The sequence below is a fragment of the Hippoglossus hippoglossus genome, chromosome 4 (genome assembly GCF_009819705.1).
Source record: "Hippoglossus hippoglossus isolate fHipHip1 chromosome 4, fHipHip1.pri, whole genome shotgun sequence".
NCBI classification, from domain to species: Eukaryota; Metazoa; Chordata; class Actinopteri; order Pleuronectiformes; family Pleuronectidae; genus Hippoglossus; species Hippoglossus hippoglossus.
The window spans coordinates 19,737,817-19,808,788 of NC_047154.1; the positions used below are offsets into that span (position 1 = coordinate 19,737,817).

Consider the following 70,972-nt stretch of genomic DNA (forward strand, 5'->3'; position numbering starts at 1 on the left):
TGAAAGTTTTACTCTTTTAAAACCTTTATCGGCTGCTTTAACATCATTAAAAATCTGAATTCTACTTCTTCCATCTGATAAAAAAAGCATTCATTTATTTTCTGTGTGTATGTGTAAATTATTATATCCTGTATGTTACTGACAAACATATCAGAACAACTTTCTAAAGTCATGTAAAGAGGAATTTCAAGAGAAACGTGATTATTGATCTTATCGATGCATTACTCAATATTTCAGAAACAGTATTTCAAGAGTATCCTTCAGTATCTTTCAGTATCAGTTGTATTAAGTGAGTTATTTGATGACAGGACCATTGCTATGAAACATGCTCTGATGAATAAAGGCACTGTATGGATACATATCCCTGTTATATATTGTAGAGTAGGTTTATTCAGCTCAATGGTATTTTTACAATCGGATTTCCCCCCGGCCCATCATCAGGAGGATATTTAGATGTTATACATCACAGTGTTTGATAGGATTGTCATACAGCTCTTTATAAACAGCTTTATTCTGAACATCATCTGATTTAATGTGAGCTCAACAGACAGCGGGATGGTTTCTGCTCATCTGACTGGAGCTTTGCTGTAAACAGCCATTTGGCTCCTGTTCCTCCTCACGTCATTTCAGATGTGACAAGCTTTTATTACGCTCCACCTCATAAATACGCACCGAGGGGGCTTTTAAAACGGCCCGCAGGCCATTTCCCCAGATTACATTTAACATTGTGACATTTCACTGGAGAAGTGGGGAACAGGATTGGGGGGGGGTGGGGGAGCCTTGCTGGTTCGTAGTGTTGCGGTTTGGCCGTTAGGTGGCGCGGAAGAGGCTCCGTGGTGCGACTGTTATTGGCTGAATGGGATCCCAGTGAGATCTGGCACAGAGGGGGGAGAGCAGGGGAGCATAGCACAAGTCCTGGGGGCGGTTTGAGCTGAAACTATTCCACCGCCAGACTTCCATCGACATTCCTCCGTGTGTGCGGCCCACAGAGCGGAGCCAAGGCGGGTTTACGGTGCGTAATTACGCACGAGCATACGACGGATCCGCGGTGTCGCCGGCTGTGGACACCGGGCGGACAAAGGGAAGAAGGCGAGCGGGCTGGAGTACAACAACTGACTTGAGAGGAGGAGTGCTGCTGGAGGGGGGGAACCAGGGGATCTGGAGTCGGAAGTGATTTCTCTTCTTTCTTTCTTCAGAAATGTAACTTACGCTTCAGGATTTCACATGAGAACATAATCGAGTTGGGAGACGCAGAGGAAACACGGGACGGAAAGAGTTCGTGAGTGGAATCTTTCCCTTGAACCAGCATCCAGATCCTCGGAGCATGGGGTAAGTTGTGTGTGAAATGCGTCTGGAAGTGATTTGCTCGGATGACAAAATGCGTGGAAAGTGAACTTTGTGCTGACTTGCGGGTTTTTTCTGGGCGTTTGGCGGTTCGATCCTTTTAAAACGCGCATTTCTTGTATTTCCTTTTACAGCATTTTGGGGGAATCGATCAGTTCACATGTGACACTGCGTTTGTTTTCTGTCCATTTCTCGTGTCACCAAAGACAAAAAAAACCTCGATTAGTGATGCGTTGACCCAGTTTCATGAGAATCTGATGTTCATTCACACCTGAATCACAGCTGTGACCCACAGAAGGTCGAATCTCCACGGCGACACATCCCAGCTGCTTTAAACTGAGCTGCACAGAGACGGTTTGTTTAAAACTGAGCGTGGTGTTTTCATGGTCATGTGATAAAACACACACACACACACACACATACATTCTCTCTCTCTCTCTCTCTCTCACACACACAGAGGTCACTCAGGCATCACTCAGTTATTGTGATTTCCTGTTTTCTTCTCTCTCCTCTGCTGTTTGCAACACACACACACACACACACACACAAAGAGAGAGAGAGGGAGAGAGAAAGAGAAGAGCAAGGAGCTTGGACCACTTGATTTCTCTGTAGAGGATTCTGAGTGGTTTTGCTCTTGGTGTCCCATTGTGCTCAGTCTCGTTACCTGTGTGTGTGTGTGTGTGTGTGTTGAATGATGCATGAGGACATTGCTTTCAGCTCAAACACACCTGAACTCTCCTCACATGTCCAGAGTCCTGGCTCTCAGCCTCGTCCCTCTGGGGTCAGTTTAGTGACATTTAAATGGAGCTGCTTCTCAAATAAGTGTAAGAGCACAATATGGGAGTGTTGTACTGATATGCATTTTTAATGGAAGTCCAGTCCACCTTCGTCACATCCTCAAAGTGAGATTTAACACTGCAGTTCAATTTCAAATGCCACAATATACAGTTTGCAATCAGGAGATATCATGTTTTAATGCAGACCCTAGCTTCTTCAGACCAGTGAAGTGAAGTGATTCTGCATGATGTTGATGCTCAAATGTTTATCCCAAATTGCTGCATCAGAAGTCAGCGGGTCCATGGCCCTGTGGCCTTCGTAGGTTCTCCCCCTCAAATGAAACACAAAAACTCACTGTGCAGATGTTTCCCCCAAAACTATCCCACTCTCTCTCTCTCTCTCTCTGTCTCTCTCTCTCAGTTTAGCTCCATATTCTAATTGAGGAGAAGTTGAAGACAAACTTTTCGAGAGGTGACGGCACACGGCTCTTGAGCACCTGAGCACCCAACTCTCACATTTCTGACTAAAAGTCTATTTGATCTTGGCCGCTCAAAAGATTTGCACCACTTGTGTCCTGTACATCTGTAAATGTGGATGTGACAAACCCCATTGTATCACATGTATCTCAGTCACTGTGCCATACAGGGAAAACTCCAGGTGCCTTTTCATATGGTGTCAGTGGCACAGCAGCAGTTATGTGGACCTGTTGTGCAACATCTGCAGGAGCAGGAACATTTACAGTCTGACAGGAGGCCTGAGACAAACAACTGCTGTGTTTTGATGTCATATTTTTGATGCCTCTATACCGTCTGCACTCTAATCGAGCATACCGGCATCACCGCATGCGTCACTGAGGCCGCAGAGTACAATCACCTTGTCCAAATAGAAATCAGAAAGGAGCTGGATTTAGCTGCAGGGCCACTCACTCTGCACAGTCAGACAGGAACCTGCGCTGGAAGACAGAGACGCCCTGCAGCTCTTTTACCGTCCTGACTGAAGTGAGCACCGGCGAGAGTCTTGATTAACTGCCCCTTCGAGTCCATAAAACAAATATATGGTCGGCGCACAGATGCACGTACAACTTGTCTGTAAGTGTTCATCCACCTCGTCTGAGCTCCTCTAAGAGTGCACACTGAAAACAAAATTTACTCTTGATATAATGTGAATCCTTAACTCTCCTGTAACAAGCTGCTGACAACATAAAGTAGTTTTACCATTTATCCACTTAAAGCAGACACATTATGATCATGTTTTCCGTTGCATAATTTTAATTTGGGTTATTTCTTGAAAAGGTTGTTTTTGCTGTAGCTCCTCTTTTCAGCCTCTATCTGAAACGCTTGGTTTTAGCTCCTATCTCTTTAAGACAGCCCAGTCTGCTCTGATTGGTCTGATTGGAAGGAAATGTCCCCTCTCACTTTATCTGGATTTGTTAGTGGAGCGTGCCAGACTGGTTTCTAGGTGTGGATTATGAAGATGTGACAATTGTGACATCACAATACCCCTGAAATATTGGCCTGACTACTGACGACCCTTTACCACAGACTACAGGATTTTTAAAACTTCTACATACACTAAAAATTGAAATAACACATTAGAGGAAAGAGAAAATCCTTTAATTTGTTTATATATCAGAAACCAGACCAGCTAAAGACAACTAAAGGTAAATTCACCGTGGCTGGTTGGACTGGACTGAGGGAACCTCGACAGCGTGAGTGTGAGGAAGTTTAAAAGTTTAAAACAAATGTTTCAAGTGATACTGTGATATCCGTGTTATTCTTTGGTGTTTTCATGTTGAAATGACCCAATCTTATGTGTATTCTGTTTGATAAGTGAAGGTCATCAAAATATTACTGTGATTCAGTGCACAGCTACAGATACAAACTGGTTTGGTTTTTACTAGAGCCCGACCTATATGGATTTTTCGGGGTCAATGCAAATGCCAGTATTAGGGTGTAAAAAATTTCGGCCGATAAAAATGTTAAACGGAAATTTTACAAAGAAATGTTATTGGGGTTTGATATTTTTTTGTTGTTAAATGATATAAAAGACAACAAATACAAAATATAAAGCTTGAATTAAGAAAATTAACCATTTTTTTGTACGTAAAAAAAGGTAAGCTATCTTTTCTGCATTGTTTATTCTGATATGTCTGTGAAAGGCTTGTGTAGACAGATAAATCGGTCGGGCTCTAGTTTTTACGAACCTAAGTCAGTGTTAAGTCTGTGTTGTGCAGCTGAGGGTTTCCTGACAACCTCCGCAGGTACATTGTTCTACTTTGTAACTTGAATCCTCTTTCCTCTCGTCTTCTTTCCTCTCGTCCTCTTTCCTCTCGTCCTGCTGCAGAGGAGTTGTCTACGAGCTGTAAAATGTACCCGCTACACCGAGAGAGGTACAAACAAACCCGCTGTGGTCGTCTCTGTGTCGTGGCTCTGCATGGCCGGGATGGGCGATAACTGCAAGTTCAGATTTTGATCTCCTACCGATAAATGCTGAGCCAAATTCATTGTGTTTATTCATAATTAAAGAGTTAGTTTCGTGGATGTCGATGTCACTCAGCTAAAATTACAAGGCACACGTGAAACCTACTGAATATTAATGTTGGAATCCCTGTTAAATTTCAAGCAGGGCAGCTTTTAATGGAAAGGCAAACATTATAACGTGAAACTGAGAAAGAGCTTTTGTACATTTTAGTTTAGCTTCTCGAAAAAGCAAAGATCTGATATCGATAGTTTGGGGATCAATGCGCCCATCCCGACCTCGTCAGTCATTTATTTGCTTCCGAACAAAATCCACCTTCATCACGTCCCCATGATGTTCATCCTCCCTCAGCATCTGTTGAATCTGCTGTTCACCGTGTGATCTGAGGGGAGGTTCCATGCTTGTCATGATGTGCAGATGCTGTCGGCATGATCTCCGCTTAGTGTCGTCGTCGCTTGATGTCTCTTTCATCATACGTCGTCCTGTCAGTCGCTGCAGCTCAACTTTCAAACATCTCTGCTTTGTTTAAACTGTGCATCATCTTTTACCAGATCGTGGAACGTCTTGCATGTCAAACGTCAGTGTTCAACGTAACCACACGGCTGTCACGCATGTGTCGCAGAGTTTCCATTTTGTGCTGTGAAATGCGTATTTTAAGCCGCTCAGTGTTTGATGCTCAAATGACGGAGAATCACAACAACTACAAGAGCCGCTGAGCTTTCTTCATTCACGTTTCTGTCTGACTGGTGATTGGTCGACTGAACGAGCTGCTGCCGCACGTTGACTGAGAAATACTGGTGAGGAGTTAGTGAGAGGAGCTGAAGTCTAGAAGTGGCCAGATTTTAGAGCTGCAACGATTAATCATTAGAGAGAAATGATAGTCAGTTATGTTTTGGTAATTCTTAAGCTAAAATATCAAACATTCTCAGATCTGAGCTTCTCGAATGTGAGTTTTTGGTGCTTTTCTTTATCATATGACGTAAACTGGATATATTTGCGTTAATTAAATACATTTTGCAGTTATTTCAGACATTTAATTGACTAAATAATTAAAGTAGAGGAAATATGTGCAGATAATTAACTGTTTTATTTGTTGTTGGGCCTTTAGTTTGAAGAAAAGCTGCCAAATGTCATCAGCGATTTCATTTTTGTCGCTTTGATGGGAATTTCCATCGTTGTTCAAATGATGAGAAATAGTTGTGTAAGGACTGTGAGTTGTGACGCAACAAAGTAAACGATGGAGCACAACATGAAACAATAGTAACACAATATCCTCATATTGTACAGCTGTAATTAGTTTTAGTAGGATTGTTATTGTATAATGTTTCTGTTGCTGATGTCTGTATCGAATCATCTACAAGAAATGAATCCTCATATCGCTGCAAATCAGACGTCACGTACAAACTTTTACACACGATCTGCGATGTCGAAATCGAAGCGGCTGATCTATCGGTCGGTCTCAGTGGAAACCTGCTCAGCATCAAGGAGAAAGTAGCTGCTCTGCGAGTGGAAGAGCTTATTTGATAGCTGTTATGGAGACAGATCTGCAACTGCAACAGTAAACACTCATGTCTCTTTGTATTCACTTCATTTCACTGCGTTTTTATTGGCATGAAAGTGAATAACGGTGCCGCCGGAGGATTGAGCTGACAGACCCCCCCCTCACCATCATCTATCTGTCTGACCTTCATATCCTGAACACAGAAAACACTCTCTGTGCTTTGCGTCACCTTCACAAATGTGAGCGCGCAGTAACTAACCGGTCCGACTCCTGCAAGAGGAGCCGACCTTCAGATAACTGAAGTGCTCCTCTGTCATTCAACACGAACACAGCTCACATTTCAGCCGTTTCTCCAAGTGTTTTGCCAGCGAACTGCTTGTGGTGATATAAAGTGGAGTGAGTTCTTATGAATCGGAGAAGTGGAGAGACACTCGGTGAGAAGGTCGACGTCTCCTGATGTAAGAGGACGTCGAACTGACAATAATAACAACTCCGGAGGTTTCCCCACGTTGTGCAATTCGGTGTATGCAGCATGTTGGCTTGTGGTTTGTGCTGCAGAGATATGGTGACTTGTTGAGTTGCTACACTGTGAGTTAGCGTTTCCCCTCGCCGTGCTATTTCGGTGTGTAGTTGTAGCGTGTCATGTTGCCAGACTGTGGGCAACACACTTTCGCTGGTCCGGGAATGTGGACGCGAGGCCGCTGGAGGTCAGAGGAAGCAGACGCATAAAGGAGGAACAGTGTCAGATGAACAAAGAGAGGCCGACAAAAAGAAACGCAGAGAGCTTTTTTCCCCCCGTCTCTGCAAAGACTGTGAAGTCCCTGGAGGCTGTGAAACCACAGCAGAGATTCAGCTGTGTGTTGTGTTAATGCACAGATGGTGAAAAACGATGCTCTGCTGAAGCACTCAGCCGACGCTCTCATTCACACTGACTTCCACTGCATTCAGAGGGAGGCAGGAACCAGGGCGATCGCAGGGTCGTGGGTCAGCACTTGTTATTTAACCTGACAGACGGAATATCAGGATTTTCTTTGTGTTAATGTTAGAGTGCCTGTAACATCTTTTGAATCTCTTTCTCAATTGGAAAGCTACTTGAATCATATCGCTATCATGTGACTTGTTACATAAGACGAATCTCCTCTTTCATCTCCAGTGGAACAATATTACAAAGCTGACAGGTGATTTAAAGGGCAGCTACACGTTTGTCTTAAAGGTTCCGTGTTTAGTATTTAGTGACCTCTAGTGGTGAAGTTGCATGTTGCAGCTGAAAACCCCTCACCTCCCCCTCCTCTTCCAAACATGAAAGAGAACCTGTGGCAGCCTTCAGTTGTCGTAAGAACTCCGTAGAGAGGACCCGCTCCTGATGTAAATAGAGTATTTTAATATAAAGGGGTTATTCTAAGGTAAGGAAAACAACAATTCGTACAATTTAGATCATTACACACTAGTGAAAACATCACTAGGATTATTTTATATTTACTTTCTGCCAATAGATTCCCTTTCACCTAAATCTTACACACTGGACCTTTTTAAAACAACACTCACATTTGGTCTGTTGTTGTTGGGCTGAGTAGAGGTTCCATCATAATGGAAATAATGAGGCGCTTGTTCTGTGTAAAACCCAAAGTATCATGCAGAAAGTGTTTTAGTTCAATATTTACCTCCACCAAGGACTTTGTGTTTTTTTTTTTTATCTGTGCTTGTGTGTATGTTAGCAGGATTACACAAAAACTACTGCGCACATAACACAAAACCTGGTGGAGGGTAGCGGTATTGACCGGGGAAGGACCCATTCAATTTTGGTGCGTCTCCGGATAGGGACTCACTCACTTTCTCACTTCATTGCTAGATAGGGCGCTTTTCAACATTTTCATTTATTTCTCAGGGAATAATTCATGGGGGGGGGAAAGGGGACTGATATTTATGAGTGTGCACGGACAAAATAATAATCTATTGAGTTTAAACATGGTGTCGTAAGCGGACTGTTGGGCCTCGGTGAAGGTTTTGTGCTCTACTGAGTGTCATTCTAATCTCTCTTTGTGTTTCCATCCACCGTCATCATGGAAACAAGGTCTGTGGTAAAAAGAAAAGAGGAACCAAAAGACATAACAAAAAAAAACCTTGGTACGATCCGTCTGCCTAAAGCTTCATGTTGCTCAAGATTTTATATCTCGTCATTGCCGCACACTAATATGTGAAAAATGATGAAGATCAATGTTGAAGGTGAGACCTCCTCTGAATCTAGGGTCTAAGAATAGAGGGTGTTGTTTGCTCCGTGCATATTGTAAAGCCTGTTGATGCTTATATCAGGCTTTGGTGTATAAATAAAACCGATATGATTTTGTGTCCTTGGCCCGAAACCTACTCATCAGTGTACTTCGATATAAATCAGGGAAAGGCAGTAAATTGTTGCATTGAGAAGCTGCAGGGTCAGTGATTTAAAATTTGGCGTTTTCGCTTGATGAATGACTTAAAAGATTCATTTATAATCAACATATATAATTTGACGATTGATTTATAGCGTCATTGTTTCAGCACTACTTTAAACACAGAGTCTGTGAGTATATCTTGCATTAACATTACATTCAGATAATGAGATATGGTATCGTGCAGTTTCATGGCCTTGCTGCAAATCTATGACGAGCTGATATCTTTTTGGCACAAGGACAGTTCAGCCAACCACAGCATAGTTCTTCATTTCTCTTTCTCTAGAGATGTTCAGAAGCCAGGAAGTAAGAGTCTCAGAAATTTAAAATCCTCTCCGAGTCCCTCTGGTATTTATTAAGAAAGTTGAAGAGTGCGATAAGAGAGAAACGGCGACTGGATCCTCAGATGTATGTAATTTCATTTGCATACGTGTTTCATGCTCTCGCTCTGACCTTTACTGAGTGTCTTTGTCATCAGAGCTCTCGCTGGCTCTCTGATTTGCCGTTTCAAGTGCGAGATGTTGGATTTTAAGTTGATCCAATGGGATTTTAGGCGGTTGGGTTTACAGCTTCACCCCCTCCACAGGCTATTTACAGCCCACAGAGCTCATAGGCTCCATTTCTGGCAGTTTGAGGACTATTTTCTCTTCTGCAGAAGCAACCGGTCGTGTATGACTGCGAGGCCAGACAGGAGGGGGCAGCTTCTGTTTCACAGATCAGGGACTCTGGGTGGGGGAACGGGTGCTGAGGTTCAGAAGAGAGATGGAGGCAGCAGCGGGAGAGGATTAAAAAGTGATGACTTGGGGAAAAGGCGCTGTGTGTGTGTGTGTGTGTGTGTGTGTGTGTGTGTGTGTGTGTGTGTGTGTGTGTGTGTGTGTGTGTGTGTGTGTGTGTGTGTGTGTGTGTGTGTGTGTGTGTGTGTGTGTGTGTGTGTGTGTGTGTGTGTGTGTCTGTCTTTAGGTGGCGAGACACTGAATATGCAGAAAGTAAATATGCTACACTGAGAGCCCCTGAGCCTTTTCTCAATGTTTATGGTTATAATTTAAAACCACTGTGAATAGTTAAAATTTAATACATTAATGGGAAAATTACCATCATCATCTTGTCTGCACAACCCCAGTAATAATATACCTATAATTTATGTTACGCTTTTCTTAACAATGTTACCAAGTGCTTTACAAGGAGGAAACAATGAGAATAAAACAATAGAATTAGATAGAGTTATATAAATAAATAATTAGGAATAGTCGGGGTCAATAAGATCCCGTCTCAGTCATGAGGAAAATCTTTATTAAAAAGAAAAGTTCCAGTGTTTTATTATTAGGGTTTAGGAATAATTTGAGCTAAATATATTTGCTAAAAATGAGATAAATCACACAACGAAGAGTTAAATGTTAAATGAAATGGATTGACAGGATTTTTTTTTCTTCTAAGTATCTTTAGATATTTTGATAATATAATTATCATGAATTCTTTCGGCCACAATAATCATTGTTGTAGTATAAATAGTTATAGTAAAAATACGATATAGTGTTAGTTGTAAAATCGTGAATAATATGTGAATATTCAAATTCTGTAACGAGTGTATTTTTTGTCATTTTGATATCAAACTTCATCCAATATGCAGTGAAAATGACTAATGCTAAACTGATCTATTCAATTGTGAAGCCATTCTTTATTTTGTAAATATATGTTGGTGGTGCACACACAGCTCTGCCAAGTGCAATGAGAAGCTTTACAGTTTGGAGACTTTATGCAGAATTCAATGGGCTCTATGTAAGTTTTTACAGGTGCCATCATCAGCAGTTACTTGTCAACTCTTGCTTTCCCTCTATGAGCTTCTTTAGCTTCTGTTGAACGCTAAGCCCCAGTCCAGTGAGTCACTGTAGCATCCAGTCTAACCTGAATAAGCAGAGGGCGTCGTATTACCTCTCTGGTTCAGTGACTCTCAGCACGTTCAGCAGCAGAGACAACGTACAGTCAGTGGATCACCTTTTTAAAGACGCTTCTTTCAGTTTCTGCACGTTGTATTTAACTAATTGATCAATATAAACGAATCATGGAGATGAAGGAATCATCTCTTAACCTTGAGTGTCTAAACTCTTTGAGCTGCGTATGATTTGCAGTTGGACATGAGGACTGAGGGCTTTATGCTGCAGCCCCTCACACTGTGTGTGTGTGTGTGTGTGGGGGGGGGGGGTTAAAGTGACACTTTTGGTGCTGATTTTATCCGTCAAAGAGTCGCTCTGCTGTGAAATTGTTTTCAGACTGACTTGTTCAGCCCTTTTATACAATTTGTGAAACTCTGCAAGTCTGTTGCCTTTGCTTTTTGAAGAAAATGCATATTGTTGTGCTGTAACAACAACACTGAAAGGATGTTCTCCTTTGTTGTTCTGCATTCACTGGGATAATGGACTTACCTCCGACATCTAGATAACGTCATCATTGCTCTTATAGACATTAGATGGAGCTCATGTTAAGGTTTGTTAAGGATAGTTTGGTTCTGGGTCGGGTGCTGTTGCGTTGCCTCTGGTTTTCAGGTCTGTGTGTAAGCGAGCTTGCTGTCAGCTCTGATCACACACTGTGACACAGTCATTGAGGGGGAAATGTGTTTTTGAGGCAGACAGAGTGAACTGTGACCTGCAGGGAAAAGATGATGTGTATTAGAGCACTTTTTGTACCATGGTGGTTAGTCACACTGCTGTCGGTGCAGGAACCTGCTGTCTGTTGTCCACCGCATTTTGGAAAAGCTGTTTTCAGACACGAACTCGGGAAAATGTCTCTGGGTCCAAACACTTTCCTGACTTTGCCTTTCACACATGAACAACACTGCAGGAGATTGTCCCGTCAGACGTGTTCACAACAACAGAAAATGAACTTTCATGTTAGGGCTGGTGTCTGTAGAACATGCAGGAAGCAGGACGTGTTAATTCTGCTGCGTTTACAGCACATCGAAACTCTGGAAACTCATTGTCTGTAGTCAGTATTTTAGTTTTGCATCCATAATTAGTTTTGCGTCTGTTGTGTCATCAGCGTCCTCAGTTGGATGCGGTGAATCCTCTAAATGATCTCCAGCTGTATTGTCACATGGGCTCATTTGGACATTATCCGGAGTGGCTACCAGGCGGCCGGAAGGAGAAGCCCCAGAGATTGTCCTGACTTGGATATTTGTGTTCTCGCCCCTCTGGGTATTTTAATATTATCAGGAGTTCAACATCTGAAAGAGTCTGATAGTCTGTTTGTCGTCTTGTCCTTGTCAGATCGGATCTTTTTTTTTGTTTGGTTGAAAGTACATTTTTGCATGTCGTGTTTATGGTCGATTTTGCAGCCGTTCATTTCCGAGCAGGCCCAAATATTTGCAACTCGTGAAGAATAGAGCTGCAGATATTAAACAATCAATAGAAAGTTAACTGGTTTAGTCATTTTCAATCAAACGTGTCAAATGTTCATGTCCAGTGTCGACTGCTTTTCTTTGTCAGATACAGTGAACTTAAAATATTTGATTATAGTATGTTGGTAGTATGAAGATGTTAAACTGCACTTTAATTCTCAATTCTCAAGCTGCCTTCACCTCAAGTTGAAAATACAATTTAAAATAAATATAGAATGTTTGTATGAAAATATTTCTATTGAAGCAGTAGCAGCAACATTAATAATAATCACTGCTCCTCTCCATGATAGACGGTTGTTGAGGAGGAGATTCAGAAGTGACTCAGCATGTAACTTTCCTACATCACCGTCAGTTTACGTGTCATGATGTGATTTCTCTGCGGGAGGAAATGAACCTTTAACAAATTTGTCCAAGCGGTTTATTGAAATGGAGCATGACGACCTGCGTTGAATGCAGCCACTTAGTTCAGAGGGAGTTTATCCTTTGTGCTGTGATGGCTCCCTGTAGAAGGCTCAGCCCCGCACTGTCCGACTTCCAGCTCGTCCAGATGGAGCCGTCATAGAAATCCGTCTGTTTACGGCCTTTGCTGCAGGCAGAAGCCAAATAGCGTTGTAATATTTTCCTTTCCCTGAGAGGAGTCATTTCATCTGTTTGAATGAGAAGCTGAGAGGGAGAGCGTGCACGCCCGGCAGAAGATTTTCCAGGAGGACAGACTGGAGGAGGAAACCGGAGAACTGTTTGTTTGCCTCAGCCTGACATTTCATTAGATGTGCACCCTTATCCTTGAAATGCTTCTGAATGCTTCAATGCAATTAATTCATCATGAAGGTGGGGTGTATACCTGAGGTCCCCGGGGGCCGCTCGCCTCCTCCTCTGTGTGGCTGTGCTTTTTATGTGGAGGATGGTTTGGGGATAAAAGAAAACTTTAAAACTTCAGCTGCTTTATTCTCCAGTCCTCCGACAATGGCAGCATATCAAGTGAAGTTTTTCCAAATGCACACTCTCAGTTTCTTTGAGGGAAAGTTTAGGTTTTAAGCTGCTAGTTGGCTCCTTATCAAAATCTTCAGATGAGCCAGTGGTGAAGTCCCCTGCGACACGCTGCTGTTATGGTCAAACCGCACATATAGAGGTACGAACCACAAGGTTGAGCCCTGATGATCTGCCCGTCTGCCTGCCTGGGCTCAGATCCCAGCAGAGACGTCCTGCATGTGTCCCCCAGGATTTACCTGTCTCTGTTTTTCTGTCTCAGACCTGGAATATAAATAAGAAGAATTCCAAGGAGAACGTTTCGAGCTGTTCTCCATAAATGAAAAAAGCAGATTTGTGTCTGTTATGAAAACCATCTCTGAAAAGCTTCTCAGGGTAACTCAGCTTAGTTTGAGCACAACTCTAGATATTTATAAATGATTTTGTCTTTTAATCTGGTTATTCACATTTGACCTGAAACAAATAACCTGTGGAGAGTAAATGATCCTGGAATTTTGGATTGTTTGTTGAACAAAACAACCAATTTGAAGATGTCATCTTGACCTATATGGAAAATTATAATATCTATATATTCATTGTTTCCTGACATTTTTAAGACCAAGGAAGAAGTTGACTTGACACTTTTATGGCCTGTCTGTGTTTGGTGCTACAAACCACGGCTGGACAACTTATTTCTAGCATATATATATATATATAAAGTAATAAAAATATATCATTATTATTATTTGCATGTTGTGACACCTTGATCCAGTTGAAAGCAGCTGTTGACATGTATATAGAAACTGGGTGATCACTTTTAGGTGTCCGCACATTCCCACTAACTTCAGATGCGGTCTAATGTCCCAATCGCTACGATAAAACTAATAATAGTGATAACTTGAGAAAGTAGAGTGTTGATATTTTCAAGAGCGACAGATTTACTCCTTGAAAAACATGTTTTCACGTTTTTTGACCCCTTAAATGAGGGAGCTGTAATCTGAAGCTCCGCCTCCACTCATTCATGGAGGCGTCGCAGTGAGTGTGTATGAATGAGGGGGAGGGGCGGGAAGGATGTATACAGCACGTATGACCTGGAATAGATTAACAATAATTGATCCTGATGACGCCTCGCTGGATTCAGAGCGGGGGGGCATGCTGCTTCACAATCACTAAGCAACAGAGGTGGAAAATAACTGCATGTATCTACTCAACCACTTCTTTTATCATGTATATTTCATTTTATGTTACTTTCTACTTCTTTCTACTTCTACCAGGACCAAAAGCCCAGAATCTATATAATTTACTCACGAGGTTATGGTTTCATCTGCGTTTGCTTGTTTGTTTGCAGGATTACGGTGGAGGGTGCGATTTTCCTTTCACCCTCTTGAACGTTGTGAGATGAGAGGGTGTTTTTCCACATGTTCCTCGATTTCACACAGAATCATTCATAGATCTTGATGAAAAGAATCGTACATGTTTAGGGAGCTGATATTTTTAAGTGTGCGGAATGAAAATCTGGATCTAGTTAATTTAAATGTGGTTTGCTCAAGGGACTGTTGGGCGGAGGAATGTGCTCTACTGTGACGTTCCCCTTAAGTCCATGATCTGAATATTGTTTGTCTCGTAGCAATTCAAAGAAGTCAGCCAATAGAATGATGACTCCTTTTATTCAATTTAATTCCCTTAATGACGCACTTTGAATTACATGTCGTCCTTTCAGGTTGCACGTTGGGCTGATTTCTGTAGTTTAACGTTTCACTTGTCTTCTCTTATTTCTAACAGCTATTCAAACTGTCAGGTGTGAGCATCGGCCTCCTGCTGCGCAGTCATTTACGCTTTTTACTCACACGGCACCAGATTTAATTAAAAGCTGCAGAGACTCGTATGACTCAGGCTTGTGTGAAGTACAACAGATTGAGGCTCACCAGGCATTTCTTCTCTTTACTGCACCGCATTAGTCTAGACGAGGCCTCTGCGACTGCCGAGCTGCTGCGCGGTGTTTGCTCTCCTTCACCCCAGGTGGAGTTTAATCCACTTTTAATTTGCCCGTATAACCAAACCTGGACCTGTCGGAGCTGCTCGGCTCGGCGGTCCTGTCACAGAGCGACGTGAAGACGGGCCAAATGAACAGGGGGGGGTACTCTCATTCCTGTGAGATCCGCTGTGACGCCTGGAAGGTGACGAGCAGTCAGTCTTCATTTTACATTGCGATGAGGAAAAAGAAAATCCTGAGTGAAGCTATTTTGCTCTGACGTTAATTCTATTTTGGCTTATTGGCTTAATGAATTTAATGCCCTGGTTATTGGTTATGGAGCCAGATAATTTGTTTTATCAAGTATTTTCACATTTCACGTTTTGCTGTTGTGCTTGATTTGTGTCTGATGTCTGTTGCTTTCATAAAACTACACTGATATTAGGTTTCTACTATTGGAAACTACATACATCCCTTAATAAACAGTTGTTAAAATGGCCGCACTCAAGGACACAGTAGATCTGATGATAGAGATGGTAACTCGCTCTGTGAGACACGCTGCAGGGAATTTGAATTCAGGTCCCCAAGTAAAAACTCCGGAGAATGTCCGAGAGAGCCTCTGTGAGACTACAGCAGGATATTGTCCGGAGAATTTCGTACACGTGACGAATGCTTTGAACAAAAACTTGTGACTTTCGCGGCAGAGTTAATACGTCATGTCCGGCCTCCTGCTGCGCCTCTCCTCACCTGAACGCTCCGGGGTCTTTTCCTGTCGTTTTGAATGCATCTGATTTGGACAATCTTCTGCTGTGATCCTCATATGGAAAAGGAGTTAATGTCTGAAAACAGCTGATCGGAGCGACAGACAGACAAATACATTTTGTAATATATATATATATATATATATATACATCATTAGTTAGTTATATTTATTGTATCTGTAGCTGCTGTCCTCGTGGACCTGGCCGTCACCTAAATCCGCTTCCTTGGCCGTGCTGCTCTTCGCTGTGGTCATCTGCAGCCTCGGTAATCTGTGTTTGAACGCGAACGACCATTGTTTGTATGCAAATGTTCGGTAATTCCAAACAAATCCCACAGGAACAATGCACCATATAGCCAGTGATGACCTACATAGTAAATGGTTACTTCTCTTTGCTAAGACAAAGACTGGGGCCTTTCCCAGTGCACATTATCCTCATTAATGTCGGTGTATAATTGACTTTCCGTGGGAGCATCTTATTGTATACATTAACATTATGCAAACATTAGTGGTGTAATGTTGCATGACGTGTCTGTGTATCCCCTCATGGTCCTGCGAGCCCGTTTGCACAGTCAGTCCCCACAGCGTGTGTGTGTGTGTGTGTGTGTGTGTGTGTGTGTGTGTGTGTGTGTGTGTGTGTGTGTGTGTGTGTGTGTGTGTGTGTGTGTGTGTGTGTGTGTGTGTGTGTGTGTGTGTGTGTGTGTGTGTGTGTGTGTGTGTGTGTGTGTGTGTGTGTGTGTGTGTCCAAACGGAGCAGGATGGCTAATTGGACCGCTAGCGGTTAGCAAATCTTCAGCTTCATTTGCACCGTCGGCCTCATTACACCAGGAGAGAGCATCGCTGACCTTGAGGATGTCTGGAAAACACAATCACATTTGGAAATTGGAAGTGTTTTGTCCTATTTGCGACTCTACCCATTGTCATTCTGCACCCGGTCACCGCAGTTTTCCCTCAAACGGAAAAACAAAAGAAAAGATAATGATATCCAATTAATTTTAATGATGAGAACAGATGTTTTAGCCTCGTGGCTTTGATCACTGAGCTAAATATGGTTTCTTGAGTGTGAGTTTAACATTTTTCTACCGTGCACATGTTTTTAAGTATAACTGTGAAGGCATTCTTATCATGGTTGCCCTATTTTTTTTCATAAAGCAACAGCAGAAAGCTTATTAACTGGAGTATTTCTGCTGCTTCTGAAAAAATGACACCCTAAAAATAACACCTAGAGGTCGTACATTTATGTACATGGTGTAAAATGCAAAGGAGAAAACATCAGAGCAGAACTGGGAAGATTCCTCTATAAACCAAAGGCTCAAAGTTGTGCAGTAATGTCTTTGCTTTCATGCAGAAAATAATTATCCATGGACTGATATGATGACATTTTGTTTTTTTGAAAATTGTTGTTCAATAATCTGTTTTTGAGCATAACAAGCAGTTTTCTGTTTCACTGGTGTTGATTAAGTGTGAAATCATACAGTAACTTTGATTTGGAAATAAAACCACAACTCGTGTGGTTAAATATGTTTCTTGTTTACTGGGATAACTCCCTCTTCACATCAGTGTATCACTGGGATGGCTGCAGCTGAAGGGACGGTATGAAACTCTTCTGCTTAAAATTCAGATCCTGCGGTGAAATCGTCCACATAAAGAAACGTATTGAGAAAGACAGATTTATGTCTCCTTAAAATCTGGCATGTAAATCTGGACCTGAGGCTCAACTCGCTGTGTGCGACGGAGCTGAGGGACAAATGAAGAGGTCCGACTGAATGTGATGTATTCACAGTATGAGGCAGGGATAGAAAATGAATGATAAAACTAGAAGGGCACCCTTTAGAACGCATACGCTTGAATTCAATAAGCTGCACCAAAGAACACACACTCATAGACATGTGCCTGATCCATGAATTATTCCCTGGAAAATCAGTGAAAATGACCAAAAACAAACATCCTTCCACCAAGTTTCGAACAAACCAACAAACACACAGGAGTGAAAACATGACATACTTGGCAGAGGTAAAGATGAAGTACATTCCAAAATGTACACGTGTGCCCACACTCATCTGGTTATGTTATTAGTTTCAGTCTTTTTCTGTAGATTTGGTCCCTGACATGTCCACATATTTTTCTTTAGGCCTATTTGAAGAGCTGAAACATTTTTACACATTTGTTAAGTCCACGTTTGGCTGCCACCAACTATAAATATAGAAGCTTTTGAAAGAAAAATGTTTGTGAAATAAGTTTTAGCTCAAAAAGGACACTGAGACATTTTTATAGACAAGAGATTGCTACTGCGTCACTGCCAGCAGGAGCTCGTGGGACAATAACAAGCTCAGAGTAATGGAAGTCAACAGGGGCCGATGCCAAATTTGGGCAAATTAATCAAAAGAAATTCAACATGGGGAGAAAGCCTCGTGTTTTCTTGCTTTCTGGTTTGTCCAAATGTTGCCACGCTGATACCTTTTAGATTGTGTTCCAGGATTTACCGTCAGCAGGCTGCTTAACAAACATGTCTCGCTTTTGTCAATATACCGAGTTTATCCAAAAAAGTGTCTGTGTCTGTCCGCCTGAAAACAAGCGACTTACAAATTAGATTCTAAACGAACATGAATTCATCATTCAGGTTGTAAAATGGGCCTTTGAGAAACAGATGGATTTGTGTAGTATTGTGTCAATTTTTTGCAGATCTGACATTAAAAGTGCAATATTTAATTGGATTGAATCATATATGAATTGGGTTTTTGTCCTCCAGAATTATTTCATCTTATACTTGCAAATGCTGTTTCCTATATTTGCAAGTATCTATGTTTGTGCATTACCATGTGGTTTTGATGTCATGTTTTCTATGGCTGATCTGTAAGTGTCTGTTCTTCTGGTATCCAGCTGATAACCACTGGTCAGCATGTTACACAAAGCTAAGGAGACACTGGCGACAACTGGAACCCTCTCTTCTCTTCCGAGTCACCGGCAGCATCAAGTGAATGTGTGTTAATGTCTTTCTGTTGTGTGTTTTTTTTTTTTTTAAAGGGAGCAGCCCATCTTCAGCGCCAGAGCTCATGTCTTCCAGATTGACCCGGCCACCAAACGCAACTGGCTGCCGGCCAGCAAACACGCCGTCACCGTGTCCTTCTTCTACGATGCCAGCCGCAGCGTCTACCGCATCATCAGTGTGGGGGGGACCAAAGTAAGAGCCCAACGCGCGCACGCACACACACACAGACACACATTTATGTATCACACAAAGGCAATGATTTGAAACAACGTCATGAATCTTAAGAGATTCTTGCTGCTTGCTGGTGACAAATATAAAGCAACGTGAGCTTTCATTGGTCAGAGCAGGGTCAGCACGGAGCTGTTCATGTGTGTAAGGCTGACTTTATTCACGGGGGGGGGGGGGGGGGGGGGACACACACAACATACACATCTTGGTATCTGGTGACATTTTCAGGTCAAAAAACAAACAACGAGCAATTCTACAAACATTTTTCAAGAGGAGAAATGTCAACACGGTTCGTAGTGGTTCAGGGGTAAATGATGATGAGGGACTGACCTACGCAGGCCCATAGCCACCCCACCCCCCCACCCCTCTCTCTGTCTCTGCCTGTCTGTCTGCTTGTGTGTGTCTGTCTGCATAGACGCAACTGACAAATGTGTGTTTTGTGCATAATTAAACAAAATCCAATTACAGTGGATGGGCAGATGGGGAAATTTCATCATGCGGGGGGGGGGGGGAAATCGGGGGAAATTAAAACTCCAGGAGAACAGCAGGAAGATCAAAATTATGGGATGCTGAAAGACACCGAAACCACCGCTGCAGATCGTGAGCCGGCCGCGGTGCTTCGCTGCCGGTGTGAACAGCCCAATTGATTAACATGAGTGCCGAAAGGAAGCGGACAGCATTTCGTGGCGCTTCCGCCTCCAGTGTGTCCGAAGTGTAATACTCTAGGTGACCAAAAAAAGCTGTTTGTTGTATTTAGCAACCATTAAATCTGCCATGATTATATTTCTGTCAACTAAAACAGGTCAAGATGTGTAACATAACCCAGAGTGAAAAATCTAATTAGTTTTTGAATTACAAACTGCAGCTTGTTGCACTTCATTATCATCCTGACTTTCATGTGATCTTACCCACTCTGTGCATCTTATCCTGAGGTTCTGGAAATAAATAGAACTAGATCTATTTTTGTGGGATTGCATTTATGAAATATGCACATTGTCCACGTGGGTAATAACAAATCAGCAAACAAACAAACAACATAAAGGCACTAATGGAATATCTAGTTAGCACCAAAGTGAAACTCAGAGAAAACTCTGTGCTTTGTTCTTATCAGCCACATGTGCCAGTTTATTCTACCGAGGCTTTTGGAGGAGAGACTAATGAATTCTACATTTGGCAACAAATCCCCTTTATCACTCTGTTCACGGGAGAGCATTTCTGAGCAGATCTTTGATCTCACCACAACAAACCTTTTCACTTGGCTGTCTTTCTTTCTGTGGCACTGGTCGTTATCTACACAATGCATTTAACTAAACGTGATACAACAACGACGGCTCTGGATTCTGCATCATTCAATGTAACTTGTTGTGTTACAGTCAGGTTCTACATATCGACAGTATTTATTATTGCTAATGAGCATCCTCAGCACCAGCCTGTTTGATGTAACAAGCTGCTGCATAGTTGGCCACTTCACAATCAGATGGGAATCAGCACAGTTTCTGGTCAAGTATGTCCAAATGAAAAATAACAAAGTGCTGTAATGAATTCGACATATAAATGTGACAGGAATTATTTATATTCTCCTCTACTGGCGTTGGATATTGTGAATCAGATGTCCTTGAAAATTACCTTCCTTTGAAAACCAGGTTGTGTTTTTGTGCTGTGATAAATGCACGTGTCTAAGAGCAGCAGATAAATACACAGAAAACCAGCTACTTGAGGCGGAATCAGAGTCTAAGATCTGACTCATCTGCACTTCTGAAAAAAGGAGTCCATACAGTTTTTACCGACACTGTAAGTCTATGTCCCAGTTGGACGAAAGATAGACGACGTGTCTCCACTTCCCCCCACTGTCCAGAAATGAAGCCAAAATATCCTGGATACGAACGATCTTGCCATCTTGTGCATTTGGAGCCAGAGTTGCAATCAGGGGATGGAGACATCCCACAGACACTTTCCCAAACACGAGTCAGTCTCAGCTGTCAATCACTTCATCTTTATGGCATCAAATAACTAATAAAAAAACAAACAGACAGACAAAATGAGCAATTGCACAAACATCTGTGTGAGCAGAACTACCTGAAATTATGTGGGGGTTTATGACCTATACAGCAACCAGCCACTTGGGGGTGATTAAGACTCTTTGGCTTCACTTTTGGGGAACCTTCCTGTCGTCCATCATTATATAAAGTCTATTACAGCTTTCACACCAAAATTAGAGGGTGTACGTGTTTTTAAAATACAAATTTGATTAACTCCTTTCACATTGTCAGGAGAGGAGTTGCCTGATTTTTTTTTTTCCCACCAGTGCATCACGAACGCACCAAAACCTAAGGCCCTCTCTCACCCCACTGTTTAAATTAGTGTGTTCACCCGGGTGTTTCCTTTCCCTCCGATCGGAGCCAGAGCCAATAAAATCCTGCGTCTCCTGCAGAGCCCTTGACCTGAGCTGAACGATTGAATCCATGCCTATTGCAGACAAAAGCCAGATGTTAGTTGGTGGTAGTGGGGGTTTGGACCAGTGGAAAAGGGGCTTATGAGTCGGACCATGACTTTAAAGGGATTTCTCTCAACAAGGTTCATCTCAGTTTCTATCCCTCTCCGTCTTTATCTTCTTCTCACAATGTCCCACTTTTCCTCTCACGTTAATCGATGCACTCTATTTTAACTCATGCCATTTCTTTTATTCCCTGTGGTGCCAGGCTATCATCAACAGCACCATCACCCCCAACATGACCTTCACCAAAACCTCCCAGAAGTTCGGCCAGTGGGCGGACAGCCGGGCCAACACGGTGTACGGACTGGGCTTCTCCACCGAGCAGCAGCTGCAGCAGGTGAGCATCCCTCGCTGAAACTATGGCAACAAAAACTAAATACTCTGTCGTTATCACACAGAGAGAGAGTTCAACACTTACAAAATCTCTCACATCTGGAAATACTTTTAATTTTTCTCAGCATGACACATTTCAGAAGACGTGATATTAATTAAGCTTCAAGATTTCAACATGTTATGAGTGAATGTTTCTAGAACTCGACTAACTAGATGTTGGGGGGCCGATGCAGACACCAATATTAGGAAGTGAAAAAAATAAAATCCAGTACTGATACGATACATTTCCATGACAAATAAATGTAATTGAGTTATGATATTTTACAGATTAACCAAAAATTGAATTATAAATAACTATAAATAAAAAGAAAACACAAATATATAGATTTGTGTTTTTTAAAACGTTATCTGCAAACCTAAAAGCAGAAACTGATTTGTCTGTAAAAAGTTCCTATTCAGGTTTTCTTTGTACACACAAGGTGACAGAGTGTGACTCACGGCTCCTCTCTCCCTCCACCTACAGTTTGCAGAGCAGTTTAAAGAGGTGAAGGAGGCGGCCCGACTGGCCAGAGAGAAATCCCAGGAGAGGTTTGAACTGGCCAACCCTGCCCTCAGCATTGCAGCTCCACAGGTAAAGAACTCCTGCACGTTCATAAAACCAGTGTGTGTCTATTTCCCAGGTGCGAAACAGAAATATCAAATCAGGTGCCCCATCCTAACAAATCTTACACAAACACCCAAGAGGTTAATCAGTCATGCCTCAAGCCGGTCTAATCAAAATGCATTTGTTGCTGTGCCAAATCAATGACTTTCTAATTATTTAGCTCCTGATTTATTTTTATTTTTTCATTTGCTGGCCTGGAAACTCACTTTCCAAAAGTCCTCATTGTGAACAGTTTTCATCAGAAACTTTTCTTTTACTGGAGAAAAGAAAAACACAGTTTTCACCCCAAGAGAAATCTGTGTATAATCCTCAGTAACTGGGACATTGCTTCTGAACACACACATTTGCTGTAGAGATCTGTGAAGCTTTCAGAAACACAAATAAGGTTCTTTCCCTCCTTGGTCACAGGGTTCTGATTTCACATGTCAGAGAACTTCACGACACAAACCTCCCACTTACTGAATGAATGTTGATGAGATGTAACTATTGTTTTAAAATATATATGGTTTAATTGACCTTTGTGGGAGTAAAATCGTCAACTGTGTGAAGACATAGGTAACAAAAACACCCGTGTCTGAAAATAACATATTATAAGTAAACGTTCTTAAATTTAAAACATGAAAAAGTTCAAAATTACCTCCACGTCTGGACACAGGATTAAGGTTGAGTTGTAATGATTAAACTTGAACGCCCCTCAGGCCAACATGACAGCGGAGCAGTCGTACAACTACGAGCTCAGTGGCTGCGTTTCTATTTTAAATATGTACAGGAACACGAGGGGTTAGATGGATCCCCTTCTGGCCGCTTCATTATTCCTCCCATTGGTTAACTCCATTAAAAGACTTCCTGCGTGACAAATGAGGGTGGGAGGCGGAAAGAGACGCCGGCGCTGAAGGTGTTCGGAGGGGCAGTAATGGCTGGGGCTGAAAGGAAGAAGAATGAGGGATGATTTGGGGGTCGGAGGGTGGGAAAGGAACTGATTCATCTATAATTGAAGGGAAGCTGCCGCTGCTGCTGCTGAAAGGACAATGGCCGGCTTTTATTCTGCCAACATGTGTGGGTTCGTGGTGAACTTGCTAACTGAGGTTCAGAAGTAAAAGTTTCCCTCCACTGGGATGAAAATAGCGGAACCTTCACACCTTGTTGGGTTCGGACCTTCAGACTTATTAGTTTGCAGTATATGAAACACTTGTTGGATAGTTCAGACTTTTGGAATAATTGCAGGAAGTTGAAGAAGTGGAAGCAGCTCTCAGGATTGCTTGTAGTCTTCCTAGTCTTTGACATAATGTTTGAAAGACGACAATCATCTTGCTAGGAGTAAAAACCATTTTGATATTAAAGTGGGGAAGAAATGAACAAGGTAAACCGGTTCATCCATTCAAACGGAAAGACCACTTTGTATTGTATTCACGTTATTTTTTAAAAGGGCAATACAAAAGCCAAAACAACACTCGGACCCCAGACGCACACCCGTCTACAAACCAATCAATGTAAAGTACGGGTGATTGATTCCATTTTACAAACGCAGACGAAATAATGCCACACATAAGCTTTGAGGAGGCCTCTCAGCTGCCAGTCTCCTCTATTGGTTAGATCTGCCAAGTATTAAGAGTCTGCGTCGTCGTCGCAGTGACAGATTCCAAACAGAGTGGTGCTTGTTAATGCTTTTGTGCGTCCACTGTGTGTAAATCTTAACAAAGAGCCACTGAGCAGAGTGACGCCGCCAAACAGGACCTCGGCTCCGAGACATTCGCTAAACAGCTGATTGTTTGTCTCGTCTGTTTATTCAGTGCGGCAGAGAGAAAACAAAGATGGGCTTCAATACCGAGAAGGTCAACTGCAAGACCAGAGCAGAAATTAAACAATATTGCTCCAGAGTGGCGGACATTAAACAATAAACTTTTAATAAATACCGTTTTTCACAATGCGGGGAGACTTACATCTGTGTTCTCAGAGTATTGATGCTGCTCTGAGCGGCACAGAACCAAAGGTCATAGGTCAAATTGTTCAGTAATTTTCTCCACATTATTATTATTATTATTACCTTCAGATTTCTTTAGATATCAGAAACAAGTGAAAGTATTGTTGCTCTACTCACTCACACCCCTGCATTTAAATCAAAATACATCCATCTGAAGTGTGAAAAGTCCTTCTATTGCTTTTAAACTGCAGATTTGGCTTTAAATGTTCATATTTTGATCCGCTCCTGACGATGATAAACCAACAAACATAGAGGAATGGTGGACAGAAGCTTTTTCTTTCGCTCGGTGTATCAGTTTAGTTTGCATCACCTCCAGCTGGTCAGCAGCAGCCCTGGTTAGTAAGCAGTCCACAGTGCTGCAGAGCTGTATCTACGCAGCCTCTGGCTTTCCAAGGCACACACTCTAACTGTGATATGTGGATGGCAGCAGGGGATCTGCAGGCAGTAAAGCTCCGGCTTTCTGGCGTATTTGCAGAGCTCAGAGATGGAGGAGGAGACGGTGAAGTCAGCGAGATAAAGATGAAGAGACCGCAACAGAGAGAACGTTGTCATATTGACACAGTGCAAAGATAATAAAGAGGGTTGTGCAAAGAAAAAAAACCCACATAAAAAATAATGGTGGTCTCAGTGGGAATACAACACATAACCCTGTTAAGAATAATGACTTTATATTGTGAAATACAAAGAACTCCAACATAGTTTAAGCTAGAATTACACTCAGTTGATCATAGACCTCTGCCAAGGCCCTTCAGATTACAACAGGCCTTATAGCTAAAGCCACATTATGTTTCTCTATGGTGCTAGTTACAGGTTTCTGTTTGTTACCATCCAGCAGCTGAAAACCCTCCACCCCTATGAAACCACATTTAAATCAGGAACCACACATTACCCCCTGAATGTGTTCACAGTTTTTCATCAAGATTCATGAATTATTCTGAGAGAAATCAACCAAAATGATGAAAAACACCCTCTCACAATGTTAAAGAGAGTGGGAAAATGTTCCTGGATCACTCCCCCAGATCTGGATCAACACCAAAATGGAACGGGTTCTTCCCTGATACACACTGCATCCTTCCACCAAGTTTCATGGTAATCCGTCCAGTATGTTGTTGTGTAATCCTGCTGACTAACAAAACAAACACACAGTGAAAACAGAACCTCCTTGGTGGAGTTAATAATGATGCTCAAGATTAAAGATGATACATTGTCATAAAAAATATTGAACTATTGGGATAAATAAAAGTTTTACTTTACTACTTACCGGGCCATCACCGTTGTGTTCCAACAGTTTAATCTGGTTCATCTGAAGTCATTTATTTATATGTGCCAGCATGGATCATATAAGTGTTTTCATATTTTTTATTTCGTTTTTTATTTTCTAAAATGCGTCTTCAAAACAACAGTAAATTCTACAAAAAGTTTAAATGTGAAGATGAACCCAAACCTTTACAGAGGCAGCACCAGATGGGATGAGGGTCAGTAAAGTGCTGATGAAAGGAAGACGTGACATGATGTGTGCAGTGTAAACACAAACAAGTCGGCTGAACACGACCTGACACACAACACAAACACTTAAGAGTTTAATGGTCTGTTTCTTCCATCGCCAGAGACAGCGTCACTAACCAAACTGTTTTCTAGCACTTTCCTGTGTGTCTGTGTGTGTGTGTCCAGGTATTACTCATGTTGTGAGGACCTACATCTGTTTACACCATCACATTATGGGGACCTGTCTTCCTTATGGGAACAAAAAGCAAATCCCCATAACATAAATCATTAAATTTTAAGGTGAAGATGTGGTTTGAGGTTAGATTAAGGTAGGTGTGTGTGTGTGTGTGTGTGTGTGTGTGTGTGTGTGTGTGTGTGTGTGTGTGTGTGTGTGTGTGTGTGTGTGTGTGTGTGTGTGTGTGTGTGTGTGTGTGTGTGTGTGTGTGTGTGTGTTCTAATGGTGGAGTACAGGTGCTGCAGGAGAAGCCTTTAAGCATGTACAGTATCTCTGATGCATTTAGACATGAATAAGTAAATCCGGTTTGTGGTCTGGAAACACTCGAGTGTAGAAACAGGAGCTTTTGGGAGCAAGTGGACTGAAGCTCAGATAAATAAGTAAACCAGTGTGGATGTAGCCCAGATGAACAGTGGTGCAGAGACGTCCTGATGAAAGCTCTCAGAGAAGCTGCTTAATATTTTACATATCTGCGGGATCCCATCGATTACAATCTTTCGCCTCCTCTCAGGGCCCCGAACATTTTTTATGAAGTTTCTGCTTCTCTACATGCACATTTGTTTTGCAGGTTGTATTGAGGTGTTCTTATGTTTCACTTTGCTGATGGTGAAAAAAAACAAACATTTATTCCACCTCCGTCTTTGTTCCGCCTTCGTCTTTTTTGGCTAAGTTACAGCGTTTCCAAGGGATATGGCCTGCCACTCAAACAGTGTGGGTGGGACTCTGATCTCCTCGTCCTTTGTGGATACAGTTTGTTTTCATCGTCTGTTTAGCCTTCGCTGCTCCTGCTGGTTACCCTCCTCTTCCTCGCTCAACTCAAAACAAACCAGAGACGTAAAAATCCACCAAATTCTGCAGAGACGAAGCTTGAATGTTGAAAACAGTGAAGCTTTGATGAGCTGGGAACAGGAAGGATCAGTATGTGATTATAATAAAAGTGCTTAATGCGTGGCTTTAATTATCTAATGACTGTTTTTGCTTTCTCTCCTCATATCCCCTTCCTTCTCTGTTCTCCTGATGCATCATGGGACACATCATTCGTCTCTCAGCTCTCCCAGGTGCGTGAAAACACACTCCTGCAGCCCACAACACAAAACAACAACACAAAGACCACAAAGATCTTCTTTTGTTGAAGCGGCGTTCATAGACGTAGTGTTGCACGGACAATCATGCTTAATAATTCATCTGGAGTTTGATCAAATTGGACTTCAGAACAAGTTTAGCTTCAGAACACAGCTGGTGTTTTCTGCCTTAGAAAAAAAAAAAGCATTGTTACCGACACCAGCATCACAACTGTGAATGTGATGCAATCTGCACGTTTTTTCTGAGATGCAAGGATTGTGGATTGTTCATTTACTCAAGTTGATGTTAGTAAATATTCAGAGAGCAGAAAAAAATACACTGAAATGTCCTTTTTAAAAATGTAAAACTCTTCTTGTAAACTCTTCATTAGTAGATGGTCGCTTGCATGTTTGTGCTCTAAATGTCTCTGTCTTGTTTCTACTCAGCCAGTTAGTGAACAACATGCAGAAAAAAATAACTGCTGTAAATTTGTAATCCCATTTATGACTTAAACATGACCCGCAGTATGAATTATTCAGGGATACGCTGAGCCGATCCGTCGGCTCGGGGCCTGGACTGGAGTTGCCTTGGCTTTGATTCGCGCTATACTCTCTGCTTCCTTCTCCTGGACACTGTTCTCATCCACATCGCGGCGTCCGCTGCGTGTTTTATTGGCATGCGCACGTGGAGGGACAGTAAGAGCTGATGAGGTGCAGATAATTAACTGGCGTCCTCAGGGGAGCGAGTGGGATACAGCCAGGCAAACTTAAATTAATAATACAGGCGGGTTTTTTCTGCAGTAAGTGCAGGGCGGTAGTGCTTCACTGAGGCACTCGCCCGTTGACAAGCTCAGGTTTCTATGCAGGAAGACAAACACAGAAGGCAACGGGGGGGGCAGAAATGTGCCTGAGTTAATTCATCTGCACGCTTTTAAAAAGGGAGATGCAGCGCGCGCACACACACACACACACACACACACACCGCCTCAAACTGAAGAAAATGGTTCAGAAAACTGTGAAAGGAAGCTCAAACTCATTTCTGGGCAGCAGGGAGGGAAAGTATCAAAGCACATTGGTTAGACTTGACAGTTCCGGGCTGGAGTCAAGCCATGTGCATTCTGCAATGTCACATTCAAAGTCTCTTTATGACACTAGAGGAAGAGGAATTGTTCCACTCATGCTGTATCACCATTCAGTTTACTTAACCTTCATTTTATAGCCGAGGATACTCCTCATGACCTCAGTTAAAAAGTAAAAGCTTCTGATCTTGTGTTGCACAGAAACAATATAATATATATATAATATAACCTCATATATATGTTGAAGTGTACTAACCAGGCTGTGAACTAAGAGCGAGGAGAACATTCTGCAGATCCATTAAATGTTCCAACTACAGATCAGTTGTGTAATGAGTGAGTTCGTTCATTCTTTTAAAATCCTCTGTATGTTATTGTTAAAAATGAACTGTTGTCGCTCTAGTCTCGACACAATAACGTTTATTTTTCTTGGGGGAAATCAAGCAAGAATGAAGTTTTAGTATTAACTAGAATGACAGAATCTCCGTAGAGCACAAACCTCCAAAAGCTAAAGGGCTCTTTCCTGACTCCTTCCACATCCTTCCAACAGGTTCTGTGGTAGTCCTGTCCTGTCATCAATTTAATGTTTTGTTAGGGATTTGTTAAGAACAGCAGGTTATGGTCACTGTAAAGATATCATAAAAAGTACATACAAAAAGTTTTAATTAAAAAAATAAAATAAAAAATAATCATAATTATTTTATCCTAAGATAATAGGTATGTTACAACACAGCTATGATAAACAGTTTCACTGACACGTGCCCAAACTCCAGATGAACCTTTTTGAACGAGCGGGAGCTGCTCAGTCATCTGTTGAATCAGATCTGTGTCTGAGAAGAAGGCAGCTGCGCTCCACACACGGCTGCTCGCTCGACATGGATCCTGTTCGCCCAGATGGGAACGTGTCGAGCGCTGACAGGGGCCCGGTCCTGTCATGCTGCTGTGTCGTGTCCATTTTGTTCTGATGACAGGTCTGAATTCACAGCAGAGACGCTGACGGGTCCGTCAACGGCCCGAGAGGCCAGGACCTCTGAGCCCAAATCATATATCTGCTCAATTTTGTTACATATGCAGTCAGTAATGTTTGAATATATCCAAATTGGCCCATTGGAGAGTTTAACTTCATATAGAACTTTCACCCCGTATGAAATAATGTAGAACAGGTGCAAACAAAACCATGTCACAATCTTGTTCTCTAATCAGATAGATGTTTAAGGACTCCTCATAAGGATTCACAGGATAATCCTAAACATTTCTAAAATAAAGATGCTGGTGTATCAAGCCTTTTCTTTTATTACTAAAAATTGACATACTTACATTCTTGATTCATTGATTAGTCACTTGGTCTAAAAAGTGGTTGTATTGTTTTCAGGTGACTTGTTTTGTCCGACAATCCAGTACTCACAGATATTTATTTTACTCATGTATCACAGTGAAAAACTTAAAATCCAACTCAAGACAATTATTTGATGATCAAAATAGTTGCTGATACAATTCCTATCAACTGAATTGATTAATCGATTAATCTCAGCTCTCTTGTCATTGTCATTGGTTTCTAAGAGGCCCTTTTATTTATTATCCTGTTGATTCCTCTGTCGTTGATCTAGGAGTTGTCGGAGGAGCGACATTCGCCGCCGCTGCTGACCGTTAATGGGCCGGGCGAGGAGAAGCTGTTTCGCAGTAAGAGCGCCGAAGTGGAGCTGACGGTGGAGAAGGAGAGAGTCAAGAAGATGCTGTCTGAAGGGTAACTGATGATGATCTTTTTTTTTTTTCGTTGCACAAGACGTTTACACCTTGCACCTTGTATTGTTTGGAGAAAAGAAAGCTTAACAACCTAAATAACTTTAAGACGAGCCACGATAAACCCCTCTGGGATTCAAGGGTAAAAGCACCTTTACATTTAATTCAAACTTTTTCTGTTTAGTTCTCAGTTTGTGAGAATTTAAAGCAGTTTTCATGAACCTAATCAGCCATTTCATTTATAATCAATGATCAGCGATGCAGAGTTTCGAACGTGTGGTCGGCCTCTAAAAGAATCTCATTATTAACAGCACTTAAAGTCACAGTCAGTTCAAAATAAGTCAATAACGCATGGACAGATTTTCACCGAACTTGGTGGGAATATTATCTCCTGATAAGTTTTGGAGCAGATTGGGTCAAACTCAACAAAAATACTTTCTGAAATGCACATGTTCAAGATATATCCACAAAGAGTAGAGCTAGAGACCCAGTCTAACGCCTGTAGGCATTTAAATATATGATATCAATATATATCAATATACATTTTCAAAGTATTTATTCTCGTATGGTAGGATTGCATTGCAGAATTGCAGTAGGACTTCATGTCCTACTGCAATTCATCATTATGAAAGGAGAATATAAAGAAGTTAAAATCACCCCCTGATGCTTTTTATTGTTCTGAATTCACTTCATTACATCCACCTTGTGTGGTCCTTATTAAAGGGAGCCAACAGATAACAGTAGCAAAATGTATTTTAGTTCATTTCATGTAATAATTAATCTTCATGAGTGCATGATGTTAGATTCTACACTTGATGAAAAGATAAGAAAGTGCATCCAGCAATAAAAATAAGAAAGAGGGAAAAAGAGAAAGAGAGACAACGTGCTGTGAAATGTTCTCCTGGAACTTCTGATGTTTATGGAAGAGTATTTGGCTTCAAGCAAACACAGCGTGAGAATAATAACAGTAGCACTCAAAACACATAGACATAAAATACATATTAAAATGAAACAACAGCGAGAGCTCTGTGTGCGTGCGTGTGCGTGTTTGTGTGTGTTTGCGTGCATGTGTGCATGCATGAGTGTGTGTGTGGGAGTAGTGGAATGGAAATTTTCTATGTTGGTGTTTGGAAAGTTAACGACAAAGGTTGGAATCCAGTGTGTGATCCTCATCTTGGCAACATCAGCAGATGTAAATGCCCAGAGCACTTTGTTCAGCTCTGACTGATACTCTCTCAAAATGCTAAATTCATGTTCTCTGTTAGAGGAGGGGAGGGGGGGGGGGGACTATTACAAGACATTGAATTGCAAAGTATTTAAAGAGCTTCTATCTCTTCTACATTTGTTATTTTCACAATTGAAGTTAATCAGCATCACGTTGTTCTTTTTTTCATCATTGTTTCATACGAATTGTCGAAAAAAATATATTTGTTCTCTGGCTCGTGGTTTAACTTTTTCCCCAAATCCCCTGAAAGCTGTTCCCAGGTTTTGGAGATAAACAGGTAGTGACTGTGAGGCAGTGTCACAGTGTCCGTCCACATGGCTGAGCCGGTGCCCACACTGCTGCTGAGCGGTTTCTTTCTGTTTGGGAAGCTGCTATCAGAAAAGAAGCAGTGGCACATTTCCAAGGAGCAGACAGCAGATGTAAAAAAAAAAACTGAAAAGATCTGTGTCTGTATCTCACACATATTCTGCCTTTGAAAAAGTATGGAAATACTCACAAGAGTAAAAAATGTAAGGGTCGCATCTAAGTTTTGAAATGAAGGTCGTCCTGTCATGGGGAGTTTTACTCTGTCTTCATGAAAAAGAAAAGAGATACACAATCCAGTTTCAGTCTGTGAAATGGAGGATCCTTGGAAAGGGAGAAATAGATGAAGGGTCCAACTTGCAGGATGGAAGGAAATGGAATATTATAATATAATATCGCAGAGTAGACAGAAACAACTACGATGACACTTTGCCAAAGCCCAACACTTAAATTCAAACAAGCTGCACTTAACTTCACACACTCAGAAATATCAGATATCAGTCCCCTAAAATGAGCCTGATCCATTATTGTGTGTGTGTGTGCGTGTGCGTGTGTGTGTGTGTGCGCGCGCGCGCTCTCACTTCAGACAACCCAGGCCTGACCACCACTGAATTTACCAGCTCATAATTATTGTTATTACCGTGGCCGTTATTGATCACTCACCTTCCATCTGAAGCAACAAAAAAACCCCACCTCACTTGTCCTTGAGTGCTGTGCCTCGTATCATCCAGGCCATTTGATTTTATGATTGTTATGAGCCCATCCAGGCGTTTCTCTCCTCTGCTATGATGAGTAGTTTTATGGTTGCCACACTGTTAGTTTGGTCGTCATGGCAAAGACTCAGCCTCCTAAACCCCGTCGTCTCACCAGACAGCTCTCTGGTTTATTAAATATCCCCATTGAATCCTGACCTTTACTGGCAGACAGGAGCTGATCTCACTTCCCCACACTGCCATAAACACGGCACATCACCTGTCGCCTTGTTTTTTACATTCCACTGGGGAATATTTTCATTTTAACACCTAAACTGAAAATGATCAAACCTGGAATGAAGCTTATGACGCCATGTTGGACTAATTAGTAGTAAAACACTTTTATAGATAGCAAGAAAGATAGATTAGATAGAACTTTATTGATCCACACATCGGGGAAATTCACTTGTTAGAGCAGCAGGCAGGTCAGAATGAGGTAGATAAGACAATAAAGAAATATAAAAAGGACAATAAAATAAAAATAAAGAATTTAAAGTTAAATAAAATAATAAATGCTGAGTATGTCCATTCTGTACACACAGGATGATTGTACGTGGCAAATAAAAATCTGTTTGTACATAAGAATAAAACGGTTGTACATAAAAAAACTTTTGCTTTCTCTTAAAAAATAGTGCAAATAGATCTAAAGGTAAAAGACATTAAGGAAACAAGTCAGACAACTGCGAGTTTCACTCATCTCTGGATCTATTGAAATCCATGAGCTTACAGGCTCTTTGAAATTCATTAAATGTCCCATCACATTTCTCCAAACAGCTGGTGCAACATATTATAAAGGTTTCACTTCATTACCTCATTATCTCTGCCTCTCTGCGGCTGTAGCATCCAACCAGACCCATGCTTTTAACACTGATAAGTATTTCTGATGGTAAAAATAGATCGAGTGTCTATATACTGTAGCTGCTTTCAGAGGTGCTCTGAATGAGCAAAGAATAAAACGGATCATTTCCGCAGCGGGATTTAAACGTCATGTCCTGCCTCCTGCACCACAAACGCCTTTTTGTCTAGCGTAACAACTTTTATACAGTGGGGTTGTGTGAGTGTTGTGTTGTATTTACAGGTCCCTGCGCCACAGTGGCCAGAATAAATATTATAAGAGCTTCAAATGGAAACCAACCTCTTGTGGCTTCTCCTCAGGTCCATGTGTGAGATAAACATGGAGGCAGAGCTCTTCACCCTGCAGGACAGTAACGCCAAACTGGTGGAGGCGCTGCAGGAAGCCAACAGCAGCGTGGAGCAGTGGAAGAAGCAGCTGGCTGAATACCAGGAGGAGACGGATCACCTGCGAGACCAGGTGACGACAGTGTTAACAAAAGAACTCCGTGTGATGCAATGTAACGGCAGCATGCAACTATTCATGTTTGATATAATCTGACAAAAATTTTAAATATAATTTAACGTACAAAGTAGAAAAAAGAAACTTGGCAAATAGAACAAAAGAATTTAAATCTTTCATGAACAAATCAATAAACTAAATATTTTGTCCCAGTACTTTCTTTTAGGGCGGCACAATAATCATCAAGTTTGAGCAAATAAAGAAAATAAAAACTGTTTTTAAAAAATTATTATTTACAATTTTATTGGAGGAAATATAGATGTAGAAAGATGCTAATTAGTTGCAATTTACTTAACTGGGGCTATAATTTCTCATTGAACCATCACCTTTATATTTATACATTTATGTACTTAAGAAAATATAAGAAAAAGAGGTTCAGTCAACACTTTGCTAAAAGCAGAAATAGAGAAAAAACTTCCTGACATCCCTGACCGCTCATACACAGAAACTGGGTGCGATTGTTATTTTTTATTCATGCATCTCTGAGTATCACAGTAAAATCCAACACACACACACACACACACACACACACACACACACACACACACACACACGACAGGATATTTCTGTTGACAGGCTCCCGCGATAATCGCAGGGCGAGCACGCAGACATTTCATCTTTAATTTAGGGAGAGTACATTATGCCCTTGCTCCAACCTAACAAGGCCTCTCTACAATGCGACAGAGTTAAGTGCTGCAGCAGTTTGACGGTGATGAAACCATGATCACCAGTGACAGAAAACTGGCCTTTTATTTCCAGTCCTCTTTGTAGATTCATCCCTTGCTCCGAGTCCAGGTGAAGGTTACCCCCCCATTTAGATACACACACACAGTGCACACACAGCTACAGACTCACTGCAGCAAAGTCAACCAGGTGGCGAGAAGTAGAGCAGGCCCCAAGGGTTTGGCAAAGGGCTGTTTGAGGGGGGGGGGGGGGGGGGGGCAGGGATGTTTTTTTTTTCTGGGGACAGGACACCCTATACTGCCTCCCCCCCCCCTCTGTGCCCCAGTTGCGGGACGAAGATAAATCACCATAGGAGCAGACGGAGAGCGGTTGGCGTTGGCTGGCGGTCGCTCCCTCGTCACTCTCTCGGTTTCGGCCATGTTGGTGTCGATCTGCCACAGAAAGGCTCAGGCTGGATTTCTGGGTTCACTCTGACCCCGGCTCCGTTTTAATGAGAACTGTTGGCTGTAACTCAGGCAACTTTTATTTGACGTCTTCTTAAGTACCTTTTAAATGTCAAATCAATTCCAAATATATTAAATAAGCCAAGAGTAAAACATGAAAGCTGTTCAATACTTAAGATGAGATATTTTATTGGACTGTGGCATATTTACAAATATGTTCATGTTTGATATTTTTTAAGTCCTTACTTCAATAAGATTGATATTTCACTTGTGTGTGGCTGCAGTTGTAATTGGGTCTGTTATAAAATGATTTTCTTGCATTAGCTTAAAATGTTGAAAGAAAAAAAACAGCAAATTGCCAATAATCAAATTGATTACAATAATTTTGTGTCATTTTGTTATTCCTGATCTATTTTATTATTATTTCAAATGTTTTTTGGATTTTTTTTGCCTGCAGTGGAGGAATTTAATATTATTTTTTATTGTAAGTAACAGGGTAAAAGATGAACAGTCAACACGCATCCTGTTGACAGCTGGCAAACACATGCTTCACCTGTCAGCTGAGATCATGTCACGTTTCATACAGCATCTGGAAATCACACTGACATGCATGGCTTGATTTGATTCAATCCAATCAAGGGAAAGGTCAGAATATTTGTTGTGTAAACCTTTTAATCAGTTTTCCGCTCTCAGACATAAACAGGTTGGACTCGATTAAAACAGAGATTTATACAAACAAAATCTACATTTAACAAACCACAATATTTCAAACTGTCCACATGAAACATCACTTGAGCCTGTGCCTGATTTACAAAACAATGTGATGCAGTTAGGGCCACGTCAGTTTTTTTTAAGCATTGTAATGTTTTTCCTTTGCAATAAGCCGAGTCGAGTGGGAGCTGAAGCCGTGAGTGTCAGTGACCATGTTTGGGTCAGAGCTGCAGATCAAACTCAAACGGTGAAGTTCAAACCTTAAACTGCATCTAGTAAAAGACTTGAAAGGCTGAACAGCTCGTCCTCCTCAGCCTCTTCGCTCCCAGGGCGGGAAAAATGTTTCTCGTGATTCATCACGTCAAGTTCCTACAACAAATTTATTTTCAGTTCTGTGACCATTGGCAGTAAAGCTGTTTTCTTTAGAAGCATCTCTGTCTGTCTGTCTGTCTGTCTGTCTGTCTGTGTGTGTGTGTGTGTGTGTGTGTGTGTGTGTGTGTGTGTGTGTGTGTGTGTGTGTGTGTGTGTGTGTGTGTGTGTGTGTGTGTGTGTGTGTGTGTGTGTGTGTGTGTGTGTGTGTGTGTGTGTGTGTGTGTGTGTGTTGTGAGGACTCAAAGAGAGTAAATGAATCAAGAAACTGTCCTTTACTATTTGCAGATTGCACAGCAGAGTGATGCTAAATGCTGCTTTCAGTTCTGACTCTGTGTGTGAGTGAGTGTGAGTATGTGTGGGCGGGAAGGTGATGACCCTCTTGGTTTCCCTCTTTTCCATCAGTAGTAATCATCAAACATACTGTGTGTGTGTGAGTGTGTGTGTATGTGTGTTGATTTCTAAGTGATTATATTATTGCATTTGTACATTGCTGCTGTTATGTAAAAACCTCCTCATGCTATTTTGGCTGATATCCATGTTTTCATTGGAGGTGAAACGCTCTGTGTTAATCTGTGACTTCACTAAATTACACTGTGCGTTCGGTTTATTTCACCTTTTCAATGTCCCTTCATCTGATAACCTCTAAAATGAGATGAATTTCATTTGACTCTTTTCACTTTCACCTCCACCAAGCAACTATTTTATTATCATCCATAGTTTAATGTGAGCATTTTGCAAAGAAACAATACAAAAAAATCTGATCTTAATATATGTATATGTTGTACGGTGATAAAGTGGCCAATCAGCCTATATCTGATTGCCCTCCTAGTTTTAAAGTGTATTCTCTCTCTCTCTCTCTCTCTCTCTCTCTCTCTCTCTCTCTCTCTCTCTCTCTCTCTCTCTCTCTCTCTCTCTCTCTCGTGTGTGCGTGTGCACTCCAGGTGGAGGATCTGGAGGCCCAGCTGGGGCATCCTGCTGCCGCTCAGACTGGTAGAGAGGAGCTGAACCGCTCACTGGAGGAGCTGGAGGCCCTGCTGAGCGCCAGAGACCAGGCAAGACACCCAGTCTGCTCCACACACTCCACACTGTCCAGATCTACTGAACCTAACACCCTCACAGGAAGCTCCGTGTGGGGAGCAATACAAAATACACCAGCACATTCATTCACATTTATAAAACAATTAAATCACTGAGTAATACCTGTTATTTGTAAAGCCAGGATTATGTGAGTAGAGCTAGAAAAGCCAGTTTGAAAATGTGTTCAATAACTCATCTTTAATGCTTTTATTGAGACTGTTCTGGGTTAAAGTATTTAGTTTATATCTTGTCCTGAAGATAATTCATTGGTAAAATGTTTAAAAACTGAAGTGGATATGGACAAAAAAGAAGAATGTGTGACATTTATCTTGTCCTGTTGCTTCATTGCTTTGGTCGACCTAAAGAGAGGTTTTTAATGAGATAAAATCTTCAATTAGTAATCTTTTCTATTCATGCTTTAATATTCATTTTCATGGAGAAAAAGTACATTTGGTTTTTGTTTGGACCAAGTCCTTGTCCATCAGAATGCATGCTGGGTTCGATCAGCCAAAAGCCATTTTTGCCTGGATAAATAAAAAGGACATATTCATTGAAAACTGCAGCCTCATTAAAATAACCATGGCTGTCCCATCATTTTAACTATACTTCCACTCTTGGCTGCGGGATTTGTGCGAGGTGGCGGCGGCTTGTTTCCCTGGAGGCAAAACCCGCCTCTTCCTCAAAAACATCAAGGTGTCCCAAATCTCTCCACCATCCTGGTGCATGATTAATGACTCAGCGTCCTTTAGAGCCACATCCAGGTATATGGATTGAAGTATTTTGGTGTGAAACAAAAAGAGGAGTGCTGCAATATTGCGATAAACCAGGATGTTGCGTGTGTGTGTGGGTATAAATTGGAGGCGGCGTGTCGTGATAACGGTTTGAAATGACTTGTGTTTGCAGGAAATTCACAATCTACAGAGCAAGAAAACAGATGTGAGCGAGCTGGAGAGGGAGAGAGAAGATGCCATGCAGAGACTGCAGGTAACTGGCGAGCAGTAATGTTTCTTTACGTTTCCTAACTCGGCCCATTGCTTTCCACAACGCTGTTCTGCTACTGGTGTCTCTTATTTATCTATTCATCCTTTATTTAACCTAAAACGTCCCATCGAGATACAATATCTCTTCTTCTGGGCAGTGCTGATAGCAAAATTAATAAAAGAGTTGTATATAATAAATACAAGCAGGGAGAGATAACAGAAAATACCCCCGGCTAGGCCCAACTGTCCCTTTTTATGAAACCACATTTAAATTCACAGGATTTTGCACACGCTCATACATATCACTCCCCTAAACATGTGTGATTCTTTTTCCATCAAGATCCATGAAACATTCTCTGAGAAATCAAGTAAAATGTTGAAAAAACACCCTCAATCTCTCAAAACATTCCAAGCATGTGACTCATGAAAAGGCAGATTTGAGGCTCATACAGCCTCGATGGCCAAATCCTTTATTTTAGGTTAGTTAACTTGTCAGTAAACTGTACATGATGGTTATATTTACATCGGATTGGTTGACAGGAATTTGTTTTTTTACAGGAAGGGACAGAGAAAATGATAAATAAGATAAAAAGAGGTCTTTCAAGCATTTTATTTTTAAGTCCTCTACTTGTGCAAACTGCTGCTGGTTTGTTTATGCATCGACTCAAAGCTTTTTCTTGCGGTAAGAAGTTTCAGTTTTGTACTTTCGCTGTCTGGCCTCTGTGCTGGTCTCCTCTGTTTGCAAAGCACTGATGCTTTACTCACAAGAGAGCCCACTGATGCTGCACTGTAAGGAGCCGGTGCAGCTCAGACCAGCAGCAGAGTCGCTACAGGTGAAGTCAGGGCTTCAAGGAGAAAACAAATTGTATTGAATTACCATGGTAATGCAGGAGGATACACCTGATCTTGCACCAGCCTGATTGGGTCCTCTGTCATTTTTAGTAGCAGTGTCAGTGGTGAATAATGTATATTCATGTTTAACCTTTGTTGTCCTTGTGCTCATTCCCTAATCTATTCATTGGTTCATTTGGCCCTGAGAATAACATGAAACTGCACATTTAGATTTGCAGTATAAACACTTTGAGGCACTTTAAAGATTTTCTAAAGCAATTCTAAGGAAACTTCACACAACAAAAGACAAGTCTGCTGATCTCCTCACTTTGACTATCTGTTTGATGCTTTACTTTTTCCTGATCCAAAGCTGTTGCACTGCAGCGGATGTTACTCTCTGTCCCAGTTTGAAGGAATAGTACCTGTTACAATACACATATGTACCATGTTCATGATGAACTTTAAATGTACAGTAAAAGTGTAGGCATGTAGCCATAGAAACATTTGTGTACAATTTCTCAATTGATAATTTTTGCTCATCTAAACTTATGATAGAGGAGCCCTACAGACCAAAATATATATACAATAAGATTACCACTATTAGATTGTTTGTCATTTATGGACAGAAGTGGCAAAAGTAGCAGGAATTATTGTATAATCAATATTGACATTTTGACATTTGGCACTCGAGGTGTGCCTGACAGTAAAACGCATTATAATGACATAAATGAGTATTAGTTGCTCATGCTGATGTCACAAAGCAATAAAACTGTATGGATCATTCAATGTGTCTGCAGGATCTGGAGAGACGAAACACCGAGCTGGAGGACCGGGTTCAGAGCGCCGAGAACACGCTGGCCTCCAGCCAGGAGGAGCGGGAGCAGGCGGAGGGCGAGGTCCTACGCATCATCGAGGCTCTGGACGTCAAAATCTGCGACCTGAAGGACCTGAGACAGAGCCTAGAGAAACTGGTTGACAAATAGCCTCAGTTGGGCGGTTGGGCTGCATCTCCACAGTCAGAGCCCGTCTCCTTCATGTGGCCTTGATTTGTGTTTCACTGATGTAAAAGCAGAGGAGGAATCAAAGCAATATGAATCAAAGGAGGGAGACATAAGGGCGTTTACCTTCATGGATCTGTTTTTTAGGATCAGTGCAGGAAAACACACCAATCAGAAACCTCTTACAGGTGCAGAATAATCCATCTGCACCGTGCATCATTGTCACTTCCACCTTGGAATAATTATCATAAGCATAATGAGGTTTGGTCTAATTGGCCACTGCTACTTGTTGTTCCATGTCATAATTCCCACCAGCTGCACGTCCTTCAGTCCCTCAATCCAGAAGAGCATGAAATTCTTTTTTTCATCCTCCACCGTCACTGACAACTCACTCAAAATAGGTGAGGTCCAGTAGCTCTGGAAGAACAGCGCCCCCCCTCCTCATTTTGATGTCATAGCAGCCGGATGTGAAAGGTTAAAATCTGACCTGGTGGTTAACAGAGTAAAAAGTACAGAGCAGAAGCAGAAAGACCCTTAAAGTCTTTTCAGCAGAGGTCTCATGTTGTTATGGTGATTATAGTGATGCCTCAAAATGCATGATGACTTCCCAGCAATACACAGTTCTGCACAAAGCCCCTTTTAAAGGAGGATTTGGTGTTTTGCAAAGACCTTTCCAACAGGTGCCGGAGCATTTTCTACTTGCTCTTTAGTTTTTTTTTGTGTTATCTATTATTATTTAATACAAAATCTATTATGATCCGCTTCTAAATCTAATAGCATATTATTTTATCGAAGGAAGAAGCGAGAGGAGGAGCAAGACTTGGGAACAATCAAAAACTAACGGCCTGTCAAACTAACAGCAGGAGCTGCATCAGGGATGGATGGTTGAAAAATAAAGTTTTATGGACAATTACATTTTATAACTCTTCTAAACATTAATACTTAATAATTCTGGACACATAGAAACCTCAGTGACTGCCCATAAAGGCTTTTTTCAGTGCAGTTTGGCAGAAGCCCATTTTCACATTAAACTAATGAGGCTCACTCGTAATATAAATCTAACGTTTCTCATGTTACTGGTGAACCTTAAAAAGTGAGAGCTAGTGTGGCAATTACAAAATAATCAAGCTATACAAGAAACACGTCCTCTTTTGTACAATAACAAGCTTGAGTTCATTTTGGCTTTAACACTGTGGAGATGCACCCAGCAGGAGTTTGGTTGTGGTAAGGACACATGGAGGCAAAGACCCTGAATACAGTCAGTTCCGGTTCACCATCAGCAGCCTGCACTGGACCACTGCACCAACATCAACAGAAGAGAAGCAAAACAACCTGCTCCCGTTGTGTTCTGAGGATCACCAGCGCAGAACCATTGTTTTTGGCTCATGTTTCATAAGGACTGCCTCTCTCTCTCACCTCTCACTCCATCATTCAGGTCCATCGATGAGTTCCTCACAGTCTAGGTGGGACATCAAGCTGCAGCTGGTAGATTGGTCCTCTCCACCGGCCTCTGACAGGTTGATGCTGGCTTTTTCCACCCTGATGCTGATGAGTTGAACCTGAGACTGCTCTTGATAATGTCTGTGCCAACTTTAATTTTGTCTACTTTGTTGTTTACAAGTTTTATTTTTTATTTTTTTGGTCCGTGTTCACACAAATTAATCTTGATCTACATTGTGTACTTTGTGTTTCACAACACTACAGTTTACCATTATAGTAATAATAACCCTGAGGCTTAGTGAAGCGGCAGAGCGTAGATCCTTAGAGAGCACTGCATGAGCTCTGCAGAAGCCCCCGTACCTGCCAAGTAATGTGACGCACGTTACTTAGCAGCGTGCTACCTCGAGTTAAAAAAGCACAACTGCAGTAGTTTTAGCGACTGGGTACTTAATTGACTTGTCTGTCAAGCTTTGTATGTGAACTTCTGATGCACACTATCGATCTTTGCTTCTCACCCTCTGATGAGTTATGGATTTCTTCACATGACAGTAATGTAGGTACAGTTGAGGTGCGGTTCCTCACAGCTGATGATGCAGTAGCTTCCACGATGATGACAAACATGTCCGAATGCGATCCAAGCAGGTCAGAAGACTGAATCTGTCGATGTAATAAATTTGTCGGACACCGTTGTAGCATTATTACACTGACCTGCCATTAACACCTTGTAACACCATTTTCAACTGATGGTGTATTTATTATTACTCCTTCGCAGTTTCTTTGAGATTGTCTTATGTGCAGTTCCAAATGATCACCTCAGCCATTTCATCAAACCTAATGCAGTAATAATGTTAATGTTACTGCATTGATCACTTTATGGTTTTAAGACTTCATCACTTTGACAGTTACTCACTATCTGGCATTTTGGGCCTCAGCTGCTACATGCAAGTATATCACTGAATCAGCAATAAAGTTTTTTGCATAGATGCCTGTTCATTGTCGATTCAAGTAACATGTAGGTAGTGACACCTGTTCTCATTTGTTTTCTCTCACGTCTTTAAAAGATTAGAATTGATGGTTACCAGCTTTTTATCAAACACGGAGAAGACTCAGACGCTAGTGGCTCCTCAGCACCAGCTCACCGTTACTGTCAGAAAGACTCAGCTTCACAGCAGCCTTATTCCAGTGTATAGTTACCACACAGCCACACCGTGAATACCTTAGTAGAAGTTTTTGCTTAAAGAGGAAACGATCTCTGCCCCATATCTACTCAACTTCCCGCTGACCTCTGAGATGAGATTTTTCCTTTCAAGATCAATGAATGTATAAGTTAAAGTAGAGAAGCACATTAGTGTTTACAGTACACTATACGATCAGGTGTGTTCTACTTTAACCTTAAAACATTAGTTACGTCTTTAGTATTAGTGTCTGTACAAGTTGAGAGGACAAATCCACCTCATATTTAAGACTATTTGGGAGCAAGAATCTGGGGACATTACACTTCGTCTCCATAATGACTTTCTGGCAGAAATAACAAACCATTACACTTAAGTATGGCTCCTTGCAACTTCTAATATGGATTTGATAGCAAAAGGGTTTGGGCCTCTTATTAGGACCATAACAGAATACATGATGGGAAATAAAGGAAATCACAAGCTCAAACAGGCCACAAAACTAAATATACACTGGAATAAGGCGCTTTATAATCTGTGTTGCCAGCAGTACCAAAGATGCACCGTCATTCTACATCCACATTAACTGGAATAAACACTTCTGTATTTTGCTGAACTTTCATCTACTTATTAAATTTAAGTTTGTTCTTTAATTGCTCAGTGTCCCACAACATCTGACCGTTCATTAAGATGCACAATACCTCAGAATACTTCACTTAGTTTCATTGAAGTACTGGTAAACTCAACTGGTGTCGACAAGGCCACGAGAATTTCAGAATTTGAGAAGAGCGGGTGTTTGTATGGGATCTGACTGTGAGATGTGTTCCTTATATTTGTACAATTTATGTTTAAACATAAAAAAAATCCAATGATGCAAAGTCATGCTGTGTTCTTTTTGTGATGGAAGGGCTTCTGCATTCCTAAGTGTCATTTTCCATTGTGGTGTTTAATCTTCAGACTATAATGAAAACACAGTCCGTCAGTCCTCTTGGACAGACTCAGTTCATCAGGCTTTGAGCGGCCAACGTCTATACGACAGTGGCAGTGATCCATTTGGCCTGTTTAAATAGAGTAAGTGGCACAGGAAGCAGCTGACAAACAGCAGCAGATGATGGAAATGCCGTGGATAAAACATCATTTTAGTGTTGGGAGAGACGGTGCAGCACATTGCATTTAGATTGTGCCATTACCAGCTATATAAATGTGTTTTATAGTCTATTGTTTGAGGGACTGTTGGGACAAATGGCGTGTTTATCTGCCAAATGGACCTGTCAATTCAGGCCAGCACAAGCAGTATGTGCTGTATTAAAGGGACAGATGGAAATAAACTGGAAATCACTCCAAAGTGATATGAACCAGTGCAGTGCCGGGTCACATTCGGAAGCAGACACTGTTCATATCAACCAGGGACAGATCCAAGAGACAGGTTTAGTGAATTACCAGCATCTTAAAAAGTCGTCTGAACTATGTTTGCCAAACTGTTCTCATGAATATGTTTAATCTTTGTGTGGAAAACAGTGACGTGAGATTATGGCATCAGCCTCATCGTGATTCAGTCAGCGTGATAACTTTTCTTGAAGTTCAATAACCCTGCACGGCCCCACAACCTTAATGCATACTTGAATTCAAATTGAGCCTCAAGTTTCTTCATGTCTTTCTGTGTTGAATAATACAAGTCAGACAAAGCAGGATCATTTTCTGACATTTATTTTAACACAAACTGTCATTGAGAGCCAATTCAGCCAAATTGTCTACTTCAGCTTCTTCTTGGGGCGAAGGTTGTTGGTGTGTCCACACTTCTTCTTGCGACAGTTGACAGCACGGGGGTGCAGACGGGCATAGCATCTGTAACACAAACAGAGCAGTCAGATCAACTACAAGGAAAACCTTCATGAAGCACATTTTAAGTTAATAGTCAAACTCAGAAAAATAGGTGATTGATTTCTAGCCATTTTGGTCACTAATCTTAGTGTGAAAGAATGTTCAGATTTACACCAATTGCAACATCAGCATCAACATCTAAGGACACAACAATGGAGCCTCACTGTTACGTTTCATAATTACAGCCCATGTTTAGACAAATTAACCACAAGACAATGAAATTAAATTGCTTGACTGTGCATCACAGCAGCACTGCACACAAACACTATCTCCATGACCGGACTTACTTGCGGCAGATCATCTTGTCGCAGTTGTATTTCTGGGCCAGCTGCCTGAGTGAAGGCTCGATGATGCCACCACGCAGACGCAGAACCAGATGCAGAGTGGATTCTGGAGGACAGTTAAAAACACATTAATGCCCATTTTCAGTTCAGTCACATCCACGTAGATTTATACAACATCTCACAGACACACTTACAGTGTAAAGTTCTATAAGAGGATGCAGTACCATCTCTACACTTTGATTTCATGTTTAAACACAATACAAAAATATAATACAATTTATTAACACTATCATACTTGAGACTTCTAGGTGACTCCTGTGTTAATTTACTTGATTCCTTTCCCATTCAAACTTTACTTTTTAGTAAGAAACAAATCAATGGTTTTAGGACAACAGACACACTGGGCACATCTGGCCTCGTCCTGGTTACCTTTCTGGATGTTGTAGTCTGACAGTGTGCGTCCATCCTCCAGCTGTTTGCCGGCGAAGATCAGACGCTGCTGATCAGGGGGAATTCCTGCAAACAATCAAAACGACAGATCAACCAACAGGCATCCACATTTAACACACGTGCAACAGTCAACACTGAAAAGACTGACTCTGACATATCACATTACTCCTGCCAACAGACTCTACTACTTGAAAAATCACAGCATCTGTCAAAATCCTTCAAGGGAACATTATGGCCTGAGTAGAGGACCAGATTCCTGTCTCCTATCAAACCCATTGAACTCTTAACTGTTCAAACTAGACGCTGCTCAGTAAAACAGTAACTCTGAAGCTAAGTGGGACAAATGGAAGTTTCCCCAGTTAAGGTGATCTACCCAGATTCGGACGTGACTCACCTTCCTTGTCCTGGATCTTAGCCTTGACATTCTCGATAGTGTCGCTGGGCTCAACCTCGAGGGTGATGGTCTTCCCCGTCAACGTCTTCACGAAGATCTGCATGTTTGCAGGCTGGAAGAGGAGACAAGTGACGTTAGCTCCGAGGAGAAGCTAACTAGCTAGCGCTGAAAGCAGACTTTAAAAAGAGGGCAACGACAGAAAGGCCAGTCCCTGAGCGGATATGTAACAGTAATGTGGAGTCACACGTTTGTTTTTTAAATCGTAAACAGTTGATAATACTGATAATAAGTTGTGTGTAGAAAGCTAAGGCGGAGACGATGCTAGGTGCTAGCTGTTAGCCGTTAGCCGCACACTGGAGTCGGTGCGGGGCCTCGCCACATGCGGGACGTTAGCGTGGCAAGTCGGTCGGTTTTCTCTATTTTCTGCCTCTGAACCGACTCAGTCACCTTCGATACCCGATGACCGGGGATACACGACGGACAATACTTTGTTTTAACCACATTCCACCGCTCGGAGATCGGTGAAACTCGACAGAATGTGCAGAACGGAACGAGCACTCACCCGGCCGCTAGCTGAGCCTCAACGAAAAGAGAGCGGAAACTGTGAGGCGCTGAAACACGTCACTTCTCTTCTGCAAGTTTCCTTCATGTTCATAACACGTTTTAAAAAGTTGATTCTTCACTTTCTTATTGAAAAAGGATTTTACCTACAAAACTAATTAACATAGTTCATACAAAATATAACCAAATAAAATGAAACAAATTAATCCTGATCTATTATTATACATTAAAAGGGACATTTTCAGGTATATATATATCAGTATATAAATCAATTTTAATTAGAAACAGCATGTAGCTGCAACATTAAAATAATACACTAATGATTATAATTCAATAATATACTACAAATTATTTGAAACGGGCCATTCTGTATAATAAGTACTTTTACATTTGGAAGTTTAGCCTTTAGCATACTCAATTAAAGTGCCTTTGAGTTTCATTTATTTGAAAGAGGAAATTAACATATGTTTGGATCTGATGATCCTGGGCAGGAGAGAGAAAGACCTTAACAATACCTGTCATGTCATATAATTATCACTATTGGTGACTTTAGAAGAAATTTACAGAAGCAAATAGACAAAATGTAGTTTAATAAAACCTGAATCTATAATTTGTGTCTATTTATATGAGACAAACGGTAAAGGAATTACTACTGCATGAGAAAGAACGTTACAGCAAATGTATGAGAGGAACCACACACTTTTGTAAATCAAGTAGAAGGTCCCTGAAGCTGCAGTCTGTTTTTCCACCACAATTTTATTCCACAAATAGACCAAGGAGGGCGACAGAGAGCAGTGTGACTCACTCACAGTCAGTGGAGCCCGATTAGAAAACACACACTGTAATCACTGAGTCACATTCTGATTTGTGTGCACCTAAGATGATGAGTTTTACAGACACACATCTCTGTGCTGAACACAACTGTTTCATAATGACTGACACCTTGTCAAAAGTGACACGAACCCACACATGTGCAATGAGAACTGTGTTTTTTTACTTGAATTTTAGTACAATTAAGTGCATGCACTCCAATATGTTATGTCTAAACAAAGCCTTCATGAGGTGTCACATGTAGTTTGTAGCCCAACTTCTTTTTTATTTGACAGCAACCAACTAAAATGCTTCCAATATACTTGTCTTGGCAACATGATGGGTCAGAATCATGCTTCTCTGCAAGTTGATATTGTAAAATTATCTAAGGTAGAGCTGAATTATTCATTAGACTCTTGGAAAAGGGAAGTTTGTCCACTCAAGGACAACAAGCAACAACTGTCTCATTATCAATTGATCTTATCATTATCTTTGTTCATTAATATTAGTTGTTTGATCTATTAAACTTTAGAAAATAGTGCAAAATTAACACCATAATGTCTTAGAACCCAAATGGTCAAATGTTGAACATGTTAAAATTCCTAAACCCCCAAAATATTCACATTATACAGATTATAACTTGTACCAGTCCTGCTTTTCTAACACATGCAAAGCCACATAGAATGAAGCCCAGTTGCATTTGCTCCTCCATGACTAACTTGTCTTTTTTTCCCTTCCTGGTAAGTATTACTACCTAAGAGTGAGCAGGAGGTTTTGTGTTTCCTTGTTGTGGAATCAAATGGTACAAATGAATAGTTATGTGTGTCCACTCACTGGATTTGGCATAGTAACAGGACACCGTGCATTTGTTTCTCTGCACGAGCAGCAACAGTATCAATATCATCATGTTCCACAGCACAGAGGTTTCCATGGTGAGGCATTGTGCTTCAGACGAAGGTGGCTCGCTTCACCAAAGAGTCGCCTCAACGTAATGGAAGACACCGGTGGAATCAAACATGACAGCAGTGGTGAAAACACAGAGTCCAGCCCGTCCTGTTGAGTTCCTCCTGCCGACCAACATCTCGGACCATTCACATGCAAATTCAATTCAGTTTCAGGGTGACTTCCTGCCTTGGTCTTCCACAAGAGCAGAACGTGTTCTGTATGTGACAGAGGCGATGGCTTCCTACCAGTGTCACCCATTGCCACAGATGACCCGCACACCACAAATGACCAGGCTTCGCACCAACTTCGAGATGCAAACAGACCCAGAGGAAGTTGCTTTCCTCACCACCTACTCCCAGAAGTTTCAGGCTTGGCCCTTCCAGGTCCCTCCCACACCCATCAGACCAACACAGGCCGTCAAGAACAACCAGCATGTGGAAAAGCTTCCAGAAAGCACCAACAGATCCACTTTCACGCCACACCACAGTCCCTCTATTGTAAAAGCCACTGCAAAACATCTGGGTGAGTGACTTTAATTTCATTCTTTCACTGTATTTTCTCAGTAAAACAATAAACTCAAATTATGGATTATGTTTGTTTGATATGAACATTCCTTCATTTGGTTAGGAATTAACCCTTAAGAAGTTGTTAAACATTCAAACCTAAACATTGTTGCCTTGTAATAAATAACAGTGAAGGAATCTGAGGGAGGCTGTGAATCCTGCAGAAACGATTGTCCCATAACATTTTTCAATGTAAGAATGATGTGCTTCTTGAAGACGGCTTCCCCACAATAAAAGGGGATGAGCGCCATCGCAGCTTCGTCTCGCATTACAACGACACCTTCCAGGGAGCCTGGAGCAGAGCTGCTCAACCTGTGGACCAGGTAACAGCAGCAGCAACTTTTGACCATGAGGCATCGTGATAAATCAACCTGAACACCACATGGCTGATTATTTCATTCAAACACAGATAACTCTAATCCCTAAATATTGTACCTAGAGTCCAAAGGTACTAAGCAGTGTTGAACAGCAACAAAGTACATTTACTCAAGAGATGCACCAAGTGTAAGATCATTACCTAACTTAAGCGTTTCCATGTTCATTCTTTTGACTTACTTACTTTGACTATTAAGATTTTACCTTCAAATATGATCAACCTATGATACATCATACTTGTTCGTAGGATAAAAAAACAACAGTATTTGAAATAGGGATGATGACATCACCAAAGATGCCTTTAACACTGAACTGCCTCTTAATATTTAATAAACACCCTCAACACTGATAGGGTCATAAAAAGTCCAAAATAAAAACAAATGAGACATGAAACATTTAATAAAAATGGAGAACAAAAACAATATGAGACATTTATTAAAAAAAAGTGACAAAAAGTGGATTCAGTGATTCTCTTTCACTCTTTAACCAGAGGCTCATTAAAAGCTTAGAACAAGTGAGTGGGTTCACTGAAAGCAACATTGATTTAGTTAATTCTAGGTATTGTGAGGAGACCTAGTGACTATTAAGTACTTATATTTGATAATAATTTTGTACTTTTATATACTTGTAATTGAGTATGCTTTACACTGCTGTGGCCTACTATTAGGCTACTAGGTGATAGTAAAAGGTCTGGTTGTCTAAAGCATTGTTTTACTTATATTCCTGAGAAAGTACATAGAACTTTTTATCCCAAAATAATTTATACTTCTACTGGTTCAGTCATGGTACATTTAAGGAACATTCTTAAACTGGTTTGATAATAGGTTTAAAAAACAACCAAACAAAAATGAAACCTAAGAGTTTGAAAGTGTTTATACACTGTCCCAGAGAATCTCATTATGAACATACACTTTGACCCGGAGCACCTGCACTGTCAACTTTAAGTCGACACTAGAGTGACAATTAGTGTTATCAGCTCAAGACTGTGACAGCCACTGTTTTTGTCACGTCTTTCTTCAGCACTCCTCCTCAGTGATTATCGGTGACCCTGTGACGACTGTGGAGAGAGAAACAACCCACAGTGCGTCATTCAGCCGGCCCACAGCCTGCAGGTCCGCAGCTTTTCTGCTCCGCTGATAAAACTCCATCCACGTGACTCAGTTTTCTTTTACAGAAAAGCATGCAAGGCTTGGTGTCTCTGGTTGTGGATCTGTCTCGGTTACAAACTGACATTTTAGTCATTCAAAGGCTTCAATAACCTAAATTGTAAAGTAGCCTAAAATCAGGTGTTGAATTTATCCCCATGCAAATGCAATAAAAGCCCTATCTGTGTTTTTGATACAGGCCACGAGTGGTCAAAGAACATTTGAAGATCAACCTTGGAAATTTCTCAAAGAACCCTTGGTCCTCTACTTCCAAAGAAACTTATTGTCCTCACAAGCTGGGTGAGTGTTTTCTGCAGCTCTTACTAAAAGTGCAGCTTTGATGCTTAATGTCCCATGGTGAAGATTAATTTGTCGAGCCATGAATAAAATTAATAGCTGCTTCGGGTCTCCAGGAATGTAAAACCATCATTACACAAATTACCTCATGTTTCTTTTGCACTGCTTATATTTGATGAAACTGTATTGAGCTGATATTGTTTAGTGTATTGATTGAGCTGCACATTTACTTATATTCCATTTGACACTTGTGTTCTCCCTTAGAAAAACGTACAGTTTCTTGCAGGGTTTAACCTGAATGACCTTGATTGCTGTGTGTCACTGTATAATACACATATTTCTATTTCCTTATCTCTTACTTTTATTTACAACCAATCAGACCAAGACATTATTATAGTTAAAAAATACACTTTTATTTTCTCAGGCGGTCCAGTTGTGCTGACAAGGAGAAACAAAACCTCCAGTTCCTTACCCAGCGGAGACACTGATACGAGTCGCAACAGAGAGAGAATGTCGCTCACCACTAACAGAGTGTCCTTCTCTGATGTGAGACAACAGATTTATCTGTTTTATTTGTTTTTGTGCTGGTAAATAATGTATAAATCATAAAGTGGACATTTTTCTCTTTAGATTTTTAGTTGGTGTGCCACATAGACTGTATGTAAAGATGGAGGATGCATTTACTCCCTCCCACTATCCAGAAATGATGCCATCTTGTGCCGATATCATTTTTTCTGCCCAGTAGCAATCTGGGATGCAGCCATGGTATCAAGGTCCCATCGATACGTGTCCTTTGTCCTTTCACAAGTCAGCTGTTTTCATGGCATCAGATAATAAAAACAAACTTACTGGAAAAATGAGCACTAAGAACTACCTACAATGACAGAAACAATCTTTGACGCGTATTTCGAATTTGTAGTTTGTCCCATGTCCCATTTTCTAACATGGAAGAGGAGCGATTTATGACCTAAATCATAAGCCATCTTCCATCGTCCTTCTTTATATACAGTCAGTGGTACGGCAGTAAACCATATAAGTGATTTCTGATCTTGCTGACTGTGTTACTCTTTCAAGCCGACCCCTCCACAGCCTCCAGTGTATGTGCATGGGTCTGACCTGATGACCAAAAGCAATGTACAGTTCAGCCCAGCGCTTACATCAGGCCTGTACTACACAACCACAGCAAAGCATCACTACGGCAGAAAACAGGTAGAGCTGGCCCGGCCAGCCATCCAGTTCCGGAGCAACATACTGACTGGGCCAGGTGATGGATTGTGCGATTGGTCCTGTTGTGTGTATACAGGGAGGTACGTGTAGATATTGAATGTGTGTAATCTGTTTGGTAGAGCCTGGGCCAAACCTCAGCACCACCCAGGCTGACTTTCTCCCTCTGAGGGCCTGTAAACAGACACCTTGTCTGTTACTGCAGCAGGTGAGAGATGACTAAATAAACTCAAACATATTAAATTCTCCGCTCTGTGTAACAGTTGTAATCAGAGATGCAATAGTTGTCGTCGTGGTAATAATGTCATTGTACTGTCTATTTTTGTCTTTTCTCACAGCAATATTTATACATTAATGATATAATTTTTGTTGTCTGTTAATCAAATAGAGTCACATCAGGTTTCCACTGGCTGAGCCCCACTTCAGCACCACCCACAGTGAAGACTACACATTCAAACCTCTGATCGTGCAGCAGCCAGGCTGCAGCCACTTCCTCTCTCATATTGTCATGAAGTGACTGGCTCCTGTGTTCTTGCTCCTGACAGAAGATATTAAACCAAAGTTCATTTTTTAATTTGCGATTTTGTAGAAAATGCTGCTGAGATGTTATTTTGTGTTCACAGTAAGACACTAGAAAGAGCAGACACAGTATCATACTTTTTAATGCCTCTTAATGATTGTAGTACACAGTGAAACACCAATACATTACACATGCAGCTTTATCTCATCTAACATTAATCAATGCTACAAAGGCTAAGTAGTGAATTTTATATTCAAATATATTGTTCTCTCGCCATAAATTAGTCATTATTGTGCAGCTTTGGTTAAATTGAGCTTTTTCATGGGACTGGTTGCAGGAAATTTAGATGTAAATGAAAATTCTTTTATGAGTACGTGAGAAAAATATATATTAAAAGTCGAAGGGCGCTAACCTCTGCAAGGCCTGAGCCTGTGTTGGGACATGACTTTTTTGGGTTGTGCATGATTTAAAAAACGTCTTGATCTCCTGGAGTTTACAGATGAGCTTTGGTGTTGTTCTAAATTATTCACATGTGGATCCGGAGTCTTAAAATCCATCTTAGAATAAACCATTAGGTTTCCATGTTTAAGTTAAATGCTCATAATATTCCTAAAGGGTGATACATTAACAAAACCTTTACCCAGAACAGTACAGGAGCAATCGGAGTGTGAAATATTGCAGCAGTGTGGTAGTGCAGCTTTAGCAGTGAGGTGGTTTAAAAATAAACTTCAGCACGGCCTGTCATATTTAGACCAGGGGCAGGGGGGGTGGGGGGGCATGCCTTCAACTCCACTGTCCTACTTCTACTCTGTTTACACTGTCCTGGTCCTCATCCCCTCCTTCAAGCATGATTGACTGCAAAACTTTGTAAAAAACAATCTATGTTGTAGCAATAACACAGCCATGACACCGAGATGCAGGTTCTGCTGATAAAAAAAAAGTTGGCAGGCGAGCTGATGTAAATAAAACTGCAAGTGGAGTTCATAAACCAGGTCGGACAGCAGCAGTCCGGGTGCGAGCTGGAAAGTTCACTGACCAAAGTTCAGATTCAAGTCCATATGTGTACAGCTTTAATTTCATGACCTCCCCCCATCTGTTGGCAGGGTTACACAAAACTACTGATCTGATTTTCTTGAAACTTAGTGGAAGGGTGGGGAATGGGCCAAGGAAGAATCTATTAACATGTTGCAAGATAGGGCGTTTTAATATGTTTTTAAAATTGATTTATTTTGACATTGTAACAAGTTTTCCAGGAAATAAATCAAGGATCCTATTGAAAACATTCTGGCATATTTGGGGGACTCGTATCTATGAGTGTGTGCAATTTGCCTACATGTCTCAGAGGAGTGTCATTCTAGTTTATCCTTTAGTTAACCAGGAAGGACAAAAACAAGATGGGCAGGGACAAATGAGACCAGAAAAAAAACAAGAATCAGACACAAAACAAACTGAGATTTGTGGCTAGAAACAAATCACATCAAATCACAGCACTTGTTAAAAGCAATAGAATAAAACAGAGTACATGGTTGTGACTTAATCTCCAGAATAAACTGGAGAGTGCTTGTTTTATTTTACTCATTGGCAGTCAAGTCTATCAGGCTTTTTCAGGAGTTTACTGATGAATTAATGAATTAAGTTAATTGAGAGATCAATATCTTATTTTGCTGACATAGTTTACGTACGTCGTGTTATGCTCAAATGTCTGCAACAGAATTATTCAAATTAGAAAGGTCACAGCTGTGATTTATAAATATGCCCTTGAGCAGAACCTGCTACCTGCTCACTCATTAATGTAGATTGCTTTTAAATGATAGTGGTAAATAAAGAATTCTATGAAAGTTGCACTAAATAATTGTATGGTCTCTAAAGAAAAATCTCCAGGTTATCTGTGTGTCTTTATATGATCCAGTTTAAATCTTATTGATCTATGTGTGTTACTTTTGCTGATGAAACTGTGTTACTGCTCTTCTTGGCCAGGTCTCCCTTTATGTGCAACAGCTCTTTGATCTCAGTGGGACTAGCCTGGTTAGGTAAAGGCTAATAAACAAAACAACTAGAATGGCCTTCAGTAGAGCACATACCTGCCCTTAGATTCAAACAAGTTGCACCAAATTTCACAAACTCATAGAAATCAGTTCCCTAATTGTCTCTCAAGGCTCAACATGGTGCGACATCCTCTGTCCAAGAGAAAAGAAAAACCACCAAAAAATAAAAAACTATTAACAGGGGGAAAAAACGTGGAAACCTCAGAGATCAGAAGAAACAGTTGTGTCGATGTTAAAAGTATTTGTTCATGAGAAAATGTCTGATAGAGACGGAGGGAGCATGAAGGGAGTTATTGTCAGTAATGGTAGAATATGTGAGTCTTTATATCTGAATGAGGTTCTGCTCTTCTAGATCCACCAGTACACAATAAAAACTTCATTTTGAAAGTTGCTGTTGTGAAATCACCTTGTTATTGTGCCTTACTACAGTCAGGCTGGTCTGTCCACCCTGTCTTCCTCCTCCTCCTCCTCTTCCTCCTCCTCATCTTCTTCCCCTTCTTCCTCCTTCCTCCTATTCTTCCTCCTCTTCCCTCCTCTTCCTCCTCCTTCTCTTCTTCCTCCTTCCTCCTCCTCCCCCTCCTAACCTTCCTCCTCCTCCTACCCTTCTTCCTCCTCCTCCCTCTCCTTCCTTCCTCCTCCTACCCTTCTTCCTCCTCCTAACCTTCTTCCTCCTTCCTCCTCCTCCCTCTCCTTCCCTTCCTCCTCCTCCTACCCTTCTTCCTCCTCGTCCTCCTCCTTCTGCTCCTCTTCCTCCTGTAAAGTGGGCGGGCGTGCCTCGCATGTGTTCTGAACCATTTGTGTAACACAGTCGCTTTGTTGATGGGCGGTTAAACGTTTAAAGGGACGTTATTTTCAACAGTCTATGGTTTAGAGCCGCCACCGTTTATAAAGGCGCCGGTTTCCATTAAACGTCGTCGGAGTTTGATTTTATTCGCGCAGTGAACTTCGTGAATCCACTTCGCTGCTTCAGGTGAGTTCAGACACTTGAGTAACTCAACGCTCACGACAGCCATTTAATAAAAATACGTATTCCCGGTTCTTAGTCCTGATTGGCTGAAGCCTGCGCTCTTTCGTTTATGAAAATGAATCACGTTCATGGTGAAACGATGTAAACGATATTATTATAATATTCACAGAAAACAATCCACAGTAAGTGGTGCAGCAGAACTACTTTTCCCGGCGGAAGAGTCGAGCACGATTAGTGTATCATTGACATGATGCTGTCATTTGACCTTACGTGTGTATCAATGCGCAGTTCGAATTTGTTTAGGAATCATGACAACATGATAATAATTGAATGTGTTTGTGTAAATATTGTGAGTGAACACATGGCGTGTTGTAAGTCACTGTAAGAGAAAGTGTAACATTTATAAAACAGAAGAAAACACTTGTAGCTGCAGCATGCACTGACAGGGCTGGTCCTAACAAGTCAGGGGCCCACCCGAGCAGAACCACCCGACCCCACCCTAAAGGCCCCACGAGGAAAAAGCTTAAGAATATGTTCAATAAAGTTTCGGTTCAATGGCAAGTGCACAGCGTTTAAGAGCAGCCCGGCCAAAATATTTAACGTAAATAAAGGAATTCACACGCATCATTAGTATGTTTTGGGTCCCCTGGTGTCCAGTGAAGCCATAAACAAATGACGACATAGTGTGTGGCCCTTTGCGTTATGTTTTTACAGCAGCTGAAAACTAGCTCTGTACAATCCTAACACGGTCGTCTTCCCGTCGTCTCTCCCAGGAATGATGCTGAACCCCATTGAGTCTTTCACGCTGGAGCTGGATCGTCCTGACGATGTAGCGTTCACTGGCGGTGAGGTGGTGTCGGGCCACGTGGTGCTGGAGCTCTGCAGGAACACCAGGGTGCACACCATGACGTTGCTGGGCCGAGGGGTGGCCACTGCGCACTGGGTGGAGAACATTTGCATGAACTCCGTCTATTACGACTACACCTCCAAGATCAGCTACTTCAAAAAGAGGCAGCATCTGATCCGAGGTCAGTGGTGAAAGCCTCAGAGGGGTTAAGTCCTCTGAACGCGTAATATACAGTTGACTCTGTGTTATAGCTTCATCTGTTTGCAAGCAACCACACAATCCATCCTGCAGAGTGAAATGTGCATTGATGTAACATTTAAATAATTCAAATATCTGGTATTGCAAATATAAGGTAGTTGATTTTAAAGCTAGTCATAAATAGTTCTATTTTAGCCCATTAAATACATTGTAATCAAGCGTTTTAAGCGGGCAGGGTCAAGCAGGGCCAGTCTGGTTCAGCTGGGAAGCATTGACTGGGGTAACATTAGGCCAAAGGAGACTAGAAATAAACATGGCTATTTAAAAATGCAGAAGAGCCCTGTCGCTTCTTTATAAGGAGGGACATTCGTATGCTGACATTCCCGTACTTTCTTGTGATCTCTGCCAGATTTTTGTACGATATTCTAGCGTTCCCTGTGTAGAGTAAAACTGCTGATGTGCTCTGTCGTGTCCCAGCCGGTAGATTCAGTGTCTTGTAGTTGCTGCAGTTTTCAAAATGAAGCCAGCTGGTCCTAATGTGTTGCATGGAAACGCGGGGGAGAAATCAACCCTGGCTCATGCAGATGTGTTTGCCAGATAACATGATTCCTGCAATCAAACCAAATTACCACTAGTTCTTACTTTGTGCTGTATTTAGGGTGTAGCCCTGTAAAGTGTGTTATTCCCAGACAGCAGGCAGCTTCGAAACAGAGGCAGAGAATATTGGACATAGTGGCTGAGTAAACAAATTGAAGACAGTGGTTAATGTTTGATTAGATGCTCTGTAAACGGTACATCGAGTTTGTTTCTTCAGTTGGGTCGGACTGGTAAATATGAATGAACAACAGATGGACAGACTCTGACTTTGTTGTTGCTTTAGCAGAATTACATGCAGCCAAACTAATTTCAAAGAAGTCAAATCTAAAATGTCCTTTGGTACAGTTTATTGTTTCCTGGTCATTTACAGGTGCATCAACTATGCACGGTGGTCGAAGGTGCACGGGGGAGCTTTTCTATATTCAGACTAAATCATACACTGAGACTGCAGTAACACATCACCCATTAACTTACACGCTCTACCTAAGTCCACAAGTATTTCATTTATTAACTATCCATCATTTTCTAATGATTGTTCAGGTTTTAAAATACTGAACATTTTCACAGATAATTACCAGTTACCATCAGTTAAAATCTTTTTTTTCACACTGTCAACTTAGATTCAGAAAAGTAAACACATAAATTGAATAAAAATGCATAAAAAGGAAAATCTTGGTATTTTTGTTTGACAAATTACTAGTGATGAACATTTTATTACTATCATCATATATTATAAATAAATATCATGATCTTTACATTACATTTCATTTAGCTGACACTTTTATCCAAAGCGACTTACAATAAGTGCATTCAACCATGAGGGTACAAACCAGAACAACAAGAATCAAGAAAGTACAATTTCTTCAAAAAAGCCAAACTACAAAGTGCTATAAGTAAGTGCCATTTAAGTGCTACTAAATTGTTAGTTTAAACTTTTATTCAAGGTATAGTCGGAAGAGGTGTGTTTTTAGTTTGCGGCGAAAGATGTGTAGACTTTCTGCTGTCCTGATGTCAATGGGGAGCTCGTTCCACCATTTAGGAGCCAGGACAGCAAACAGTCGTGATTTTGATGAGTGTTTAGCTCGCAGTGAGGGAGCAACAAGCCGATTGGCTGAAGCAGAGCGGAGTGAACAGGCTGGGGTGTAACGTTTGACCATGTCCTGGATGTAGACTGGACCCGATCCGTTCGCAGCACGGTACGCAAGTACTAATGTTTTGAAACGGATGCGGGCAGCCACCGGTAACCAGTGAAGGGAGCGGAGGAGCGGAGTAGTGTGAATGAATTTAGGTTGGTTAAAGACCAGTCGAGCTGCTGCATTCTGGATGAGCTGCAGCGGTCGGATGGCACCAGCAGGCAGACCTGCCAGGAGGGAGTTACAGTCTAGGTGTGAGATGACCAGGGCCTGGACCAGAACCTGCGCCGCCTTCTGAGTGAGAAGGGGGCGTATTTTCTTGATGTTGTGCAGCATGAATCTGTAGATTCATCCTGGAGGATGATCTCTGTGTAAAGTCACACACACCATGTGGTATTAGATCCATATCTATGTCTACAACCCTTAATAAAGCATCACATGATGATATGTGCACTAAAAATCACACATTTACATTTAAAAAATGCAGCCTGTGTTGCTGCGGCAACCAGGAAAACAGCATGGGTTTCCCCTCAAGCTCCGGCCTCTTCCACCTTGCTGCCAACTTCTGATGTTCATTCATTTCACAATGTTGTGGCACAATTTTTTTTACTGTAAATGAATTATTGTTTTCCACATCACAACTTGTCAGTTCACTGTGCAATCTTCTTCAAAGTGGGTTAATATTTGTTTTACAACATCGTGTACTTTGGAGCTCCTCTGGTAAACACCGTGGAACTCACGCATGTTTTCTTCAGTCTACAGCAGCGGCTAACATGTTTTAAGCCATGATTAGTTTGACCATGGCATTGGCACAGCGGGGGCATTTATCAGGCCCATCATTCAGCGCAGGGCACCACATGTTCTCTGTCTTATCAGATACCAGGGGGCCTCGGCAGGGTCAGCTGCTGCTCCCAGTCACCACCAGGTGGCGTGCAGAGCTTTATTTTGACCCCAGGCCAGAGCTTTAATATATTTTCAATAGAAGCACTTTGCAATTTCGGCTATTATATGCAGGCATGCATGTGCTATTATATACAGTTAGTAGAGACTCTAGTATGTGATATCCAGTGAGCTTCATCTAATTGTCTTTTTTCAACTTTGCCCCACATTCACACACACATGTGCTGTAACAGCATCCTGGTTTTCCTGCAGCTGTGCAACACTGCCTCCACACCGCCAGCTGGTGGCAGTGGATAGCTAACCCCTCATCCCTGGGAACAAAGGAGTAAACAACTTTGTTTTTCTCAGACCAGACTTGATTTGTGCATGAACGCGTTTGACCCAAATGAAGAGAGAGACTCAACTTAGAGATGAGTGTCTAGTTTACAGATTACTGAAGAGTGAGGAAGTGTTAGAAGTTAGTTCAAGGTTTTGAAAAGACTGCATGGGGAGCAATGTTTCACGCATATGATCCAGTTGTAAAAGTTTACTTTGAATAGGGGCTTTTATTTCTGTGCAGCCAGTTTCGTATCCCTTTATTTCTGAAGATAGTGTAGTTGTTTTTCAGCAGGGGATCTGGTGACCATCCATTGCAATGCTTTTGTGCATAGCTGTGTTTTTTTTCCATGTGTGCAGCAGCCCAGGCGGTGTAACAGCAGACTCAAAGCAACGCACAAGACTTGGAGTAAACAGCTTTGGTCTAGAGCAAAACTATTTTCCTCTGAGCTGTGCAGGGAGGACCTCTGCCAGACTGAGGCCTGCTCAGTTGGTCTGTTTTCTTCTAGGAACCTGTAACCATCAATCATCATCAGCCCTGCCTGTTTTCCTCTCTGCTCCCTCCACACCCAGTATGCATGTTTATTATGCTGCGTTCACACTCAGTCTGGAAATATGGGCGCTGTGAGAAGAGCTACACCTAAGTGGCTCAGCTCAGATCGTGAATAAGTGTTAAGGAAGTGGTCATTTTTCATGTTTAAGTTGTCACAATGCGATTAACAGCTGATAAGGAGTCACGGGAGATGTGACTGTATGTGCGTTGTGCTTTTAGTTTCATTTTGAATTATGGTTTCGCTTTTTGTTCTGGCATCATGAGGGGGTTTTGCTCATGGCATATGTTGAGACATGTTCTGGGGTTCCTGTAATTGTTGTCTCTTCCTACACCAAGAGGGTTACCTGTAAAGGTGATAGTCAAAGTTTGATTTGTAAATGAAGGCAAGTGGACGGATTGACGTTTTTTGTACTTTCTTTAATGATTCTTTAAGCATAAATACACCATAAAAAAACAACACAAACTAGGAGTAGTTTCAAACAATCAGATGGTTGACGGTTCGATCCCAGTAGCTTGAGCAACAACTTGAGAAAACTTTGCGGCTCTGGCTTTTCCAACTACATTGATCTCAAGACTTTACAGCCCATTCAAAGTAAAAGATAATTACAATCAACCACCAGCAAAATGGAAGAACCCCGATGGTGAGAGTAAATCCATATTGTGTATTTGTTACATCTGATCAAGCAGTGGGGCAATAATGCATGTATTTCAATTCAGACTTAAATATCTGTTGCATGGAGATGCGTGTGCGAATGACAGAATGGCAAAACTGTCTCGTTTACCCCCGGAGAGGTGAAGATTCCGTGCCCCGGCAGAGCGCCTGAACGCAGCACCGCCCAGCCTTCAAACCTCTCCTGAGGCCTTACATAATAAATGTACAAAGCCCCGCCCACTTCTGCAGGCTTCAAATAGGACTGCGGGCCTCACAGAGCTGAACACTCCGAGCTTTAACAGGAGAAGCGAACACATCTGGACACTTTAACGCACTGAGGAAGAAGAGGTGACGAAAAACTTCTCCTGCAAATAAAAAACGAACAACAAAAAAAAAAACAAGAATGATTTTCGACAAGTTGAAAAAGTTGGACATCGTGTTCGACTCCCCGGAGCTGGACTGTCCCCCGGTGTTCAGCAGCGGGGACGTGGTGTCGGGCCGGGTGGTGCTGGAGCTCAGCGGGGAGAACAGGCTGGACTCGCTGAAGCTCCACGCCGAGGGCTTCGCCAAAGTGCACTGGACCGAGTCCCGGTCCGCGGGCTCCAGCACCGCCTACACGCAGAACTACAGCGACGAGGTGGAGTACCTGAACCGCAGGGAGGTGCTGCTGCAGGCAGGTCAGTCCACGGTGACGGGACAGGGGGCATCCTCTGCATGGAGGGGACACACACACAAACAAGTTCTCTCGTTAGGGCCAGTGGAACAGTACTGGGAGTGTTTGATATGACTGGGGACACTGGCCAGTTGTTTGGTTACTGGGGATCGTGTGTTTTCATGGTTTATTGTGGTAGTTAAACTTGTTTTGGGGCTAATAAGAGGTTGTTTATGAGACGATTTATAATCTTCTGTATAAAGTTCACCGATTCTCAGTGAATGAAACAGAAGTCAAACATGCTGGTTTTATTAGTTATTTCAAGGGATGATTATTTTCTAGTTGAAAACTTCCTTGAAGGATTCAGAAAAAAATGTCCCACATCCTGTCATTTATTGACTTGACCCCTTTTTGCTTCGGTTCTCTTTGTTATTTTCTTCTGCCATTTGAGAAGTTTAGTTGTCGATCACTCCTTGATGTGCAAGTATTTAAAAAACCTCACTGTACAGGAAGAAACCTAAACTCGGCTCCAGCAGCTGTCTTCACACGTTACTGTGAAATATCCGTTGAAAGGAAAAGTCCTGATATCAGACTTTTCCTCAGTCAAAGAAAATCCTGAGTTGTTTTTCTCCAGCGACACTTGAGACCGAGCCTCTGGTTTCTGTCTTCATTCATTGGGCGCTGGGTTGTTATGGTTTGCAGTGCACACAGGAAACACACAGCCAGGCCTCTGTCCATTTTTATGGTGTTTTTCCGGCTTCGTTGGTCTTTTTTGACAATATGCATGAAAAAAGCAATTTAAATACACACAATATAATGTGTGTTAGTTTAGTCTGTGGTGTGTGAATAAGTTTTGGAGGTCTTCCTGGGGGGGAAAAAAAGTTCCCAACAACCCACTTGACCCATTAAGAGGATTTGACGGTGACAGAATTGTAATTTGAATCAAATTGGAGCTTGAAGTTCACAAAGGGATGAAAACACACTTGAGTCTGTTAAACGCAAACACGTGTTTCTGGACCTGTGTAGCAAGAGAGGGAGACAAAAAACAGAGCAGTGGAGACGGTCTGTAATACAGCTTGAGGAAAAACATGTTCTCGCTCAGCACAATGGAGCAAGAACCGCCCCTCTGAGCAAGCACAGAGAGGCCATGTGATTGCAGAGAAAGACAGAGAGATTTCTCTTTCGGCAAAAGTCACGCTTGAATGATCTATTCATACTCCACCATCGAGTCGACTTGATTTATATCGATTTCCAGACAATAGAAGTCTTTAAAAAGCAAGTTTGCCCCCTTTGTGCAGAAAAGTTTTATCTGGACTTTACCTCCAGGCATTTGCTTCCTTTCTTGTGCTGTATGAATTTCCTTACACAGAATCAGATAAGCACAGATTAAGAAACTTGATTTCGTTGTGCTGAATTTCCTTATTACTTATTGCTCTGTGTCCCGACATTAACCTGGCAGCAACAAGAAGAGGCTGGTCATCAAGGGGTTGAAGTCCTGTTGTCCTAGAATGCAAATTGCTGAATGTGTTTTTCTTTTTTATTTCCTCTCCCCTTCAGATAACGGTGATGTAACCGTCCTTCCCGCCGGCAGACATGAATATCCATTTAGCTTCCAGCTGCCAGAGGAGACGCTGGTCACCTCCTTCGAAGGGAAACATGGCAGCATACGTTACTGGGTCAAAGTGAAGCTACACAGGCCCTGGGCCTCTGTCAAGAAGCTCAAGAAGGAGTTCACTGTCATTGAGCCCATTGACATCAACACACCAGCCTTCCTGGTGAGCACCTCAGCCCTCACTGTTCATCAATGTTTCTTTGCACCCCCTCATTGTTTTCTGGGCGTTTCGGAGGCACTTGCTCATTGGGTCTCATCATTCCTCAGGCACCGCAGGCTGGAACGAGGGATAAGATGGCCCGGGCATGGTATCGCAACTTTGGACAAGTGTCAGTGACGGCAAAGATCGACCGCAAAGGCTACACACCAGGTAAGAGTCCAGCATCTGAAACGACACCCTCTATAAATATGTTTCTTGCTGACCAGATTCAAGTAAAATCTCCAAATTCTAATTCATTTCTCCTCTGTGCAGGTGAGGTGATACCCGTCTTCGCGGAGTTCGACAACTCTACCTCCAGATCAATTGTGCCCAAAGCCTACATCACTCAGACGCAGACGTTCATCGCCCGCGGCACGATGAAACAGAAGCACTCGGTGGTGGCCACATTGTCTGGCGACATTGTGGGCGCCAAATGCCGGGAAACTTGGCACGGACGCGCCATCAAAATCCCTCCCGTGGGGCCCTCCATCCTGCAGTGCCGCATCATCAAAGTGGAGTACATGCTCAAGGTGAGCCGAGTCAACAGTGGCTGTCAACGCTGTGTTCCCTCTTGCTATTCACGGTGGCTGGATCCAACAGTTCTCTGCGTTTCCTTCCTCACAGGTCTGTGTTGATGTTCCTGGAACGTCAAAGCTGTGTCTGGAGCTGCCGCTGGTCATGGGCACCATCCCGCTCCATCCCTTCGGTAGTCGGACCTCCAGCGTCAGCAGCCAGTACAGCGTCAACCTGGAGTGGCTGCGAATGGCCATCCCAGAGCAGCCTGAGCGTAAGTGTCTGAAGATGTTTGAATATGTGTGGATCTAAATGTGCAAACTCCATTTTTCTTACTTTTATAATTAAAACAAGGCAGGCACCAATTTGTCTTGATTTCCATTGTGTTTAGCAAACAAAGGATTATAAATTGTTGTTTTTTTTCACTCACTTGGCTGAACATTTAGTGCTCAGACTGGGCAAATAAACCCATGATGGTCTTTTGCACCATTTTAATAACTTATAGACCGTGTCAAGAGATATTTTCACTTCACTAACTTCTAAGAGTTTGTGATCCTGTTCTTATTTTAATTTTTATGATCCTTCCACTGCCAAAGTATCACTGGGTCAGATGCCAACATGCAAAAACAAACAACGGTTTCGATTCAGCAGAGAATCATGCTGGATCAAATCGGTGTTTGTTAGTGCAAAAAGCAGTAAATGTTATTGGATTTTCAAGCGTTTTAACTGCACTGATGATGACTCGGCAGCTTTGTGTTTGGACCTGTGCTGTTCAGTCGAGTCCGACCAGTGGACTAATCCTTCCTCTTTCCCCTGCAGCTCCTCCAGACTACAGCTCTGTGGTGACAGAGGAGGAGGCCGAGCAGTGCAACAACAACACGGTGGTCTCGGAGCGAGCCGACGACCTGAGTGGGATCCTGGAGCGCCCCCTCATGGCTTTTGTCCAAGAGTTTCGCTTCCGACCTCCGCCAGTGTACTGCGAGGTGAGTCACCAGATGCTTGGAACGACACCCCCCCTCACCCACAGTTTACTTTTGATTAGCACATACAAGAGCTTACAGAGATTTTTATTGTGCCGATACAAAAACATCCTTTACGGCACTTTTCCCTGACAAATAATCTCTTGAGATCACAGCTGAGTTGTTCAACTGTATCTTCATGAAAATTAATCTGTGGGTGTAGGCTGAATAAAGGTTAAATGTGTTATAACTGTGAATGTTACCTCTCACTCAACCTTCATCTTATTTGTCTTTTTCTCCTTGTTTTTTTTGCCTATAGATTGACCCCAACCCTCAGCCCATCAACATGAGACGTCGCTGCATGACGTGTTGAACCATGAGCTCTGCCTGAAAGTCAAGCAACTGAAATTAATGAAATGAATCAAGAGATTTGTCTTCGCCTGGATTACTTCTCTCTGACAAACGGTACCTGGTCCCACCAAGCGTTGTGGCGGCAGACCGGGGTTCCTCGGAGACGTCAGGAGAGAAGGAGCTCGCAGGACCTGGCTGTCGGTGGAGGAGCTGCCACTTTGTTTCCAGTCCATAAAGTAAAGTGGACGCTTTCCTGGTCTGTCGAGGGGTCGGGAAGCCACTCCTCCACATCAGTTCCTGTCCTCCCCCAAGTGATTTTTTTTTTTTGGCTCAAGACAAAGTGAGCTGCAAATACGTCCCAATCAACGATTCCCTCACGTGATGAGATTTTTGAGATTCAAGGGACATGTTGGGGGGGGAAAGATCACTTGATATTTGTCAGGTGCAGAGTTGGAGTTGCAACAGATGTTGAAAAAAAATCATCTTTGAGTGGCGTGAAGAAAGAAGTGCAATTGTTGTCTTCAGTTTCCACTCCCCTCTGCCTGGTTACACAGTAGACTTTAACAAACACATGGCTATCTATGCATTGTGTGACCGGACGGCAGTGGGCCTGTGATGATTTATACTCTTGTTTAAGCTCATACTGTATCTGAAGGTGTGAAGGTGGAGAGACGATGACGTATTCTATGCATGCAGGTAACAATATGTAAAAGGGAAAAATACCTATGCCTTAACTATCTGCAGCGGGAGATTGCATGGGAGTTTCAGGGAGTCGTTCTCTCATAGCGTTGAATAGAACTTAATGTTTTCTGAAAGAACTTAGAACAAAAACGGTTTGGACTGTATGTGGATGAATTCCAAGTGAAGTGTTGTGTAAATGCAAAGGCTCAAGTGACTGAAGTGTCAGGTAGCTGTGGTTGTCGGCTTTAGCACAGTTAAATAAAAAGCAGTAGGAAGAGCAGTTTGTGTGTGTGTGAAGCTGCACGAGGCTCATAGATTACCTCTCAGCTGCTAAACAAGAGGACGAGACCTCTGAGCCGTGTGGCCTGAAGCACAGACGGGAGCCAGATGCCTCGGTGCTCCGTCAGGCTCATGCACGGTGCGATGCTCGGCGCTCAAGTGGAGCCTTAAGCTGGAGATGCCACTGAAGCGCACGGACAAAAGAACATTCCAAATAGACTCGAGGATTATGTTTTTCTCCTCAACTTCCAAAAAAAACTGGTCTTCGGGGTCAGCCGTGCGACTTCCTTGGCACGCACTGAAAAAAAACGAATGTATTTTTATACAAATGCAGTTGTTGATTTGTATTCTTGCCAAAGTTTTGTAATTGTTTTTTCTAATAAAAACTCTTTTAATGGATGTTTGTCTCCGGTGCTTCCTTGGAACCTCGGCTGGTATGTAAGCTGTACACTTTGTTAGGGAAACAGTGGAGGGACTCTGTCTGGCTTGTTGCGTGCCAGTGATTGTACATGTTCACTGGTGTGAGTCAAAACTATAATAATGCCAAGGGCAGCCCTCACTGGAGAAATGAGTCGTTGGACCAAACCTACAATTACCGACATAAGTGGTGTCTGCGACAGCTTCAATATTGTGTAACTAGCAGTCCGGTTTTTCTGGGTGTGATTTGAAGGTCATCCCTTCAAATCAACACTAATTTAACTGTTACATCAGTGGTTCCCCAACTAGGGATCGCTGCCCCTTGTGGGGGGTCATGAAATGATGATGATCTCCATGAACCCAATACAATATCAAACCTTTAGAGATGACATAACTAAGCCATAATTGTTTTGTTAAATTTAGGATAAAACCATGCCAAAACTACACATTCTTTTATTTGCAATTTCCCCTGAGGTGATTATGACAGATAAGTCACAGCATCAACTGCAGCAGGTTGACTCACGGTAACACAATATACATTACAACATGTGCACCCCTGTGTTACATTAAGTTCAGCAGATGCATGGATCCAGATGTCAGCTGTTTTCTGCCACTTGTAAACATGTCACACATATGAACTAACAGTGAATTGTACATAATGTTACACAAAGTTAAACATGGTTTAGGGACAGGAGGAAGAAGTTCTTGAAAGAAGGCAGAAGAAACTGTCTGAAAGTAGAAGGACACGTGTTCAGTGCGGTGCTGTGGAAGTGTGAAGTCACTAAAATCTCATCTAAAGAGAACACTTTCCTCAAATTAGTACTGAAATAATTAGTTGGGTACTTGATAATTCAATCCTCAACATATCTAATAATAATTTATTTAAGCCAAACTACCAGATTCTGTGGTTAAGGTTCTTTAATGTGAGGATTTGCTGTTTGTCTCCTAACTATGACAATGATAATAGTAATAGTAACTATGTTTTAGTTCATTCACAATGTGCTTGTGTGAACACTCATGATCTCACTCCATCAACAGAGTGGCAGAGAGAGACGAGAAGAAATAAGTTAATGTTAAATAAAGTTAACCCCCTTGTTCATTCGGTAAACAGAGAAACACAAGAAACACTTGAAGCTTCTCAAAGGTATTTTAAGGATGAAATAAAGTTTGAATTTTAACTTCAACTTAATGGACTGAGGTTTAGGTGAAAATCAAAGGGTCGGTTCTGTTCCTCAGACAGAACTTCCTGTATTGTATGCAGCATGATCCATATATTTGTATGGGACTGAGTTGAACGTGAGCGCTGAGGCGTCTGTCACCCTGAAGCTTGACCACACAGTGAACCTGTGTGTTTTACCTGACGGGAGTTGAAAGAGATGATGTGAGACGTGAGCAAGATGTTTCATGACTTTGTTTTCCACCATGTCTCATGTCTTTTATGCGTCACTGGTAATTGATTTATCAGGGTTTATTCCAATGAGTCATTTAACCTTTTAGATATTTTATTTTTATTTTCTACTGCTGTCAAACCTGCCTGTCTGGTTATAGTGCGTGGATTTATAGCTCAATTATTGAGTTTGTTATACAGATACTGTATTATACACTGTGTTTGCTTGAGTATCTATCAGCCTGTAACAAGAGGCTGCATGCAGACTATATATAGAACAGTGACATTACTTTACACAGGCCTACTATTTCATAGAGGAGGTTATGTTTTCACCCCTGTCTGTTTGTTTGTTGGTTTGTACGTTTATTTGTTTTTAAGTTACCAGAAGATTTCCACGAAACTTGGTGAAATGATCTCGAATGGGTCAAGAAAGAGTGACCTTCTAGTTAAATGCTAGATACTGCTGTTAGATCTCTGCTTTAATCTTTTCCATCTAACTCACATAGTTCATTAATTGTTTAGTTAAATTTAATCTGAACCACAAAAACATTCCACGGAATTCTTGTGAATGGTTCCATAAACAGATTTCATCAAAAACACACAAGGGCTACATTTACTTTATCCTGTTATTTGCAGCTGCAACTATAGTTATATCGGGATAATTTAGTTTTGATAATAATGTTACAACCTCCACACGACAGAGGATCCTGTCAAATGAGAGGCTGCATTTATTTACTAGAAGACTTTTAACATTTGAGTTACTGGTCACACTTTTTAAAAGGCTGACGTCCTATTTTGGAAGGAAACACATTGTAACCTACATACCTCCGGTCTTGCCTTGAGGTGTCTTGTGGCCCAGTTGTAAGGTGGATGTGCACAACAGGTCTGTTTGAGCACCTGTTCTCTTGACCTGACTAAAATAAAAGACTGTATCTGAGCCTTAATTCAGAGAGGGATATTTATTTTTTACCATTAAATCAAAATGTAGAGCCATCAGTCCTTTATATTATATTTAATCCGGACAACAAATAGAATCTTTAGGGATACTCAGATAATCAACAGAAATCGGAGCATCCTGTTTTAAATCACGTGACAAAAAGACTGTTTCACCACCACCATTTCCTCAGAACTTAAGGAAGTTAACAGTCACATGACCTAAATAAAGATAATCAGAATACTCATTTATTTGTATAGCACCTTTCATACAAGAAATGCAGCTCAAAGTGCTTTACATAAAATCTAGGTAAAAACAAAAACATGTAAAAATGTTATTCATATAAGAGAACAGATCAAAGTAACATAAGGACATGTTGAAATTACCTTTAAAAGAAAAGGAAATTCAAATAATAATAATAAAAAGATGATGTTTTTTGCCTTCTCAAACTGTTTCGGACAAGTTGAAACTAGTGCAGCGCCAAAGTATCACCGATCACTTGGAAACACGCTATACGCCTACAAGAGTATTAGTGAGGTTGGGCCCAGAGTCACTGTTCTGGTTCATAACAAAGGAGTTGGATGGGGTGGGGTGGGGGGGTTAGCTGGTTGTAGGTCAGGAGGGCATTTTCAACAAGGACTTGCAGGAATCCTGTCCTGCAGTCATGCAGCTGTCATTTGGGAAAATACTGTACAGTGACTTGAATATCCACTCAGGAGAGACGATCCAGGGTTCTTGTCCAGACATTGTTGACAGGTTCCTGAACACCTCGGTTGATCATGCCACCACACACACAAACACACACACACACACACAAACACACACATAGAAACACCCAGGGCGACCCCAGCACAAACAAGCGCTGGAAAATCACAGACAGCATCACGGACCAATCCACACGCACATGCTTAAGACTTAATGACCACGTATCGAGTTTCAGACACAAGACTAACTGCCCCGACAAGTCAGAGAAGCGTGTACTTTTTAAAAACATGGCTTTGCTGATCGGACACTTTGGCGAGGCAGTGCAAACAAGTGGATGATGGGGTTTTCACAGAAATGAGGAAGTTCCTGCAGATCTCATCTGTTGTGGCTTCGGGCAAAGACGTCAAACTATGTTCCTGTTTGTGAGGAATGAGCAACATTCCGAAAAAAACTGCCAGTTGTCCGTCAGAGGTTTTGCAGACTCATCATATTCTTGGAGACTGTGTTATTCATCAAGTTTTATCTTCTGATCCACAGTAATTGAGCAAGATCATTAATGACTTAGTCAGACTTCCTCCTGGCAACCTTGACGTGTCGCCGCTGCTCAGACGTGTCCTGACGTGGTCTGTTTAGTGTTTAGTTTTATCCAGAGAAGAAACAAGTGAGAGCGATGCCAAATGTGACCTGATAAGACTCAGCGATGCTTCTTTGAGACTTTACAGATATGAAGAATTGCCAGTCAGTTCATTTACTGTGGGGGAGTTTGGTATCCTTCATGCGTGTCCTTGATTTTCTGACTGTTTGCCAACCACAGTGTCTTGAAATAATAATAATATATGCATCACAGTGCATCACAGACAACTAATAAACAGTCTGTAGATACCAAAATATCCAGTGAGACATTACAAGGATTATTATGAAAATATATTAAAAGACCAATACTGCATATTAAAGATAAGAGGGCATCTTGGCAGTATTTAATAATTTATTAGTAGAACTTCAAGATATGTACGGTAATACACATATGTGCATTTGATCTTTTTGGTGGAGAAACCTACACACCAGGCCAAAGTACACTTAAACACGTTCTTTTCTTTTATCTTTGAGCTTTTATTCATTATATTTCTTTGTTCTCTAAGATGTCTGCCCACATTACAAAGTGTTTACAGAGGGAAATCTGTGGCAGACAAACCAAAACAAAACAGAGCGGTTTCCCGTCAGTGCCGAGGACACATCGTTGGTTTTGAAAGACATCATAAAGCTTTGTTGTGCGCCGCGTTGGAGGAAAATGCAGGAAACATGTTTGTGCGGATTCGTCCATGGCCAAATATGTTTTGTCTCTGGGGACGAAGAATTGACAGTCTCTGTTCTGTCTCTGCAGCTTTAAGGTTTTCTTTTTCTCATCTGAAGGACGTCTATGGCCAAACAGCTCCATCTTTAACAAATGATGTATCTATAAAATTATGCTGCAACGAAAAGTACATTTGTAGTAAACAATTGCTAACTCGATAATGGAACATGTTCTATTTCAATTACTGAAGCACTATATTGGTGTTGCAGTTTAACTGTATGGACATTTAGTTTGTGATCAAGATATGAAAACTATGGTAAAAAACAAAAATATGTATTGTTGGTATTAATAAACCAGAATTATGTAAATCCTGTAAAAAACAACTCCATAGGTCATTTTAATGTCAACAACATAGAGCGATTGCTTAAGACAGCGTCAGTCAAATGTCAGAAAAATGTGTACATCCGGTTGAAAAAGCCACATAAAGACGATTCAACAAAACGTTAGACTTCAACACTGGGGACCAGTATCCACTTCCAGTTCAAACCGACACTTGTTTTTATTTCTCTTAAAGGTGTTGAGGATTTAGTGGCATCTAGTCGAGCAGTTTGTGAGGACCATTTTGGGCATAGATCTTACGGAGTGAGGACATTATTGGAAAGTGAGGACACTTTGTCTGGTGGTGGGGTGGGGGGGACTGGGGGTCAGAGGTCAGCTTCCAGGTCCCCTCCCTCTCTCCGAGGCTTCATGGAAATCAGTGTAACTTTAGAGGACTGACAGAGCCCCCCCCCCGACAACATGCAAAAAAGAACAGCTTTGTTTACGTCTGGCTCCTCCCCCGGTTGCAATTCAGGGTTTCCACAAAATCTATTTGTTGCTTTGTTCGGTTTATAATCTGTCTCCCTTTGTTTCAGGCCTGTGCGATGCTCTTTGTTTCTGAATCCCCGTCGGCACAATGGAGGCTCCACACAGAGCCCGAAATGCATGACGTGATGAATTCTAACAAACAGAAATCAATCTTCAGTATCTTGAGGCACCATCACCACGAGTCCCAGATTACGAGACATCAAAAAACCCGAAAAAAGTGATGACCTCA

General features: G+C 41.7%; 4 protein-coding genes across 7 annotated transcripts; 3 read left to right on the forward strand and 1 right to left on the reverse strand.

The window, feature by feature from the left end:
• Positions 1-857: 857 nt before the first annotated feature.
• On the forward strand, positions 858-42,052 carry LOC117759861 (homer protein homolog 3-like). Of its 2 annotated transcripts, XM_034582321.1 has the most exons (11): positions 858-1,329; positions 4,465-4,510; positions 18,640-18,796; positions 21,532-21,663; positions 22,183-22,290; positions 27,074-27,082; positions 29,769-29,905; positions 33,337-33,493; positions 36,687-36,797; positions 37,726-37,806; positions 39,431-42,052. In XM_034582321.1, the coding sequence occupies exons 2-11, from the start codon at positions 4,488-4,490 to the stop codon at positions 39,614-39,616; spliced, it is 1,101 nt and encodes a 366-aa protein (XP_034438212.1). In that variant the 5' UTR covers positions 858-1,329; positions 4,465-4,487; the 3' UTR covers positions 39,617-42,052. The 2 variants fall into 2 exon arrangements, with proteins under 2 accessions (XP_034438212.1, XP_034438213.1); XM_034582322.1 differs by lacking the exon at positions 4,465-4,510.
• A 1,878-nt stretch (positions 42,053-43,930) lies between these two features.
• uba52 (ubiquitin A-52 residue ribosomal protein fusion product 1) lies at positions 43,931-45,877 on the reverse strand. Its single transcript, XM_034582323.1, has 5 exons — positions 45,812-45,877; positions 45,250-45,361; positions 44,835-44,921; positions 44,409-44,511; positions 43,931-44,085 (listed from the first exon to the last, which is right to left on the reverse strand). The coding sequence occupies exons 2-5, from the start codon at positions 45,350-45,352 to the stop codon at positions 43,992-43,994; spliced, it is 387 nt and encodes a 128-aa protein (XP_034438214.1). The 5' UTR covers positions 45,353-45,361; positions 45,812-45,877; the 3' UTR covers positions 43,931-43,991.
• Positions 45,878-47,788: 1,911 nt separating this feature from the next.
• On the forward strand, positions 47,789-52,134 carry LOC117760616. Of its 2 annotated transcripts, XM_034583763.1 has the most exons (8): positions 47,789-48,087; positions 48,345-48,451; positions 49,524-49,615; positions 49,848-49,948; positions 50,370-50,491; positions 51,020-51,209; positions 51,292-51,377; positions 51,558-52,134. In XM_034583763.1, the coding sequence occupies exons 1-8, from the start codon at positions 47,799-47,801 to the stop codon at positions 51,684-51,686; spliced, it is 1,116 nt and encodes a 371-aa protein (XP_034439654.1). In that variant the 5' UTR covers positions 47,789-47,798; the 3' UTR covers positions 51,687-52,134. The 2 variants fall into 2 exon arrangements, with proteins under 2 accessions (XP_034439654.1, XP_034439655.1); XM_034583764.1 differs by lacking the exon at positions 51,292-51,377.
• Positions 52,135-54,520: 2,386 nt separating this feature from the next.
• arrdc2 (arrestin domain containing 2) lies at positions 54,521-65,541 on the forward strand. Of its 2 annotated transcripts, XM_034583762.1 has the most exons (8): positions 54,521-54,704; positions 55,475-55,729; positions 62,106-62,323; positions 62,428-62,530; positions 62,633-62,889; positions 62,984-63,146; positions 63,692-63,855; positions 64,151-65,541. In XM_034583762.1, exons 2-8 carry the CDS (start codon positions 55,477-55,479, stop codon positions 64,202-64,204), a joined length of 1,212 nt encoding a protein of 403 aa, XP_034439653.1. In that variant the 5' UTR covers positions 54,521-54,704; positions 55,475-55,476; the 3' UTR covers positions 64,205-65,541. The 2 variants fall into 2 exon arrangements, with proteins under 2 accessions (XP_034439653.1, XP_034439652.1); XM_034583761.1 differs by lacking the exons at positions 54,521-54,704; positions 55,475-55,729 and adding an exon at positions 60,165-60,573.
• Positions 65,542-70,972: the final 5,431 nt, after the last annotated feature.

Excerpts from the sequence above, each read along its gene's own strand:
- uba52 (XM_034582323.1), bottom strand. The coding sequence starts at position 45,352 with ATGCAGATCTTCGTGAAGACGTTGACGGGGAAGACCATCACCCTCGAG. Across the intron at positions 44,922-45,249 it reads TAAGATCCAGGACAAGGAAG|GAATTCCCCCTGATCAGCAG; the intron begins GTGAGTCACGTC and ends GATTGTTTGCAG. Across the intron at positions 44,512-44,834 it reads AGACTACAACATCCAGAAAG|AATCCACTCTGCATCTGGTT; the intron begins GTAACCAGGACG and ends ACTGTCCTCCAG.
- arrdc2 (XM_034583761.1), top strand. The coding sequence starts at position 60,300 with ATGATTTTCGACAAGTTGAAAAAGTTGGACATCGTGTTCGACTCCCCG. Across the intron at positions 62,531-62,632 it reads CCGCAAAGGCTACACACCAG|GTGAGGTGATACCCGTCTTC; the intron begins GTAAGAGTCCAG and ends TCCTCTGTGCAG. Across the intron at positions 62,890-62,983 it reads AAGTGGAGTACATGCTCAAG|GTCTGTGTTGATGTTCCTGG; the intron begins GTGAGCCGAGTC and ends CCTTCCTCACAG.
- LOC117760616 (XM_034583763.1), top strand. The coding sequence starts at position 47,799 with ATGGCTTCCTACCAGTGTCACCCATTGCCACAGATGACCCGCACACCA. Across the intron at positions 48,088-48,344 it reads AGCCACTGCAAAACATCTGG|ACGGCTTCCCCACAATAAAA; the intron begins GTGAGTGACTTT and ends TGCTTCTTGAAG. Across the intron at positions 51,210-51,291 it reads CAACATACTGACTGGGCCAG|AGCCTGGGCCAAACCTCAGC; the intron begins GTGATGGATTGT and ends TCTGTTTGGTAG.
- LOC117759861 (XM_034582321.1), top strand. The coding sequence starts at position 4,488 with ATGTACCCGCTACACCGAGAGAG. Across the intron at positions 29,906-33,336 it reads AAGAAGATGCTGTCTGAAGG|GTCCATGTGTGAGATAAACA; the intron begins GTAACTGATGAT and ends GCTTCTCCTCAG. Across the intron at positions 37,807-39,430 it reads ATGCCATGCAGAGACTGCAG|GATCTGGAGAGACGAAACAC; the intron begins GTAACTGGCGAG and ends ATGTGTCTGCAG.